At 35.2% G+C, this 65,538-nt stretch overlaps 2 protein-coding genes across 4 annotated transcripts; one reads left to right on the top strand and one right to left on the bottom strand.

Moving 5' to 3' along the window:
* The first annotated feature begins 3,842 nt into the window (after positions 1 to 3,842).
* Positions 3,843 to 15,955, top strand: LOC123534060 (sulfotransferase 1E1-like). Of its 3 annotated transcripts, none has more exons than XM_053520132.1 (7): positions 3,843 to 3,947; positions 10,593 to 10,793; positions 11,127 to 11,283; positions 12,184 to 12,347; positions 13,581 to 13,684; positions 15,128 to 15,305; positions 15,745 to 15,955. In XM_053520132.1, the coding sequence occupies exons 2-7, from the start codon at positions 10,613 to 10,615 to the stop codon at positions 15,879 to 15,881; spliced, it is 921 nt and encodes a 306-aa protein (XP_053376107.1). In that variant the 5' UTR covers positions 3,843 to 3,947; positions 10,593 to 10,612; the 3' UTR covers positions 15,882 to 15,955. The 3 variants fall into 3 exon arrangements, with proteins under 3 accessions (XP_053376107.1, XP_045172035.2, XP_045172036.2); XM_045316100.2 differs by having other exon boundaries at positions 3,926 to 4,009; XM_045316101.2 differs by having other exon boundaries at positions 3,928 to 3,952.
* Positions 15,956 to 46,817: 30,862 nt separating this feature from the next.
* Positions 46,818 to 62,538, bottom strand: LOC123535445 (carotenoid isomerooxygenase-like). Its single transcript, XM_045318106.2, has 13 exons — positions 62,396 to 62,538; positions 61,735 to 61,913; positions 60,686 to 60,833; positions 59,702 to 59,795; positions 58,081 to 58,204; positions 57,248 to 57,440; positions 56,648 to 56,853; positions 55,991 to 56,133; positions 55,023 to 55,127; positions 53,563 to 53,763; positions 52,335 to 52,482; positions 47,672 to 47,759; positions 46,818 to 46,992 (listed from the first exon to the last, which is right to left on the bottom strand). The coding sequence occupies exons 1-13, from the start codon at positions 62,413 to 62,415 to the stop codon at positions 46,926 to 46,928; spliced, it is 1,716 nt and encodes a 571-aa protein (XP_045174041.2). The 5' UTR covers positions 62,416 to 62,538; the 3' UTR covers positions 46,818 to 46,925.
* Positions 62,539 to 65,538: the final 3,000 nt, after the last annotated feature.

Genomic DNA, 65,538 nt, shown 5'->3' with positions numbered 1-65,538 from the left:
AACAAATATTAAGGTAACCTACCTCCTTAAACAAACCTGTTGTGTAGTTTGTTAAGTTGTAAACCAGACAAAGCTTAGCCGCTACATTAGTTTGCTAATGCCTATGTAGAGAACTAAGTGGTAACCGGTAGATATTTTGTTCTTGATGCATTACGTACAGGGTCATTATTTCAGGATCAACATTTGTCAAGAAACATTATGGGGTTATCGGTTACACCTTACTTACCACTTGCAAGGCATTTTTACTAGAAAGTGTTTCTTCCAAGCGTTCAATTGTTGAAAATATTTGGTTCATGGTAGCATGCAAAACCAAACACCAAATAGTGTATTTGAAAATATTTGGTTCATGGTAGCATGCAAAACCAAACACCAAATAGTGTATTTGGTCTTATCAGTTGGCTGGTTAAAGTTGATACTTATTCTGTACAAGTGTAGGTCAAATTTATTTGTGGTAAATCACTTTGCAAAGGAAACTTATTTCAATCAACATCAGTTTATGGTTGACAAAAAAAAAACTGGTTTAAAACTGCGAATTATAGAAAATGTACTTGCTTTCAAATCTTACCTGAAATGCCAATGGAATTGTGGCTGAAGAAAATGGTTCTGAACTTCAAAGAAATTCTGTGTCGTGTTTATTATTAAACACATTTGAATGTACATGTGCTATTTAATTTGCCAAACGCTTCCAGTCATGACCTACCTGGTACGAATGAGAATGAGACAGTGATTATTCCGAGCACTTAAGTGGATGGAAACCAAGCATTCTAGCCCCCGTACAAGAACGGATAACGGGTGCTAAAAGCCGTCCAGAAGCAGGAGTTACCTACAGAGTCCTGGATGAAACACCCAATGAGGGTTCTGTTTACTGGTAAGTATGAATACACTGTCTTTCATTCATTTTACCGACTGCCTTTGATTATTTTCTAGTTTTCCTTGAGCAGTGCTTGCTTTCAGTGTGTCTAAAAAGGTCAGAATCAACTCCTCCTACAGGTCAACTAACTAATAAATTATAAGTCCTTACCATGATACAGGTGAATGAGCCATGAAGGAGTGATGCAACTATACAGATTAAAATGACTGACCGTAATTGATGTACACTACATAGTGGTACCGAATTATCATTGTCATAATGACATAATAACATGAGCAAAAAAAGATACATATTGGTTTTATTTTCTTACAATTTCTACATCAGTACAGAGTATTATTCGTATAGATGATCAACAAATTAAACGTTCAGCCATGTTCTGGATTCCTAAATTGCATAAACAACCATATAAAACTCATTTCATCGCTACTTTAAGCTCTTGTACCACTATAAATATTTCCAAGCTAGTATTATCATGTATTTCTGCTGTAAAATCCTAAGTGAAAACATACTGCGATAAAGTATTCGAAAACTGGTCAACACTTATTTTGGTCGATAAAAATTTTGGCGAAATACTGGATAAGTTTAAAATTAATAAGCACAAGGTATCTTCAGTCAGTACATACGATTTTTCTACTTTGTATAACACAATCACATAATTTAATAAATGACAGTCAAACTAACTGCCTTAATTCAAAAGACTTTTACCAGGGAGAATGCCACATTTCTCGCTTGCAATTTCGATAAAGTTGTCTTCACTAACTGCATTATTAAACATTATACAATGTGGACATGTGACGAAGGTTGTAAAGCCCTTTGCTTTTCATTGAACAAAATTTACGTCCGATTTGGGAAAGCAGTTTTCGGACAAGTAATTTGTATTCCCATAGGCACAAACTGTGCACCCCTTGTCGCACATTTGTTTTTATATTGTTATGAAACACTTTATGTTGAGCCTTTCCCCAGATACGCAGGCAGACGTTATTTTGACAAGAGGGGTGATTTTAATTTAAGTATTGTAAATTTCCCTCATTCGGATGGGGATCGATGTACCTCGAGCTACATCTTACGAAGTATATATGTCTCAATTAATACGGTTTGCCAGAGCGTGTAGTCATGATAAGGATTGCAATGAACGTAATCAATATATTACAAAAAAAGCTTCTTCACCAAGGCTACCGTTATTACATATGTCGTAAATATCGTAATTCTGATTTGGTTTTAAAATTCAGTAGTAATTTATAGACACTTCTGCAAGAAGGTATTTTAAACCCGATTTTTATGGGGATGTGGTTTACAAACTTCGTAAGATTTTGTCAAAGAAGTTACGACCCAACTGTTTTGAGACAAGCCGCATGTTTAGTGTAAAACCCGTTTACAGTCTCTCTTTGATTTCGTTTGACGGAAGAGGGAGAGGACTCTGTGATAAGCAGTTCTTAAACCCCAGCCGGGCTGATCTGTTTTGATTTCTGTCTTTTGGCCTGTTTCGTCGGGCCCTTAAGGGTGTTTCTCTTGATGCTCTGCCTTCTGCAAAGGCATTGAGTACATAGTTTTTGCTTCTTAAGGTTTGCTTTTTTATATAATTATACAGCAGCATTGTTGTGTTTTACATGCCATGCCTTTTGTTTCCATGACGTGTGTTAGTGGTTCACCTGGCGGGAATTACTTTTATTTACACTGTCCCGTGACTCTTGAACAAGGTGGGGGTAAGAGTGAGGTTGGGTGCGCACCATAAACCGGTTTAAGCTTCCAAGTGGTGTTTTTGCCACTGACCGTTCCAAGACGGTGCCCACTGTGTTCCTTTATTTGTTTGTTTTGTCCTCGTGTGTTTGCTTTGTATGAGTGTGTGTGAGTGTGTGCGTGCGTGCACATCTGCGTGCTGTGGGTTTCGTTTTGGGCAGGCTGCGTTTTTGGAACGTGACATGCCCTGTTTGATGTTTATCCTTGTTTTTTTGTTACGTTATTGATATAGATAATTATAAATTGCTACAAATTCCAAATTTTACATAAAAACTGTTTTCTTTATTTTATTATGTACATTTTTTTATATTTTTTTTTCAAGTTTCACCGATATACTAAAATGTAACAATAACTTCACACATTTTATCATATGTTTTTCTACAGGTACTTTGTTTTTGTTTTTAAAACAATGTAGCATATGTCATGTAAATGAGACAGAAACCATAAAATCACTGGTATTAATGCTTTTCTGCGATATTAAGTTATATCTCGAAATTTTGATATTTCTTTAGCCAGGGGCCTTTACACTATTTTCCGCCTGCATTATTTCATTCCTTGGGTGTTCGGTTTAGAAAATTCATCTTCACACATTTTTCTTATGGAACCCTTAAATATGAGTAAGAAGTTAACTATAACTGTATTCATTCGTGACTGAGTTAATGCTGCATTTTCTTTACTTTCCGTAGTCTTACGAGTTTACAGGCACCTCTTGTTCATTGCTTTGCTTTTCCCTTAGAGAAAACCGACCAGCTTGCTTGTTTACCGCCTAAAACATGTTAACAACCAGACTTAAATTTTGCTTCCATTTACGCGAAGTGAGTGACAGAGTCTGAAAACAATTTAACTTTCTATTTAACGAACAATGGAAGATTTCAGTAACAGAACTGTCGCTGAGCAATAGGTTACGCAGTACTAACTGCCGAAAATGTCCTTATGTCGTTACCAGGTGTTTGAGGGATGCTGAATGTGTCATTACCTTCCATTAGCAGACTCAGTCAGACGAGTCTGTTTGGTTGTGTTGTGCGACTTGAAACGACCTAATTATATAATTCATCTTATCAACATAAGAGACTTCCGAGTAGCAAATCAATATGTGTAACATCACAGCCACTTACACCCTGTGGCTACGCCCTTATCATGGCATGTGCAGTGTCATTAGAAATTCTTTCAGACCGAGTCTAGACGGGACAAACTTCAAATATTCCGAAAGCAGTAAGTCACCGATTTGAATACACGATAACGTACTTGAACGGAAATTGGTCGCACAGAGCCTGGTTCAAACAAAATTGCGAATTGCAGATACAAGGCAGTGGATGACGCGGATAATTTTGTTAACCTTGTTAAGTACATTTTCTTTTTCTTATCATCTCTAGGACTAAGGCTCATATCTGTGTTCATTCTGTTAGTAACAATGTTCTTCAGTAATTACAGTTATCTCATACAGTAGCTTTAACCGTCATCCTGTTCATTTATAGATATTTAGACGCTTTTGTTTAGTAATACTTTAACACTGTTTGAAGGGTTAACGCTTAATTCAGGTAGAGAACGAGCGTTCATACACTCTAACATAAAATGAAAGAAAGTGTAGTTAGTGTAATTATGTAAATTTACATAGCTAAATAACCACTGTACTGAACTTGATCGTGACTTTTTGCTTTTTCATTAACGACTTACTTTCTTAAGGACACGTCACAGCTGAGATATTTTAGCATTTTTGTAATACACAATAATTATTGGTATTAAAATTTTGTTTCCAATACATGTTCTTATTAGACAAGCTTTTAATTAGGTAATGAGCCATCTGAAACCTGTCAAATTCTGTCATTAGTTTTCACGATCTGTCTGTTTTTTTAAATCTCCATTCTGCATATGCATTGTTTTTTGTAAGTGTCCTGGTAGGATATTGTAGTGTGTAACATAATATATATGCAATGTCAATATTTGTGCTTGAAATTGTTTTGTTTAGCTAACTGAAGTCACGTAAGGATTTCTATTGTTTTAGTTTATTGTCAGTAAGAAGAGTACCAAAACTCTGTATTACGATATAAAAATTGTTCCTTTCTGACGGAAAAAGAGAAACATTAGGTTTAATCATAAAGTTATAATATTAAGAAAGAACTGAATATTCTTTGGGGGTTTTTTTTTGGTCATTCACTGAAAGTATAAACGTGATATCACCTTGGCTCTTGTCAGGTAATCTAAGTTATATATAGATATCACAGGGTCGTGATTTCAACACCCGGGCGAGACGTATTATTAAAGACATTGTATCAGTCATTTTGTACTATTTGAGAACAGCTTGGTTGTGGCTCATAATTCTGGAGCACTGGTTAAGTAAACTGCCAGTCGTTATAATAGCTGAAATATTGTGGAAAAATGGTGCAACTCCAAAATAACAGAAAGGAAACAAACAGAAAATAAATGTTTTAGAAGGAAAAATAAAAATATAAACACTGTATACTTTTAGTATGACTGTGTTAATATGTATAATTACGCAATGTGTGCATTAACATTGATACGGCTCTCGCTATTGGTATTTTCTTGTTTTGTCTTGTCGAACCATTCTCATCCATTAGAGGTTCGTTAAAATCCCAAGACGAATCGATTTATTTCTTTCGTTTTTTTCTCGGTGAGCGTGCGCACTCGTAATTACTACTTGGAGTGGTTTCAGCCAATCAATGTTCTCCATTATTCGGAATGTCGAAATGAAAATATCAAGCAACATCTAAGCAAAAACAAAAGATGGAAAACACAAACAAAAAAAAAAAAAAAACAAGAAAAAAAAAAAAACAAAGACGATATTGCATGACCGCGATTTATAAAGATGTATCTCTCTAATCGGTTGTTTAGAAATTTTACCTCAAGGAATTATAATAATTCCCGTAATTCGGCATCGATATTGAAAAGGATGTAGTCACGCTTTTCATTGCCGATTTTGATAGTTTCGCGAAGATTTGTCGCGAAACATACGTTGCTGACTGGCTATGTAACCAAACTCAAAATATCGGCGAATTGTGCTAGAGATTCAACAGACCTCTCGTATGCGAGAATGCTTTCGTACAAGAATAAGCGTATTGTTTTGCTCATTGTCGATCGGTCTTTTTGGCAGTCGGTAGATCATTCAGTTTCCTACCAATAATTACAGAATGAATGGCGATTGCCTGTGGTTAGTAAATAACCCTATTGTTCCGGGGGTCAATACATCACAGGTTAAGGTCACAGTGATCTCGAAACTAAAAAGAGTTTCCGCTCAGTAAGTAAAGAACGTGTTTGCATACAGTCTAGGACGATTATTTGTCTGTGATCAGTAATTGAACACTGTAGTTCTAGGGTAAGTAGATAAGGTCACATTGGCCTCGAGACTAAAAACCAATACGCTCAATAAATAAAAATTGTTTTAACACGGGGTTGTCAAAATTCATTAAGATGATTGCTTGTGAACAGTAGATGATTCATATTGTTTGAGAAGTCTGTCAGTTAAAGGTAAATGTCACCTTGATCTCTAGAATGAAAACTGTTAAGACTAAATAAGGAAATAATAGCTTGGTATAAAACTGGTATTTTATATGGTCAGTTTGTTATTGTTGTAGAGTCAGCAGATCCAATTAGTCAATGTCAAAATATCCTTGGGATTGAAAGCAGTTTCGCTCAACAACTAAGGAACATATTTGCCTTCAGTCCAACTACGATGACTACCTGTCGACATCATATGACTCACTCTCTCCACCGTTGTGTTTGGGGTCAGTATGTACAAGGTCAAGGCCAGTGACCTCGAGACAGAAACGAATCCGCTAAATAAGTAAAGGACGGTCAACAAATGACAAACATGATAGGATAACTGCCTGTGGTCATATGATGATCCCTATTGTTTCTGGTCAGTATGTCAAAGATAAAGGTCATAGTCATCCCGGGACTGTAAATGTGACTGGTCATCATTTATTATTATTATTATTATACCAGATTTATATAGCGCCCTTTTCATGATAAACACGATAAAGCAAACGCAGCCACACATGGCGCGAAATTCATCCTCTACCAGTACAGACACAGAGCGATCTGACCAGAGGGACAGAGTGAGATAAAGCCCCCAGAACAGATAGAGAGAAAGCCTTTTTAGATACAGGCCTGTCCGGCTAACTTAGCCTAGCTCTTTGTGAATAGACAGTCTGGTTCTTTAACGTGCCCGGTGTGTAGCACCGATACACGCGAAGCCGTCTTTCATGGGAAGAACCAGTACAGACCTTTTAGTTAGGTTGAAGACACTCAAGAGCATCTCAGAAATTCCCAGTGCCTGGACCGGGATTCGAACTCCGGACGTCTAGATTGACAGTCAAGCGTGTTACCATTAGACCACCGGCCCACCATTTAGCATTTGTGTTTTTACAAACAGCATTTCTCGTGATATTTTAAACAATAACAATAGCTATTATATACAAGTATGACTATTTACTTCCAATATATAACCAGGACTATCAATTTGGTAAATTATTATGCACTGAAAATATGGAAAAATTCACTTACTTAATTCTGTTGAGGGGAGTATTGATGTCGTTTCTTCGAATGCCGCTTAGAGAATAAAGTGAGAGTAGATCATCATTGTCATCAATAAAAACATCAAAACATAATTCTACATAATTAAAACCGACATTACCACTGTAAGAACCTCACAGCATTATGGTCTTTTTATTTTAGAATTATGTACATAAACAATCAGTAGCATTCTGTAAAACAATATATATGCGAAGTTTAATCAACTGTTGGCTAGTTGGCGCAAGGGGTTAGCGGGAGGATGTGTAATCATTGTGTAGTGATACTTTTGACGGTTCTAAACTTGCATCCGTCCAAATTCTTCATTTCCTAAATTTTGCGTGACATACTTTGCGTATTTTTTTTCTGCTATTCAAGTCATTGTTTTTATCTTATTTTCGTATATTACAGGTAGTATTATCAAATTATTACAGCCAGGCAATGCTATTTAAGATGAAGTATAAAATTATCATAAAGCAAACCCCATGTGCTTACAAAACTTCACTGGAGAGTTTCAAAAAAGATTACGTCATATTTAAAGCGAAGTGTATTTAAACACAAATACGTGCGCTTGATTTCTGTTATTTAACAATGACATAATTATTATTTTAGTAAGTGAAAGATTTGGAACTAAATTAACTAATTTGAGTTCCTGCTTGAAAAATAAGAATTAAATACAGTTTAGAAATAAACAAGAAATATCTTTAAAAGTGATGGTCGGCGAATTGTAATAAGGAAAGAAGTTTATGATTTTTTCATCTAACATTCATCTTTCATCTAATATTTTTCAAATTGCAAAACTAAACACCGCACTTTAACAATCTAAATGGTTCTCTTTTAATTTTTCGCAAAGGTTTCGTAGGGTTGCAATTTTGTTTCGTTTATTCATAGACGAATAATTACAGCAGTAGTTTGATGAAGATTCATGAAGCGGTTCATGAGAAGAGGTCATTAAACGTGTTTATATTTTTAGCTAAATTGGTCCCTATCCCCATTTGTAACAAAATAGCAGGAGACCTTACGATATTGTTACACATCGAGTTTGATAAAAATCCGTTACATTTTAGTGGTTAATGCGAAGGAAGGCATATCTACTTTTAGCTATAGTGGTCCCTAATAGGGCCCAAGTTCCTATATAGATAAATTTGGAAGAGGATCTTATAATGATGCTCCAGACCAAGTATGACAAAGATCCACCAAGCTGTTCATGAGACGCTGTATAAAGGCATTTCTAGTTTTAGCTCTAGCAGCCCCTAAAAGGGGTCAAATGTCCCAGCTGAACAAAGTTGGCTGCGGGCCTAATAAAGATGCTACAAATAAAGTTTGATTAGAATACATGAGAAAAAAACTCAATTAAAGGATTTTTATTTATTATTTTTATTTATTTCTAAAACAGGCCAACTGATCCCGCTTTAACAAATAGCATATTCGCTATTCATGAATCTTTGGACAATGACGTCACACCTATAAAATAGTGAAGGTCAAGCAAAACATACAATTGTAATTATTTCACTATTTCTGTTTCATAAGCAAAGTTTGACCGTAGTCATATCACATAGATAAACTGTATGCAGCGTACCTTCATTTCAGTGTAATGAGATTCAGTCATTATATAGCATATATATAATAAAACAGATTTCAACTGAGTTCAATATTTGCACACCATACTAAAGAAAAATATTCATATATAATAAATCAGTTAAATAATATATAACAAATATATCAAAGCAAACAAGTACTCATTTTAATAAGCAATCTGAATAAGTCAAAAAGCAAGAAACTTTTTCATATACAGACGACAATTGTAACAAGGAAAATCTTTTAAAAATCACTTCTCTACATACAAGACTCTTATCACACCCTTATTCATGTGATACGCAGATCGTATTCAGCACTTTCTTTAATTTGATATATGTTGGTATTTGAACAGGTTTTTATCATATTTATTAAATTTACTTATCATTTTGAGATATATAAATATTCTTGCTAAATATACTGAGACAAAGTTAGCTTTAAAACTGTAAACAGCGTCGTTTAGGATAAACGCTTTGTCTACATTTCACTCAGCGTAGCACAATCAACAGAGTGAAAGAAATTGACACTCTAGTCCAATCAGGCAGATTGTTGCATAAATCTTCCATTTTGATGAATTATCTATAATGCGTTATCAAGTAGTTTGATTTGCAAACTGAAGTCACGTGGCATAGGTAACGAAAACGAATTTAGACGGCGTCGCCGAAAAATATACCGTCAGCGAGCTTATGATGAAATCTCGGAAACGGAGAGCGACACCGCTCGGCCAACGAGGAATTAGTGTTTTCATCACAAACGATGTGTATGGACTTAATCTTATGATATTATGCTCGCCGAAAGGGGAAGTATATAGTCGCGCTTCGTCCGTGTGTCAGTCGTTCCCGTAATTCGACGGGGGAAATGCCTAGTCTCATTCAATGAATTCCACTTTTGTGCTTTTAATACGAAATAATTATATTTCGAGGAACATCAAATGGTTTTACTAATATGTTCTTGTTCGTTTACATTTCAAAACGCCATAATATTGTGTTATGAATACGAACATGTCTTTAATATACATGTTGGAATTTTCTAACATTTTTGTACATTTTACGATTAGTTTTCATAGGAAACATATTTTATTTATATCATTTACAATTGAGTAGTTATTATAAAGAATACTTGTGAATATATCAATATCTGTTTCGAGCCATTTGTTTATTAGAAACGTGTTCAAATATCTGATTTTGAATGGAGTAACTGCAAAAAGCTCGTGTGAAATTCTTTTAAAACTTAAAACTATTTTAGATGTTAAACATGCAAATGGACATAAGCGTTTCATTTCAAATCCATTTCGAAGTGATACATGTACAAGTAAGTAAGAAATGGCATGTATTGGTCAATTACGTCATATTTTATTGTCTTTAAAGACTATTGTTTTATTTAATGTAGGTTTTAACCAAACTGTATTTAGTAACATGATTAACATCATTTGCATGGTAAAGGTAAAATTAAGATAGTTTTATATATGTGTATGAATTGTTACTAGTCTTTTATAATTCAATAACTGAATGGCAATGTACTGTATTTTATGTTTTTTTACCTTTGTTATAATAATATTATGCTGTATGTGTACATTAATGAGACTATAATCAAATAAATATATCATATATATATAGAGAGAGAGAGAGCGTTACGTGCAGTAGGTGGAATTAAAGCTAACAATCCATATTTGGCGATACATATATTATTGACAAAAAAAGTTTCCTGCTATATTTTGATATTAAGTGATTTATGACGTCATATTCGTCAGTAAGATATAAAATGACAAGTTTCAATTTAAATTTTATGTATATATTTTATTTTGTTATCATCAAAACTCTCGTTAAGTTAGTTTCCAGGGAGCTGACAGAAATAGGTTTTTGATAGCTGATATTAATTTCAGATTAAGATAAAAGAACTACCATGACAGAAGTGATTCTCACGGACGCTGACGGGAACACTTTAAGGTCTGGTATAGATGTTGGTGGTATTGTCACACCTGATGCGTCAATGGATCCAATGAGAAATAAACGCATTTTTGACGAATTACAAACTTTTAAGTTTCGAGATGACGATATTATGCTATGTACATTTCCGAAATGTGGTAAGTAACGATTTTCATTCAGTACTTACGGACATTTTTCGTTTAAAAGTGACATTTCTCCTTATGCTCCGAAGTTTATGTCACATTAGCAAATATTCAAAACATTACAGTTACATCTATGAAAGTTTGTTTGAAATCATAAATAGTTTTACGTAAGTATATTAGTTCAACTTGAATATCACACAGAGTTTACGATATATGTACAGTTGTACGTAATGTCTACCATCTTCTACCTTTTCCGAACAGAATCTTTAATTAGAACTTCAAACAACTGGAAATTTTAGAAGTCAGCTCACTAGCTGTCTTTTCAGAGTGATGATATCGAATTTGCAGGCACAAACTGGATGTATGAAATACTGACCATGATAAATAACAAGTCATCGGAGAGAGTTGCAAGTTACAAGTTGATGTCTATGCTTGAGTGCAAGGCCCAAGTGTATATTAATGCGTTAGAATCGCCACGTGTTATCAATTCACACTTGAGACCAAGGTAATTTCATTTGCCTTTCAACATTACTTTTTTCAGATTTTTTGTGCAACGTTTCAAATATACCAGGAATGCAGGGCAAATCACTGTTAAATTCCTCTGTTTACTCATAAACTTTTATACACTGGCTTTTAGTAATTAAGTTTATTGATGAAGCATTTGACAAAAAAAAAATATATAGAGAGGCTATTACATGAGTGTATTTTCATATTGAATTTATTAAACGAGTTGAATAAAATAATAAAATGTGAGGCTCTGGAAAATCACAAATGTAATATTCTTTTTATCAGATGTTAGCCTGTCGGAACATGAAAAATTCTGCTTTCTTTAACTATTACAAACAAGTCAATTTGACCAACGTCTCCTATATTGTAAACGACGTTGACGTCAACACTTTATTACACTAGTGTATTATCATTTTTATGTAATGGCTTTATTACACACATGTGATAAAAAGGGCCTCCGTGGCCGAGTGGTTAAGGTCGCTGACTTCAAATCACTTGCCCCTCATCGATGTGGGTTCGAGCCTCAGTCGGGGCATCGAATTCTTCATGTGAGGAAGCCATCCAGCTGGCTTACGGAAGGTCGGTGGTTCTACCCAGGTGCCCGCTCGTGATGAAATAATGCACGGAGAGGCACCTGGGGTCTTCCTCCACCATCAAAGCTGGAAAGTCGCCATATGACCTAAAATGTGTCGGCGCGACGTTAAACCCAAAAACAAAAACAACAACAAAAAAAAAAAACGTGATAAAATATGTTATAGTTAGTTGCTTATACATTCAAATAGAAATAACTATAATTCCAACGATAGAAGCGAAATGGTGCATTTTTTTTAGATATATTTCAAATAGACATTGCTTTTGTTTTGAAATATAAACACATTGTTCTTTAACATCATTTCAGCTTACTTCCCAAGGATCTCAGCCAAAGAAAAATTAAAACCATTCTTTGTCTTCGTAACCCGAAGGATGTTGCAGCTTCTTTCTATCATCATATAGTTGGACTGTCTCATTATGGATATACAGGGACATTTGAGGCCTGGTTACCTCTGTACTTGGAAGGATACTGTAAGATAAAATTATATGTTAATATTTATTTATTGTAAAAATAGTGTTTTGTTTCACATACTAAACCAGTATGAATACTAAAACAGTAATCGTTTAGATGCTAAAAGTATTGAAAATAACGGATTGACTTACTATTTACAGAGAATTCACCAGAGTATAGGAGTGTTGTTATATGCATTGCTTGTTTATACTTACTACAAACATTCCGGTCAATGCCAGTAGTTTTATACAGACGAAACTATATAAAAGACTTAAAGATTTAAGGGGTGTTGCACGTTTCATTTTATCTCATGTACAGACTGTGTCAAAGCAAATGTGATTTAACCCTTACAATGCTGGACACAACTGCCTTTGCCTTTGCGATCAGTGTAGATCATGATCAGCCTGCACATCCGTGCAGTCTGATCATGATCTGCACTGTTCGCTATTATCTTTTTGGCAAGCACCCCTTTTAACAGTTAATGTTACTGTCCAAACTGAAAGATGGACAAGTACATTATAGAAATTTAGCAGGGTTAGGGTTAATGTTGTTTGGTTGCGTTGTATGCTTCCAAAGGATTTTTTCACCTATTTTATAAACTATCACAACAGCAGTCTTTAAGTGCCGTGTGGCGGCTGTAAAAGGTCCTCCTTTACTTGGACTCAGTGTTGTTATATTTTCTGGTCCTTTGTGATCATAAAGTACATTGATTTCTACTGTATTAATACAGAATCCCGCTTAAGCAGGAGCTAGAGGGCGTGAAGGGGGGTCTTGCTCCTTTTATTACCTCTCACAAACAGACTCAATAAAAGCAAACCTGCTATTATTTTGCTTGGTAGCGCTGTATGCTCCATAGGATCTTTTCATATATTTTTAAAATCTATTCTTACGGATAATATTATATCCTAAGCAAATTTATTAAATATGCTTCAGTTTGTCAGTGTGTCGTATTACAGAAGTACGTGAGCTTGCATAGCGTCTAAGCTAAAGGTCTGTCACGATGTCTAATGCTGAATGTAAACAATGATTTACTTTCGAATGATCTTATGCTTATCTAAAATTTGTAATAGAGATATTTGTTGTAATATACGCGTATATGACATGTAGTATGTATTTAATTAAAATATTTTAAGATATAGCAAAAAGGTCTTAAGGTCTTATGCTAACTTAAATTTTATAAAAGATATATTTGTTTTAATACATGTTTATATCACACTGATATCAAAGTGTTTCATTGAAATATTTTACTGTAGTGGAAGATGGCAAGTATACTGACTATTTGCTGGAATGGGAGAGAGCAATTACTGATGGTTTGGACTTTCCATTGCATCTGATGTTTTATGAAGATCTAAAACTGGTGAGTACCAGATAAGAAAGATATCTTATCTGATTATATATGAAATTATAAGGCTTTTGTTTATCAGTCATATACATGGGCACTTCCGTGAAACTATGCATTAATATTAGTTTAGAAGGAAGGGGCTATTGCCTGTTGTTTGTCTTTGTATTTTATCGATTTTCAATCTAGAAAAGTTTCGCACAAGTGATAGTTCTTTTCAAAATTCTCAAACTTAAATGACCTGCATCGTTGTCTGTATGGATGTCAATACAAGGGATATGTGCAAACATACATAGACCAGTTACATCAAGTAGACAAACATGTAGGGTTTCGCCTTAGAACTGTCAGGAGCAAAAACTGCATTAGGAAGAATGAACCGCTTAACTATGCAAAACAAGGCTCGCTCTTTATCTCTGCTGTGATTTAAAGTTACATGACAACTTAACTGAGAATACAAAATTAATGTAGCTCGCTAAACAAAAAATAACATTGGTAATCCACAGAAATGCTCATTTTAAATATTTATCAAAAGGGGCTTTACACACAATAGTTTCATTGAGGCGTGTTAGAATACGCTATTTATCAATTTGAAAGCAGTTCAGTCCCAATTTACTTTGAGAACTGTCTAAAATGAGTATTACAATTGTCCCAATTGTAACAATCATTGGACAGTTTTTTATCCAATTGAAAAATTGGCTTAACATGAAACATGCTGTTTGTCTCAAAACAGTCGATCATAAACCGATAACATTACCGAATAAAAGTAGAAAATTGCCATGCCCAGAACTTGGTAATTATTATCATCACGAAAGTCAGTTTTTGATGCAAATTGTCGCGGAAGTGTCTTGCGAATACTATTAAATTTTAAAACCTAATCTGAATGATGATAATATGAGTAAGGACAAAAACATACGAAGCTTCTGATAACGACAGCAATTTTATCGGAAATATATATCTACTTCTCAACATGGTATTTTAGGAACTCAAATTAACTGACAGAAAATATTGCGCTTGATACATCACCATCTAAATGAGTGAATTTATAGAACGTATTAAATTTATCAAAACATCTCCTTTTTATCAGTTATTTGACTTTACCTTTTACGAGTACAGCTTAAAAGTTTCTTCTTGCTTGTTACTCGCTGACATATATATTAAGCAGTTCCTTTATAAATCAAATTTTTAAAATTACATAATGAAAATCATAACACAATGAAGGAAGTTTGTCGTTCAAATTGTTTAAAAAAATCTCATTTTTTTTTTCAATAAATTACTTAAGAAAAAGAATCTAAAATTAATACAATTTGCTTCTCTTTGTTGCCATAAAAAGTTCACTGTTTGCAACTTAAGCCGTAAAGCCTTAAAACAGTTTACCAAGTTCTGCTTCAGTCTCGCTTCAAAATATCAATAGACTCCATTTAGCATATACTTAATAATGTTATTTAAATTCTTTTGCTAAAGGATACGAAAACAGAATTGAACAAGTTGCTGCAATTTCTAGATGCAGACTTAGACATAACACTGAAAAATGGCATTATAGAAGCTTGCAGTTTTCAGAATATGGCCAAAGAAAAAGAAATAATGTCGAAAGAGCTTATTCAGCGGCTATTCAAAGAGGGATTCCGTTTCTTCCGAAAAGGTTTGTGATCCTTAAATTATTCAGCTTAAGGGTGATAGTCTCTATCAAATAGGGCTTTCTTTAAACAAGATTTACATTTAAGCGCTTATCAAAGTTCAAATTTCATACCCTTTTCATACATTGCCACTTTAATTTATTTTACTGAAAATTAGATTATAGTTACAAAATTTCGTATTGATGTTCTACGTGTTTCAGCTGTGTCTCCATAGTAAGTGAACCTTTGTTCACTTAATACAAATTGGTGTCTTTGTAATGCATACGGAGAAAAATTTATATACGTCTTATATTCTAAACAAAAGATATGTTCTGTTAAAAAATATAGAAAAGATTTTGCAACACATACCTACTTATTTTAAAGTGATTAAACCTTTGTTTAGGTAATAATAAAGCAAGATTGTAAGTTTTAATAAAATAAGTTACGAGTGTCGTTTAATTTCAGGGGAAATAGGTGATTGGAAGAATTTGTTCACAGTTGCACAAAACAAACTTTTTGATGACAGATGGAACAATGAAATGAAGAATTCGAAAATGTTCAAATTTCTGTACACAGCACCTACTTTAACTGATAGGAAATAGTAACGCTTAAAGCCAGTTTTTATCTAATTAAAGTATTTAAAAGGCTTACATATATCAAAATTTTGCAAAATGAACTATTTGTTTCCGTTATACCTATGTGTATTTCTACTGGACATGAAGTCTGCAATTTTCGTAAGCGGGATGCTTTTTCTTAGAACCAATGGGATATTTTAATGTTACAGGTATTCGTGTTCACAAGTATGTCCTCTTCCTTTTACTTTCTTTTTATGGCTATTTGTTCATTTTTAAGTTATTGTTTGTCTGTTTTGGGTTTAACGCCGTTTTTCAACAGTATGGCAGTTAACCTAACAAGAGTTTCTGGATTCTGTACCTGTTCAAACCTGTTCTCCGTAAGTAACTGCCTACTTCCCCACATGAATCAGAGGTGGAGAACGAATGGTTTCAGACACAATGTCTTTTATCAAATATACGCCTCGCCCAGGACTCGAACTCCCGACCCCACGATCTGTAGATCTGTGCTCTCCTCAGGGGGCGTGGGGAGGACGTATGGTGGTGTGCTGTAAGGATTAAGTGAGCGAAATGTATTGCTGTAACAAAAATGGCGGAAATATAAACAGAAAATACACGTGGCAGAGATATTTTTGATTGGTAAGTGGCTTTTTGCTTTACATTTCACAAAATAGTTACGCCAGTGCTGTGGCGCACGGCCTATCCTTTAGCTATATTGTCTTTACAGTAGGATAGGAATAAAGACAAACACGATTTATACAAGGTTTTGCGCTCGGGTGCAATGTTTACAAATAAACTCTTGATTTTTGACGTAGTTTTGCCCTTTTCCCCTGTAAATATGACACTTTGTCTGCGTGTTATACGTATCCGTTCATGTAGTTGTGCCTATTTACCAAACTTGATGGTTCTAATTCAACTACCCACATTTTCTGGCCATTTTCTTTTACTGAAAACCCTGTTCTGGTACAGTGAAAACACATTAAGCACGTTTAGTCTGACTGTAAACATGTTTGTCAAAGCGGCTTTGTTTTTCGGATGTTCCTGTCACTTCCAACGATTATTATTGACCATTTTCCATATAATTTATATATTTTTTATTGATTATTGGCATATTCTGTTTTATTGTAAATGGCCAGAAAATGTGGGAAGTTGATTTAGAACCATCAGTTTTGGCAAATTGACACAAAAACATGAACGGACACGTACAACATGCAGAAAAGTGTCATATTTACAGGGGAAAAGGGCAAAATTACGTCAAAAATCAAGACATTTATTTGTAAACATTGCACCCGAGCGCAAATTCTTGCATAAACCTTTCTTTGTCTTTATATTAATCCGACTGTAAAGACAGTATAGCTAAAGAATAGGCTTTGTGCGACAGCCACGTTTATGTTCTGTTTAAAATTTCGCCATTTTTGTTACAGCGATACATTTCGCTCAATTAATCCTTACAGCATGCCACCATACGTCCTCCCCCTGTCTTCCTATTGAGCCAAGCGGGTGGGCTTTTAAGTTATTGTCTTTGTAGATGACAATATAGTTATCATAACTGGGCTTTTCTACATATTTTTACAGCTTACGCTGTAATTCAAATAATATTTTCATGATTTTGAATTATATATAGACATTTCGAATGTTCTTGAAACATGGTATCTTCTAATACAAAACTAGTCTAAAAACCATGTGTACATTGTAACAGCAATGTAAATGGTTATTGTAACGGGCAGCTCATTCCAATCTAAAATAATGTCGATAAAACAAAGCTTGATTAGGTACAAACTATTGGCTAATTAATACATGTATGTTGTCAACAAATGTATGCGTATATAACACAGATTATAGTCGCTTTAAAATCGCCGTAAATCGTTTCCAAAAAATTGTAATTTGATTATTAAAATGAATGCGAAATGGACGAGACAACATGTCGTCGTTTGTTGATTAACATAACTTCAAAACATTAAAATCCTTCATATAGTCGGTTGATACTATTTTGAGCTCAATTGTAACGAAAGCTTGAAGCTTAAATTTGCGTCCTAGAATAACAATATTTTTTATGTTTCCGTGATGTAGGCATTGTACCTACTTTAAAGACTGTTAGAAAAAATGAAATTAAAAAGACTATATCCTTTCGGCTACCATAGCAGACTAATACGTACCATAAAAACGGGGGTCGCTATTACCGCTATCATACACCGGCTGACTACCGCAGACGCCTAAAACGTACCATCAAAACGAGGGTCCAGATTACCGACATCGTAAAGCGTAGGACTACCGGAATGTTTTAATTTTTCTTTGTATCTGTGGGGAATTTGAATACTTTTTATTTATTGCAGAATTTGATCTGAAGTGTAAAATTTCATTTATGTTATTAAAAAAACGGTATAGAATCAGTTAAACTAATAAGTTAAATCATTCATATGACATACTAAATAATATTACGCAACAAATTACAGGTCTCCATAAAATTTAAAAACAAAACCAAACGTCTCGTGCGCAATAATGTTCTAAATTCATTTTTATCGCAATTTGTTGATAAGAAAATCCTTTTCAGACAATTAAGGGATCATTACTCTCCAAAAATACCCACTAGTTTTGATGGTTGCTCGTCGCGGTAATTACCGAACTCAGTTTTTAAAACTTAATTAATTACTCATTTCTACGCTACGGTATTTAAAGCTATTTTACTACGTCTGCATTATGCGGCTCCGGCATTCTAGAAGTCTGAAAACCACGGGTCTGCCACTGATGCGTTTTGTAGACTTTTCACCAGTTACTTTCACTATGGCACTACGGTAGTTCTGAACTTTTTTCCATGAAATACAAAATTTCACTGTGGTAATCAGAAATAGTGTACATTTATACACTACGGCAGTAATATTTGAAATTGTTATTCCACTTGAAACATACATGTATACACTGTGGTAATTCTCTACAGAACGCTTCATCGTTGAATGCTTTATAAATGGTACAGTATTCAGTATTTCACATGTGCCTTTGTATACTCATTATATTAATTTATAGTCCGGGTCCGTAATGTAGGAGATACATTCGTGCACTTGTAATCTCTGAATCCTCTCACTGACGGAGGATCGCAGGTTCGAGCTGTGCTACCGACTAGGATTTTTTATGTGAGAAAGTAGGTAGTTGCTTACGGACTTTGGCGTCTAGTACTGGTCTTTCCTAGGAACGATGGCTAGTTGAACTGGCTGCCTGGTTTCCAAAACCGTACATGAATGTGCTTTCGGTGAAATGAGATCTTACAATTCTTCATTATATGATTAAACAACTGATACCTTAATTGGCACTTTAAAGAAAAGTATCAAAGGAATACAGCTCGCAACTGGGATACGCTCTAATTTAGATATAATGCTATAAATAAATTCAGTTATTTTAAAATCTGTTTGAAAGTCAGTAAGGCATAACAAACTAAGAAAAAGACACTTTTAGCTACTATTATAAGTTTTACCACGAAGTGTCATTCGACATTTTTGAGTTTTGTTTTGGCACTTGCATCGTATACACCACAAAAACAGATTATGAATATAAAACAATTTAAATGAACCTTAATTACGTATAGTTGACGCGTTTTCATGGTCCGCTGACATAACTGGTACTAAAAGTAAAATGCAAAACAAAACAACATTTTTATAACAGAAAATAATAAGATAAAACAATAAAAATAACAACTGAATGAAAACACTACAGTACAGGCAATCTCCTATGAACGGGTATGGGTAAGAAGAATCATATATCAGATGCTACACAACCTGAACAACGTATTTTGGACTAAATGTCATGATAGACAGTCTACTTATAGTCTGATCCGGAGAAACGGGTAGGAGACTAAAAGTAAAACATTAAAAGCAAACAAAAACATTTGACAGAAAATAAAAAAAAAAATATATTTAAACGAAAGCAAGTTGTAAAAGCTATAACAGATGAGGATCATTTTTGCAACCGTTATGTAGCTAAATTGAAGGAAGGGATTTCTTATTAAAATGTAGTAATAATGAACAATAATAAAACGTATCAAATTATAACATTTAGTGATTTGCAATGATTATATATACTAAAATCGATTTTCTGGAGTTTTCAGTTTTGCTCTTGTTGCCATAAGTTTTACGGACGTTTTCGGATTGGAGGTCTGTATGGACTTGTTCTTTAGTTAGCCAATCCCAGTTCTGGATGCATGATACGAAAGAAAGCATTCCCTGAAAGTATTATTTAAAAGATCACGGGGATTAACCCTGAAAATAGATAACAAATATTTTTATGTAAGCAAGACATTTTGATTTTCAACTACAATTATTGCACAGCTTCTCTGGAACTGGCTTTTGTACTTAAGGGCTAGATTTCTCGAAACATTTTATCCTGTACTAAGAAGATTAACCTGTTAAGAGCAGTCGAATATATAATGCAATTACAGACTTTTCCTCTTCTGACATACTTAAATATTTCGAGAAATTTGACCCAGACCGATAATTTGAGTACATTTTTGGATATTAGCGACTTGTTGACTCAGACCCAATTTATATACATGGAGTAAAAAAAAGTACGTTCACGTAACATAGCAATGACTCAATAATACCATGAAATCTTTAAAACTACTCATTTAATCAATATAACTTTTTAATAAAAGTATTGTTATACCTGTGTAAATTGTCTTGACACTGCTTAGAACCAAATGATGACGTTGGTGTTCGGAGACACCGGCGGTCTTTAGTTTCTTCATACTGCAAAACTGACAAGCATTTGTTCGGCGCCCTGACATTGAGATAATTTCATTTGAGTCTGCAAACTCTCGGTCAATGGTATTAACTACCTGCGTTTGTTTGGGTTTCCTAATTCCTGAACGGTAACCTTCCATACTCTAGCTACTATGTTTCCATCTTTGATTTGACGTGTCATATGCTCATTTGTTCATTGTACTAACCGAAACCAGGAATTATAATGTATTACATGTATTACATTATTCCTGCCGAAACATCCTTCCATCGGACTAATTTCTGTGGTTTAAAATCATATGGCAAGAATTTTCGCCCTTATTAAAAGACCGACAAAGATGGGTTGAGCTGGCAAGGAACGCCTGTGCCAAAGGGATGTGTCTAGAAGCACTATACGGTTCAAACAGATGTTCAACAACCTTCCTCGTTAGTTCTACTTCTTTTTTTCCCTCTAATATAAACTTTAAACTTCCAAAGATATGCAGAAACTGCATCTGCTAAAACGAATATTTTAAAGCCTCTCTTTAATACATACTTTTAACTAAACGTTTATCTATTTATCATTTTATACTGCATCACTCCTCTTTACGAGTATTACGTGCAGCTGCGCGCCCGTACAAGAATTTTAAAAGTAGAATGGACAGGAGAATAAAAGTAATACACGATGTGTATTGCAAGCATGAATACAGTTGATAGTGTTAAAAACAAGAATGACTTACAGATAAAAGCAGTTTAAAGAAACAGGTCTATCATGTTAAGCACTGTGTGCAAGTTTGGTTACTCCCTGCCTAAACTGGTTCAGGGTTGGGGCTTGCACAAGTTGTACTGGAAGGGAATTCCAAAGCACTACGGTGCCTGAAAAAAAGAGTACTTATAGTAATTACAGGGAGTGAGGATCTTAGTATAGGTGTGGGGATGCATATGTCTTGTTAGACGGGATTGGGGAGGGGGAGGGGCTGACATAGGGAGAAGTGGTACAGCAACCAAACCACTCTGCAAATAATTACCACAGTAGACGTTTGCAGGAAGAATGAATTTCAATGTAGCACCGCAGTGTAGTTTTACTCGTCCTGTTAGTAAGAACTATAGTAGACTTTTGTGAGAAACTTGAATTTTAAGGCAGTGCTATAGTGTAGTTATACATATTAAATGGAATTAAGTGCACTTCCACAGTGCTGAGAAAGTTGCCCTGCGAAAGGATTATACTAGTAATCAAAACTTATCCTGTAGGCATTATTTATTCCCCCGATTACCACAGTAGTTTAATGCAGGGCATGCGAAACCAAAGAGAGTGCCGCAGCGTATTAATACACATTCACACAAAATAGCATGTATTGCCGCAGTGATGCAGTGGCCGTTTAAATATGTGACTTTTAATAAATAACATTAACTGTTTGTTTTATCTGCATATAAATACCATAGTAGACTATTGCAGGAAACAAGAAACTATAAGTTGTGCCACAGTGTAGTTATACCAATAACCACACAATGGACATGACTACCATAGTGTAGCAACCGTTTTACATAAAAATTACCGCAGCATAAAAATGTAGTATATTTGTGTTAATTCCTTCTATTTTCAATTGCGAAAATATACAATTTTTACCCAAATACTGCATTATACGCTATGGAAATGAGCACCCCCATTTTTCTGGTACGTATTAGTCGTCTGTGGTAGCCCGTCTGCAAAACAGTAGCGGTAATGGAGAACCCTAAAAATATAGTCTGCATTTGGCGTCTCAGGTAGTGCGTCGGTGTACGATAGCGGTAGTCGAAAGGATATAATTTTATATGATCTAGTTGCATGATTTTTGTTTTCAATGTTGTGTCATCTACTTGTCCTACTTGTGTAAAGGGAAGATAACTTTGTAACTAAATACAGGTTATTTAAGACAGTACTAGTTATCTTCCTTATCAATTTGCATATACCGTGTCAGAATTGACCCCAACTTGACCTATGGTCTGTTTCATGCATTTATGTTCAATTCACTTTTTATATTATATATATTGAATAATGCAATGTTTTATGAATATAGTACAAAGATGTTTATGTAAGTTATAAATATATGGTATTGCACTTTGTTAACAGTGTTAACAATATAAAATTTATACAAATAGAAATAAGGTGTCATACCTATAGGTAAAAATATAATCTTTATGATAATAATTATGATGTGATAACTTAATGGTATGATATCTGTAAGACATGCGCCTTACCATAATATTTTATAGCAACTGACTTAGAAGCGAATATTTTCAACTTATGTAAAACTATTAAACATATATAAACAAGTGACCGAGTATTGCAGCGGTAATAAAGAAGTCCCCTGCCGGTGTAAAAAACTTTGTTAGTGTTCGTCCATTGTGGTTCTTGGTAACAATGTTAAGACTAAAAATGCTTCAAAGCATTTAGAAGCAGAGAATTAAAAACTATTTTTACTTCAGGTATTGGACCCGTAATAGAGAACCTCCTTTTTGAAGAGTATTCAATTCCTACCATAAACCTACTTTCACTGCAACTTTCAGGGGGGCGTAGGCTCAAGCCCCACTGGGACTAAAGATTTTTCCATATTTTCCTTTTTTTCTAGTAAGTTTTTACTTCTTTCAAGACTTATTATGATTGTATTGTACAAAAGTGGAAAATTTTCATTTTATTAACGATTTCCTGCTGTCCAAAATGAATTTACTTCTGAATCAGGAGGGGTAGAGTTAGACATCTTTAAAAATACTGAGTTACCTTCGGTAAAAGTTCTCTATTTTGCCTTCATTCTTTAGATTACATATTGTGGAAGAAATGCAGGTAGGTTTTATTTCTGCCCCAAGGTTATTTTTGAATGAAGTGAGCAAAATTCAAAACAGACCCACAGGATTCGACCTTAATTTTTCAATGTTGGAGTTAGAAGTCTGTCTCATTAAATCTGTTTACTTGAGGCACCCTAGAAAAAAATGATATTTACAGTTTTATTTTGTGTTTTATAATTGTTTAACAATAGTTTGATGTTTCTTTTATCAAAATTAATGCTGTAATGAAGTTTCTGCAAACGTTTTAGATAGTGGCCATCACATTGAAATTTGTCTCTACTTGAGCTTGAGGAAATACCATAAGTTATACAAAATTTACAAAAAAAAAACGGCACGGTAAAAGTTGTTTAAAATGTGCAACACAGTGCGAAACATGGTCACGACACATTGTCTCATCATGGGGAACATTTGTTTGCAGTATTAAGATAATCAGTCGATGGACATAAAAGTTATGGAGCGGAATTGGAGCGGAATCAAATTTTAACTTGACCTTTCAATAATCACCTTGATCTTTGACCGACAACCATGGGTCATGTGCGCGACGAATAGTCTAATCATGGGAAATATTTCTGTATAGTAATAAAAGTCCTTCAATGCAATTAAATGTTATAGGGCAGAAACAAACTTTCACTTGACCTTAAACAGACAGTGACAGTGACCTTTAACCGACAAGCACAGATCAAGTGTTGACACATTGTCTCATCACGGGGAAGGTTTGTGTGTAAGATAATCCATCAATGCATAAAAAAGTTATGGAGCGGAAACAAGTTTTACTTGACTTTCAATAGTGATCTTGACCTTTGACATACAAGCATAAGTCATGTACGTGCATTATCGACATATTACCTTCTATAAACATACGGAGTTTTATAAAACTAGCTTTTATATTTTCCGAGTAATTGTAGGATGCAAATTTGCGGACGGACTGAGGGCATTCCTATAGTCCCCTCCAGTGTTCCACCTATAGAAGGGGATATCCGCCACTTAACACATTATAGTAGTTGATATTTCAATATGCAAATTAATTTCCCATCTTGCTTTTTATAAGTGCATTTTCCCTATGTGTATGTAAATTGCGATTTTTTAATATTAAGACTACTTTTAATGTTGTAACGAATGAAAATTAAAATGATATTTATAATTCAGTCATAAGAATTCATATGCAGATGTTTTGATAATAATTAAGTATTTAATTTGCTAACTATGCCAGTAATATCGTACTTCAGATCGTTCAGCACGACATTTATGTTGTGTTAATGTACTGTTTAATTTTTCAGCTTGTACATTTCGGCCTGGGTGGTTCCAGTACTTCCGCTTTAATAGCTTTGGGTATTGTTTAACACCACTTGGATATGGTGCCTGCTTTTCAATTTTGACTTTTGGCAGTTTCTGTGATATGCAGGCTCTATAACCTCAGATCCTCTCTCTACATTCTGCATGTTTAGTTCTGCTCATTGTTTTCTCGTTTAGGGCAAAGACATTATTTTATGAATACATCTGCGAATGTCTCTAGATGATATTCTGGTACCGTATAACACGAATAAAAGTTGAGTTTTGCTCAACCCGGGGCTACAGGGCGTGACCGATAGCTTGCATTTCCACTGCCGTCGTTGAACAGACCCAATCAAACCGAGTCTGCAACATTTTCACTTGTCGTGTTAGGCGACCTGTGGTTTTCCAACTTTTCTATTTTACCATGTAGATCGACTATATCCTTATACCTGGAATAAAATACCGAGCTTGGTGGTAAAAGAAACCAGATCCAAGCAACAAAATGCAATTGTCTTTACTTACGAAGCACATATATGTACATTTATATCATTGCAGAAGTATCTTAAATAGATATTAAAATAGATATATAAATAATGTATATAGGTAACCTGTGTAAAAACACGAAATGCATGCAAATGTACGTAATAAATATGAGTAAAACAGTCGAATAAATAAACAATGAACGTTTTAACAAGTACTGCACTTTTTGTTAGACTTCCATGTGCACCGCCGTATGAATACATCTGCGGATGTCTAAATTACATTCTGGTACTAATAACATGTGTAAATGTTGAGTTCTGCTCAACCCGGGGCAGATCATGGGCAAAATAGGATATTATAATTCCAATCATGCGCGTGAGGCCAGAAACGCGATTAGATATGAGCTTTAGTGATATCGAGGTTAGAATTGACAAGTGGAAAATGGATTGGAAGGCTGGAGCAGAAATAGGGAGAAGTAAGGCTTGTAAGGAAAAGAGTACGTCAAAAGAGAAATCTTCGGGCGCAGATAGCAGGAGAGTTGTTGATATACATAACAATGATAGGGATAGAAGCAGACTTGGATAATGCGGAAAAGAGTTTGTAGAAATGATAGTCGAAAGGGGAGAGATGAAGATATTTGGCATGAAAGTGAGGGTAGAGGGGCAAATACCCATAGAGACGGAGACACAAATAGAGACAGAGAGACAAATACCCACAGAGATAGAGATAAAGAGACGGATACCACTAGAGACAGAGAAGCAAATACCCACAGAGATAGAATTAGAGGCAAATAACCACAGAGATAGACATAGAGTGACAAATACGCATAGAGAAAGAGATAGAGAGATAGATACCAGTAAAGACAGAGAGGCAAATATCCACAGAGATAGAGTGACAAATACAGATAGAGATAGAAACAGACAAATACCCGTAGATAGAGAAAGAGAGACGAGCACCCAGAGAGACAAATATCCATACAGATAAAGACAAAAAAAAACAACAGGGAAATAAAATCTGTATAAAGATCCTGCAACCAAGAAGAATAATAGTAGACTCGGTTTGATTGAGTCTGTTCATAAGAGGTAATGAAACGTGCAACACCTCTCACGCCCCTTAGCACCGGCTTAAGTGGAACTCTATTACACATATATTGAATGGACTCCATGATCCCAAATGACCAGAAAATATAACAACACTGAATCCGAGTACGGGGAGACTTTTTACAGCCGCCACATGGCACTTAAAGATTGCTGTTGTGATAGTAAATAAAATTTGTAAAAAGATCCTTTGGAAGCAAAGAATGCAACCAAGAAGAATAATAGCAGACTCGGTTTGACTGAGTCTGTTATAAGAAATAATGAAATGTGAAACACCTCTCACGCCCCCTAGCATCGACTTAATCGGAACTCTATTACACATATGTTGAATGGACTCCATCATCCCAAAAGACCAGAAAATATAGCAACACTGAAAGCCACGTTCCAAAAACGCAGCCTCCCCAAACGTTAAGCCAGCACGCGGACGCGCGCACAACCAACACGTACACACTCACAAAAAGGAAACACACCACCCCGGCGAAATGGAATTCATGAAATCATGAATTTTTCATCACCATTATGAATTATTCATGAACTGTTCTGGATTACTTCTTATTCTAACTTCATGAAGTTTTATGCATGAAGTGTCGTTTGATCTATCAAGATTTTTTCATGAATATCAATATACCTATAGAATTCAAGAAAAATTCTTGAAAATAATGATGAACATTTTATGAGCAGTTTAAGAATATTAAATTCTTAAAACATTCTTTATGTGTTCTTAAGAAGAAGTCATGAACTAAAACAATCTCTAGCCACTAACTGAACAACACTTTGACCTACAGGATTTTCTTGTATCAAGCTATAACGATATTGTTCAAAGAATCCCATTACATGCAGATCTCTCAGGTTTCACTCCTACCACTGGTTACCTTGACTAGTTCATGAAACTTTTTTTTTTTACAAAAATAGTTCATGAATAAATATTCATGAAAATCAAAATTTATGTTTAATGAATTTCAATACATTATCTCAGCTCTTAATAACAAGTGCATGGATACTACTTAATTAGTACAGGTATTATTTAGTAACTGAAAATATGATGGATTACTGTATCGTCTATGGCAAAGAAGTCCTTTTATAATGTTTTGTATTGTTCATGAAATATTCAAGAATTTAAGCATAAATGTCTTCATGAAGTTATAAAAATATTTATTCTTGAAGTGTTCATGGAAAAAACATGAAGTGCAAATGAGACATTGAAATAAAGAATAAAATAATGCATGAATTCTTCATGAAGTATTTTTTTCAGGAGTACTTTCATGAATTCGTCATGCAGATTAATAAATACAAACTTCATGAATTCTTCATGAACACAGGCTATGCTTAATTTCATGCATTTGTAATGCATTTACAACTTCATGAATAATTCATGAATCTGTTTTCATGAGCTGCTGATGCATTTGTCCCATTTGCACTTTTTGTTTTTGTCATGAAGACGTCTCCTCATGAAGTATGAATTAACATTTGACAGGGGCAACACACATTCTCACACAAAGCAAACACACTAGGACAAAACGAACAAATAAAGGAACACAGTGGGGCACCGCCTTGGAACGGTCAGTGGCAAAACCACCACTGGGGGAGCTTAAACCGGTTTATGGTGCATCTAACCTCACTCTTACTCCCATCATGTTCCAAAGTCACTGGACAGTGTAAATTCCCGCCAGGGGAAACCCTAACATACGCAATGGCAACAGAAGGCATGTTATGTAAAACACAAAAATACTCTTGTATATTTATTCAAAAAGTAATCCTTATGAACCTAAAACGCATGTCCTCAATGCCTTTGCAACAAGGGAAACACCTTTAATGGTCCGACGAAACAGGCCAGAAGACAGAAATCAAAATAGCTCAGACCCTGTCGGATTTAAGAACTGTCTGTCAGAGTCCTCCATCTGTTCCGTCAAACACAATCAAAGAGCAAAGCGTAGCGTCCAACTGTAAATGGGCTGAACACCAAACATGCAGTGTGTCTAAAAACAGTTGGGTCATTACCTCTTTTTAATAAAACGTTTAATAATTTTACTAAATACAACTGGAAAATTGCCATGACCCGAAATCTTACGAAGTTTGTAAAAAACAAGGATGAATATCCAACAGGGAAAGCCACGTTCTAAACACGCAGCATCCCCAAACGCACACGACCAACACACACACACACACACAACACACAAAGTAAACACACAAGGACAAAACAAACAAATAAAGGAACACAGTGGGGCACCGCCTTGGAACGATCAGTGGCAAAACCACCACTGGGGAGCTTCAACCACATCCTCATAAAAATCGGGTTTTGATATACCTTCTCGCAGAAGTGTTTTTAAATTACTATTATATCTTAAAACCAAATCTGAATTACGATAGTAAAATTTAGCAAAGTATTTACATAATTTATAATAACGGTAGCCTTGTTTAAGAAGCTTATTTGTAATATAGTGATTACGTATACGTTCATTGAATATACGCTCTTGCAAACCGATTTATTTGAGAAATATATCCCATAAGATGTAGCCTGAGGTACATCCCCATTCAAATGGGGGAAATTTACAATACTACAATTAAAATCATCCCTCTTGTCATAAGCTTAAATTAATATGTACTTGTTGGATGTTTGAAGCAACCCGTCTGAAATATTTTTTCATTACAGCTTCTTTTTGTTGTGGGCCTACTATGTAAATGTGTGGCTCTGGGGCTGTGTTTTTTTTTTTTTTGATACTCTGTGCTTCCGAGATATCTACCCTTACCTATTATCTTTGGTATGTTACAAAATTTAACAGATGTAAAAGTTACAAATACCTATAGAGACAGAGAGACAAATATACATACAGAGAGAGACCGAAAGACAAACACCCATAGAGATAGAGACAGAGGGACAAATACCCATAGAGACGGAGACAGGGTGATCAGGAGGGGTAGACCAGTAGGAAGAGAGATAGGAATTATGCTGATGAACAAAGAGAAGCGAAGCAGAGAAAGACTGACCATAAGCCAGATGGCGGGGTTGAAAATCACTGCGATAATACTGAATCCGAGTCATCAAGCTCCAAACTCAACATCTACGTTTGCTCCCCTGCTAGGAGGGATTGGACCAGTTTAGGAATTCAGCTTGGAGTCTATATGGGTCACAGTGAATTAGCCTCCAGAAAATTGGACCAAAATGACCCCTGATCAGAAAGGTCGCATAAGTTTATAGCAATATTCTTAGAAAGGACATTGAGAAATGATTTCCGCTGCTCTCCAAGAGAGCACTGCTAGACAGGTATAACTTTATGGCATTAGAAGGAGAGGGAAGACCCAAAGAGGAAGCAGATTCTGGTGATAAGACTGATGCTAAAATCAGATATTATAACTACAGTTATATTAAATGTGTCGCCAGGGGTGAGGTCCAGGACACAAGAATGTCCAGCAGTTTAGTTAATAGCATTGAGAGGGCCAGTAGGTGGGCCGACACAGAGCATATTACAGAAAAGTTGGACGCATCAGGGGCTATGCCTTGGTCGGTCAATTGCTCTTAAATTAAAGGCTTTAAAAATTGTTTTCTCAAAATGTTTATCTGTTTTACAGTAAAGTACATATTTGTCTTGCCTTATTTGCCATGAAAAATCTTATTACATGTTCATATACATATAAAAGCTTTATTTTCTATTTTATGCCTAGGTGGTTAATCCAGGAGAACTAAATAATAAAGAAGGAAGTGTAACATGAGGCAGTTGTGAAAACTGATGTGTCAAGGTTGAAGCTGATCATTCTAAATGTATATTATTCAACACTATATCATTGAAAACGTATAGCTGTTCACTGTTTCGTGAGGAAACATCACTAATGTCGCTTCTTTCAGGTCGCGAAGATGTATGACGTTTGACCAAAACGAAAGCTATTTTAGGTATAACTGAACTTTTTAAACTGTATGTCAATGATGAACAGATGAATACATCGATTGCTTACCTAAATAAGATCCAGCATGTTCAGTTATTCAGAAATCTCGCAAGTATATACTTTGACAAACTTACACTTTTGCTTAACTGTCCGCGCAACATGTACTTGTAAATATTGTCGTTATATTTCTTGTTCTTGGTGAAAGATCTACCCTACTGTATCACCGATAATTTATAGTTTGCATTGGGACTTGTAGATGGTAGGAGCACACACACACACACACACACACACACATACATGTAAACGCAACCAATCGGGGATGTAAGCTATAAACCTACCAACTGGGAACTTCTTTATTACTGTAGCTACAGTTATCATATTTCTATTAACTCTTATTCTTATGATCTTAAAATTATCCGAGGCTTAGATTAAAGCTATCTTCAATTGTTAAGCAATGAGATTTTTTCACATTCAGAGCGGGAATTTTGTGTTTAAACCAACTGAGGTGAGTGTGTAACAACCGGTGTTTGTGTATAGACGAAATGTGGAATTGTGTGTTTCAACAAAACGGGGAGTTAGTGTAAAGACTAATGAGGTACAAGTGATAACTAACCGGGTACGTGTGTAAAGTTGAAACGAGGAACTAGCTATTAAAATGGTAATGCGGAAGCTCCTGTTACATATCATATATATGAGAAAAGACAACGCGGGACTTAATTGATTGATGGGTTTTTACGCCATTTAAACACTATTTTAGTTATGTCAGGTGGGCAATTTACCCAACAATCGTTCCTGGAAAGATCAAGAACTAGTACTCAAGCTGTCATCTTTCTTACATAAAGAGACATGGTCGGTAGCAAGGTTTGAACTCATGCCCCTTAATCAGTGAGTACTTACGAGTGATTTTAAGTCAGCGATTCTAACCACCCGAAAACAGAGGCGGTCAGACAATAGAAAAAGTTCTATATTCTGTATGTAGGTAAATGTAGCACGTCAATCATTCGACATTCAACCAAAAATTGTCTATGTCAAATGTTAACATTAAAATAACTGTTTATGACAAGACATAGAACAATCGAAGAACAAACCAGACTCATTATGCAAAGACATAATAAAGCACAAAACAGTATCTGGTTTTATCAGTTGTGTGCTTAAAAATCATTTTCCATTGCCTACACAAACTTTTGAACTTCGATATTATAAGATTCTTTCACTGGTTGTAGGTGCAGATAGGACTATCCGGCCTCAAGTAGGCAGTAACGAGGTTCTCTGCCGAGTTACCGCCTAAACAGTTACCCGAGAGCCGGATATTTCCATCTGCACCTATAACCAGTAGTAGAATCTTTTTCTTGCAAGCCGATTTCAAGAAATAATAATAAAAATAAAATCAATTGAACAGCTTTCTTTTTTAGAACTATTTCTTATGGCAGTGTATTTAAACAAAGCGCGGGAAACCAACGTCCGTAAACAGGAAAGACGTCAAAACAAACAACAATGTTTAGTTCCGGTTTTGTTTTACCAGTTGTAGTGTAACGTTATAAATTTTTGATAAAATAACGTGATTTGAATCGAGAAATATACTATCAGGAACCAATAGGAACTGTCAAGGTATTGAGTTTTCATTTCGTTTTTTAAATAAAATATAAATTACTACACAAATCTTTAACATATATGTAGTTCTTATACGTCATTTACAGCAGCACGAGAGTCATCTTACACCACCCCAGGGTGTAAGATGGACTTTTCAGCACTGGTAAAGATACCAGAAATCCCCGTCTGGTTTGCAAGAATAAGTAATATTGTATGTTAATGTTCCTTCTTTATGTTTTAACTAAAAAAATTAATTAGGCATTGTCCGTGAGCATGTCCCCATCTCCCCCTCCCCACCCCACCCCACCCCCACCGGAACATTTTGAAAACAATAGATCCATCTGATGCATTCTTGGCGTTCTGAGGTGCTTTTTTAGGTATTGAAAAAGGACAGGTTTTATGATAAAATCAACCCAAATAACATGCTACGTATAGTCCATGTTTTAATGATTCGTCAGACTTATTCTTGCTAAAGTATCTCGGAATGGAATTTCTAAGCCCGATTTCTGAGGATTTTTATGGGGAGGGGTTACTAAAGTTTATTAACGTAAAATAAAAAGCTTTATAGGAGCTCATGCAAACTTGTCGGACTTTTATTGTGCGAGCGTAGCGAGCAAGAAAAACAAAATGCATTGTTTTACCCAAACAAAAGACAAATGGCCTATGCGAGCATAGCGAGCGAGAAAAAATGCATATTTATATTTTCACCCAGAACAAATGATGAATTACCTATGCAAGCGTAGCGAGCGAGAAAAATTGCCCCAATCCCTGGATCCGCCCTTGAATCTGTGCTAAGCAGACAATTTATTTTTCCTTCAATTCTACTCGTTCAAAAGACAGAATTAACAGTCAAACATATAAGTGTGGTTCCTTTAAAAACCATTCGGATTAACGAAATCATGCATACAGCAAAAAAACAGACAATTTATTTGGATAATCTCCTAATCGGCGTAATATTCAATATATTTTTCAGTTGTTGTGTTCCTACATTTAAACTGTGTATTATTGTTATATATATTGTATACATTATCATGATTTAAACTATAGTACCGTTTGCTATTTAATAATGATAAGTTTCAAAAAGATAAGGTATTACAAAAATGACGTTCCCAGAGTAGGATATCAACTCATGACTCAGGCCTGAGACGAAAACAATAGTAGTAGGTAATTAATTTGAATAAGATAGAACTGGGGCAAACACAGTCACGACTCTAAATCAGGAAGAATGACAGAAACAAAGAATTTATTTTTATTTGCTCTTTTCTCTCCGATAACAGGTTCAACGAAAACTTGATTTTCTTAAAAAAAAAGAATTTTGCATTATTTAAATGCAAAGTAAAATTTAGGTTCGATATGCGAAACAGGAAATAAAAATCGGGGAATCTTAATTCAAACTCCGCAATGACTCGCAGTCCCTGACTTTTGCATGAAAATCGTATTTCTTGCCCGGGAATATAGCAATCATATTAAAAAAAAAGACTTAAAACAAAGTTTACAGCATTTCCAGTCATAGTTATTTTGTTTCCAAACTATTTTCCCATATAAAGGTTTTGTTTTTACCTTTTTCTTTAGAAAACCAGGCTTCAGTAAAACGTTGACTTTACATAGTTAATCTTTCAAAATTTGTGAAGGTCGTGTGTTCGAATCCCACACTCGGAAAGTCTTTTCCCAATTTTGTGAGGATTTTTCCTTTAGAAACTGAACTTGATTTAATTGCAAACAAAACTTTCTGGAGTTTCGATCACGAAAATGTATATAAAGTAAAACATTACAAAGGTAGGAGAATGAAAACTGAAGCAACAGCTGAATTTACCACAAAGTTTATCAGTACTCTTTCAAAACAAAGTACATGCAGAAACGGAATGCTCGCGTAAAAATCGTTCTGATCAAGGAAGATTAAAATGAAATCAGTCATAGGTATTTTACATTCATGATATTGTTGTTTTAATCAAAACATTTATATCGTAAGTATTTTTATGATTATTATATATTTGTGTTTCCCTTAATGCTATTAATACCAGTAAATCACACGTATGCTACTGTCAAAACTAAAGATAAATATACTTGCACCCATAATAAATACTGCGTTAATGTGTCACCGAAAAGGGAAATGTCTTATTTTGTGTCGGTCAGTTACATGGGTAAAGTATGAAATAACCATATATGTAACAACGAATAATATCGTTATATATTTAAAGGCTTTATATTCAATAAAATCCTTCAATCGCAATAAAATTTCTCTGTTTTCAAGTTTCAATCAAACGATTAGTACATGTATAATAAGTTGTGAATTCATGCGATGTGTTACATATTGTATTTTCTAATACCTCGGAAACTCATCTGTAGAATACTGTGATTGTTTCTATTTCATCGCACTGTCAGTTCAATCATCAATAATTTTTGTTCTTTATTTCCCCAAAATACCACATAAAATGCTACCGCAATAAACTACCGCAATAAACGCACGGTGTGATATATCACTGAATGAAAAAAACCGATAAGCAGGGGAGTGAGGTCGTTCCCACCACGTCCAACAAACAAAATTTCTTAAAACGTTTTGATCAAATTGAACTTCTACGGATCTGAAGTTGAAGAAGATATCATGTGCAGATGTAATTGTATGTCATACTCATACTTATTGTAGAATGATAGGAATGTCAGTGACAGAAGAAAAAAACTCCTTTTGGTTAATGAGCATATGCATTGTAAAAACTACCCTTGGTATGTCAGTAACGCACTGAGACTTTGAGCTTTCAAACTTTACACATCAATGGTTTTTTATTTGTGTGTAAACTTAATAACTTTTATAATGCTAAAAGCGACAGTTTATAAAGATAAGACGCTTATTAAAATATAGCAAATTCATGTTATAAGTTTTAAAATAGTGTGCTTCAGGTTTTTATTTTATTTTTTATTTTTTTGCATGAGAATTGTTTTCCTGTGATTCCCATGTGTTTAATTGATGTCTCACGGTTTCTATATTTTTTGCCAAATGATCCTAAACCCGTGCAGCCGCAGCATTATCATTTTATTTGAACCGTCGTAAACTACAATTATTTCGGACATGTACAACACACTTTATAGCCAATTTTTGTTGAAACATTTTTCTATCATGAATTTCTAGACTTGGCGATCGCTAAACAAAAATCGCGCAAAAATAGCATGAAATTCCCTTGTTAAGGTAAATGCACGAGTTAGCTATGATCTAGGCTTTAGAATTTCCAAGTGTTTAAACAGTTTTAAGAATGTATTGGAGTCAGATACATATGTCATTTTCTTTGATGTGTAGTAGATAAAATAAATCAGATAATGTACTAATGTTATGATTAATTTGCTCTCTAAATTTGACAAATACTTAATAAAATAAAACTGTATTAAACTATTTCGGCTATGTAGTATTTACTACTCTTCAACACACGTAGATAATTGCGTAACAAGTTGACAGCTGCTTATACATGTATAAACATCGTAGGAGGTAATGACATAACAAATGCTGTTTCAAATGCAGCACAGGTTTTTGAGAGGTATTAGTATCTTTTTTACTTTTGGGACATTTTTACATCATAGATTTCAACACATTGCGATTGCTGAACAAAATCAGCGGGAAAATAGCATGAAAATCCTGTGTTAAGATAATTGCATAAGTTAGCTACTGTATGATATAAGTTTTATTATTTTCACGTGTTCTTAATAAGTATTTTAAACGTACTGGAGTCAGATCCTCATATGCATTTCTTTGATATGTAGTAAATAATATCAATAAGTTATGTACAAATGTTGTTCTTCTTTTTTTTACAAATAACGAAACTGTATTAAAATTCTCTGGCTTTGCTGTATTAATTACTGTTGAATTTACATAGGTAATTGCATTATGAGCTGAATATATGAACATCTTTGGAGGTAATACTACATTTATTTTTTCAAATGCAGCACGGTGATTCAAAAGGAATTAGTACATTTGTATATTTCAGCACCGCGCCTAAAGTTGAAAGTTTGTTAAATGCGATGAATATATATAGAATGTATATTTTGAGTAGTGTTCCTGTGTATTATAATATTCTCAGTTTAACATTTGTATTGTCAAATCAAGTCATTAACTTAGCAATAAAAGCGCATAACACAATAAGCCGGAAAAGATATGCGGTAACATAAAATTTTAATATATAATACTGTCTTGTGAACGTAAAAAATATTTAATTGGTAATTGATGAATTAATCAACATAATCTTTTCACTCATAAGCTTATAATGACGAAAGCAGTATGTTAAATTAGTGAAAATAATTTAAACCTTTGTGTGTATGTACTACGAGTTGTATACAGGTAAACTGGGGAACTGCAGTAAATGGCGAAAGATACACACCGTTGTAAAATTCTGATTGTGTGTGAGATATGTGTATGACCAGAACCGGCGTACCGGGGAATAAATTTCTATCGCTCAGAATCAGCTCAAATTTCGAGATATGACTAAATTGAAGGTCAGGAATAACGTGGTATTGTTAAAATGAACTGGGGAATTCCCCGGTTCGAGGCGTATCCCCAGTACGTTGGTGTGTATTCATACGAAATTACCCAGTTGGCAGCGTTTACAAACACACACACACACACACACACACACACACACACACACACACACACACAGAGAACATTATAATAAACCCAACGGAGGACTATTTATCTCTTACTTTTCTGTTGAGGCGTATGGTAAAATTTTATAAAACAAATGAACACCTACTTTCACCTAAACCCAAGTTTACTTTAAGACAGCTGAAAAAAAGAAATCCAAGAATTTTATTCTAAGTATGTCTTAGTACCAGCAGACAAGGCGGCAAAAACTATTATCATTTGACGCCTATATTAATGTTTTATAAAACGAACTCAGTAGCACTTAAGCTTATACATTGAGTCCTTTTTGTTAAACAAAATATGGTCAGTGATCATATCACTGAAGTTTCTAATTTGGAAGTTCGTATATTAGATGATCAACAAATTAAACTTCAAACCACTGGATTCCTAAATTGCTTAAATTCAAGCTTTTGTACCACTACAAATAGTTACTAACATCATGTCTAACTGCTGTAAAATAAAAAGTGGAAAACCACAGGTCGCCCAACACGACATAACCGAAAATGTTGCAGGCTCGGTTTGATTGAGGTTGTTCATGGACGGTAGTGGGAATGCAAGCCCACGTGGAAAGATATTGCGATGAAGTATACGAAAACTCTGATAAACACTTACTTTGGTCGATTAAAAATTCAAGCGAAATCTATGATAGTTTAGAATTAATAATGACAAGGTATCTTCAGTCTGTACATACTATTTTTCTACCTTGTTTACCAATTTACCACACAATTTAATAAAAAGACAAATTAACTGCCCTAATTCAAAAGACTTGCCAGGGAGAATGTCACATTCCTCGCTTGCGATTTCTATAAAGATTTTTTTCTAGCTGCATTATTAAACATTTTACAATGTGGACCTGTGACGAAGTTTGTCCTTTTTTATTTATTGAACATTTACGTCAGGTTTGAGACAAGTAATTGGTAGTGCCATGGGAAAAAATTGTGCATCAAGCCCGCCCACTTAGTTCAATAGGGAGAGCGCAGATCTACGGATCGCAGGATTGTGAGTTCGATCCACAGGCGGGGCATATATTTGATAAAAGACATTGTGTCTGAAATCATTCGTCCTCCACCTTTGATTCATGTGGGGAAGTTGACAGTTACTTGCGGAGAACAGGTTTGTACTGGTACAGAATCCAGGAACACTGGTTAGGGTAACTGCCCGTCGTTACATAACTAAAATACTGTTGAAAAACGGAGTTAAACCCAAAACAAACAAATTGTGCATCCATTGTCGCAGATTTGTTTTTATATTGTCATGAAAGAGCCTTTATGTTGAACCTTTCTCCAGATACGCAGGCAGACATTTAATAGTACATCACACTATCTGTATGATATTCTTGATATTGATAATCCGTTTTATTTGGTCAATTGGTGGATACTATTTATCCACGGGAGCTCCAGTTAAATAAAACTAACATTTACATTTTTCTATTTATGACAATAGTGTACATACCAAAATTTATGACAAGAGGGATGCTTTTGATTTTAGTATAATTGTAAATTTCCCCCATTTGGATGGGGATGTACTCAGGCTACATCTTATGGGATATACATTTCTCAATTAATTCGGTTTGCCAGAGCATGTAGTTATATAGGGGATTTCAATGAACGTAATCACTATATTACAAGTAAGCCCTTCAGCAAGGCTACCGTTTTCACAAATTTTGTAACTAGGTTGTTAAATTTCACTATCATAACTCTGATTTGGTTTTAAGATTTTGTAGTAATTTAAAGACACTTCTGCGAGAAGTTATTTCAAAAACCGATTTTTTTTTTTGGAACGTGGTTTACAAAAAAACAAAGACAAATATCAAACAGGGAATGCCACGTACCATAAACGCAGCCTCCCCAAAACGAAACCCACAGCACGCAGACGCGTACACCACAAACACACACACACATACACATACACGCGCACACACACAAAGCCAACACAATAGGACAAAACGAACAAACAAAGAAACACAGTGGGGCACCTCCTTGGAACGGTCAGTGGCAAAAACACCACTGGGGAGCTTAAACCTTACAAACTTCATAAGAGTTTGGGTCATGATGATTTTCCAATTGTATTTGGTAAAGTTATAAAAGGTTTTATTAAAAGGTTACGACCCAACTGTTTTGAGACACACCGCATGTTTAGTGTTCAACCCGTTTACAGTTGGGACGCTACGCTTCCCTCTTTGATTGTGTCTGACGGAAGAGGGTTGGGGGGGACTCTATGATAAGCAATTTTTAAATCCCACCAGGACTGAACTGTTTTGATTTCTGCCTTCTGGCCTGTTTCGTTGGGCGTTTCTCTTGATGCTCTGTCTTCTGCAAAGGCACTGAGCACATGCGTTTTGGGTTCATAAAATAGAAAACGTGGAACTCCACAGGTCGCTCAACACGACAAAAACGAAACTGTTGCAGCCTCGGTTTGCTTGAGAAGGTCTGCTTTTAAGTAATTATACAGGAACATTTTTGTGTTTTACATGCCATGCCTTCTGTTTCCATTTCGTGTGTTAGAGATTCAACTGGCGGAGATTACTTTTATTTACTGCCCCGTGACTTTGGAACATGGTGGGTGTAAGAGTGAGGTTGGGAGCGCACCATAAACCGGTTTTAGCTCCCCAGTGGCGTTTTTGCCACTGACCGATCCAAGGCGGTGCCCCACTGAGTTCCTTTATTTGTTCGTTTTGTCCTCGTATGTTTGCTTTGTATGGGAGTGTGTGTTGGTAATGTGCACATCTGCTTACTGTGAGTTTCGTTTTGGGGAGGCTGCGTTTTTGGAACGTGAAATTCCCAGTTTTTATTCTACACAGAAAGAGAAATTCTGATTGGTTGAAAATAGTCATGGAGGATCAGGACCATACGGACCTGACCGCCAGCAATGTAAATATAACTTTAGATAAAATCAAGATATCACAGACTTTAGGAGAACATTTAAATCGGATTAATATTAATCTTGCTAATTTTAGCTATAATATGTAAATACAATTATCCGTTAAATGCGTAGCTTATTTACTTCTCCCTTTATTAAATTCCACTTGGCCCTCAGTAAATATACGGAAATTGTAGTCTACCATCGTAGGCGAATGGATCGATTAGTGTTATCCCCGTTACAATATTATAGGTCATATGGCTATATGATAATTTACGACAGTGAGAAGTTTCATTAGAATCTCAGTAGTAGAAATAATCTATTCGCGAAAATGTTACTAAAACTGTGATTTTCTGTAGATTTCCACTTGTGAGGTCAAACTTTTTCAAATCTACTGATAAAAAATTTAGCACAAGACTCTATCTTTTTTATTAACCGAATTTTCTAAGTATATCACGAGACCAAGTGGGACCTTGTTTTGGGGAGATAGAAAATGTTTTTACTATTTTCAGTTGCCCTGAAGTAGAATCCGTTTGATGACACCCTGTCATCACTGGGAAAATGTTTTTATGGAGGATTAAAAATGGCGACCAAAATGGCGTCTTAAGCAAATGATAAGTTTATTCCACATTCAGATAACATATATTTAATCAAACAATATTGCCATCAGATAGTTCCATTTATACGAAGATATTCTCCAGAATGATGTGGACAACAGATGCAACACATATTTTCATAAAATTAAGTCTACGTTACAATACGTTACCATTAAAGTTAATAAAGTCTAACAGTAAATCTTCATTTAGATATTATGTGCATTTTCAATGCTTGCGACAATGATATTATACTGAACAACAACTTGGAAAGAAAATATATATCATAAGAGTTCGCCATTTACAACAGGAAGTTGCGTTACCATCATGTATTGTTAGATACAAAAGCAAAGACCTAGTATTCATAAAATTGTTTGCCAAAATTGGTTATTTGAAGATACTATTTACAAGTTAACAAATACAGCGTATTTATAGTTACAGATTAATTACTTCTGTTTTATAATAACTCAGTTTTAGTTTACATTACATTACGTTACCATTAAAAGCGTGAATAGCATTTGCATTAAAACATATACAGCAAAAAGTTTGACTAGAGAGTAGTCATAATTATATTTGAACTAGAACTTGTATATTGGAATCAGCATAGTTTCAATTGCACATATACACAATTAACATAAATTCAGTAAAACTGTAACATTTATAAGGTTTTAAGTACCATATGATTATTACATATTATACGGAAGAGGTATAATAAAATATATAAAATGTTTGTCTTGACTAGGTTAATGACTGCAATGGTATGACTAAATGCTTTGGCATAAACGCGGGTCACATTGTCTATAACACAAAATTCAATTATAGCAAAATGCTTTCATTCGAAATATCAACAAAGTACTGACTAGATAGTGATCACAATACTGTACTGTGACTAGATTGGGAATGCCGAAAGCTTTGCTTTGCTATACTCCAGCTACCTACATTTGTTTTGTTTGCATGCACAAAATATCGTACATGACAGACGCGCACTGTTACATCCACATCTTGCAGATGAGCAAACCTGCTGACTTTCGCAACCACATTTGATCATTTGAAGTATTTCGGGTGGCGCGAGCGCCAATCCTAACGGAATCAATCATAACGGGACTAAGCGATTTTGTCGCTTCAGCTTTTTCCCATCCAAATATTGTTGGGTCGAGATTAGGAGGGTTTGGTTTAAGAGCGCTTTTCCATATGCATGTTTGCAGATGAGCCCGTTTTACATTGTGTTCAAACGATTCGGTTGTGGGAGACAATGAAGAGATTTTCGGTGCCGCAGAAGGTGATTTTCATACTTTTGAAGCCCACACACGTTGACGTACATCTGACATGCTTTCAGGGTCCGTATGATAACCATAGCACTTTGCAATAAACTTCGTACAGACTTTCATAACAGTTTCGAAATCCGACGTCAGATTGCCGACACAAGCAAAAGGTGCAGAACCTGACCGCAATATCTTCACAACAGTTCCATTTCCAATGCCGAAATGACTGGCAGTGCTAGCACAACCGGACAAAACATGCGCTGCCAGAAGATCAAGTATAATAAATGATTGCTCGGGCGCTGTTACCTTAATGTCAACTGACACACGATCTCTTACAGGTGACTCCATTATGACGTTCTGTGGGAGCCCTTGTTGTACATAGTGGTACAGGAGTAGTGCAAATACATCAGTATCATCGGATATTACGGACACATCTTGTACGCTCTCTTTGACTACAGAAACTATTTGTTGTACCAAAATATTATCAGCCTCTTCGTGCGTTGTATTTAAATCTTCACGTCGTATTTTAACGTTCAAATTAATCTCTGTTGGTGTTTTGTCTTGTCCAGTGATAACTAGCTTTCGCCTAATAGTTGCACAAGCAAGTATGTACGATTACAAGTCATCTACTATCAGCTGTATTAGTTGTTTCTTGTTGCTATGAACTGACATGTGGTGGTAACTGCATTGTAAGCGACATTTGGTGTATGTGGCACTGCAGTAGTCCTCCCCTATCCGCACGTGTGGCTCCTTTTGTGCTGTAATCCTCGTATCGATCAAATACTAGATAAACGTCTTGCGTTTCTAGTTTTCGTTCAATGTACTTTCGGAAACTTTTCACATAGTCACCTATTGTCCCAATAGCAGGCCAACGTATTATATACAATATGGCGGAACCATCAATGTTGACTTGAAACCTGTTTGGCAAGGATTCGACTTGAAACTTCTTTCTTCGAAATAGTTTTTAAGGTTGACTTTCCATTGGCGATTCTCATTTGACCGTCTTCTTTAAAAAAAAAGATGTTGGAATAGGAGCCAGTTCATACGTCAGTAGGCTTTTCTTTAATACCATGCTTGAAATGAAACTATGGTTATATCTTGTAAATCATTTGCATCCCTTTTGCATGCTACATTTACAAACTACCCAGTAGTTAACTCCCTTATTTATAGCACGCCATTTGTAGCTAAATGTAAACTGAAAAGGGGAAGTAACTGACTGCTATCAGTGACATTATACCGTTTATATATGATATAATGCATCAATTTTACAGATTCGATTTTAAATCTGAAAGAAAAGAGCTCATGCATAATCGAGTTAATCAATTCCAGTCAACATTTGTTACTGCCTTTAAATATTTTTTTTCATAATTTCGGCGACCTGAATGAACCGTCTTAGATCACCACATGGGACGATTTGGCAATACGTACATATTTAAAACAATCATGTTAAAAGGGTTTAGATGACTTTATGTGTATGGTTTTATCAAGCATCTGTAAATACGCAGCCATTTGTAGCTGAAAATAACGTCTGCACACATGAACGCGTTAAATCATATTTTCCATGACGGAGGGCAATTCTTTGATGTTATGGTTTGGTATCAATCTCATGTGTAAATTAAACATGCAACACTGCACAGTGATTTGTGTAATAAAAACCCCGATGATTTCATACATTTAGACTTCATAAAAACTTATACAACTATATTTTCACAAATAATTCTATGGATATTTAGTCTTTGCTTTTGTATCTAACAATACAATATGGTAACGTAGATTTCTGTTATAAAGCTTACTAGTATCATTTGCTTAAGACGCCATTTTGGTCGCAATATTTAATCCTCCATAAACAAAATTTCCCAGTGATGCGTGTCATCAAACGGATTCAACTTTTACAACACCACGACAACTGAAAACCGTTAAACATTTTCTATCTACCCCAAAACAAGGTCCAGCAAGAAACCAGTTTTCCTCATCAGGACTATATTCTGAAGTTTTGGAAAAAAACAACAGGATTTACATCAAATTCTACATTGTAGAAAAAATGTTGAGCCGAACGTGAAGAACTATCTTATGTTTTACATTTCTAGACGGAACTCTTGTTAGATTATAATTTGAAAGTGCATACTGAGATAGTGAAGCCGTGACGACAATCGTCATTTTCCGTTCGATTACGTATATAATGTTAGTTGTTAAGTGTTTCGCATTATCATGGTCACCTCTGACGGCCAAATTATGTCTCCCACATAGCAATGCATTTTTGACATTTGAGTTCATCACTTTCCCGTTCGACTCTATGTATGCCTTTTTGTGAAAGCCATTCTTTACGAACTCTACACTTCGTGCAAAAGCAATGTATACCCTCATACCCTTTCCCACCGTTCTTATTAGTTTGCATGGCCGGCACAACATCACCAAAATGAGCATTGAACTTTTCCTTCACATCTTTCCAGTTCCGGAATTTCTTCCTAATGCGTTAATATTATCCTTGGCAAACGCCAAACAATACACCATCAGTTTTATCGCTAAACACTAGTCCAGGGTAGGACGGTGTCTAGTTAGCTTGGAAGCTTCTTTTTCGCGAACCAAACATTGTAGGTGGACATTATGTAGGAGTTGGCCACTCTTTGGTGTGCAGGTTGTGGTGTTGTACATCTCTGAAGGATGAGAACTCTGTATAATCACTAATATAAGTTGGTTCGGACGACTGTGGGAGACATGACGCAGGTCACGAGATCGAAGCTCGTGGGGACGACGGTAGGTCACATGACGCAGGTCGCGAGACCGGAGATGGTGTGATAACGGTGGGTTACATGACGTATGGTGTATATGTTTGTTTGTTTTGGGTTTAACGCCGTTTTTCAACAGTATTTCAGTCATGTAATGGCGGGCAGTTAACCTAACCAGTGTTCTTGGATTCTGTACCAGTACAAACCTGTTCTCCGCAAGTAGCTGCCAACTTCCCTACATGAATTATCAGAGGTGGAGGACGAATGATTTCAGACACAATGTCTTTTTATTAACGGAGAACATACGCTCCGCCCGGGGATCGGACTCGCGACCCCGCAATCCGTAGACCAACGCCCTCCCTACTATGACGTATGGTGTTCGGGCTTGAAACAGAAAGCTGTCGAGTCAGTAAGTCAGACAATACACATATGGTTACCACATTGGTTTATAACAATAATTCGCACCTTTTTCTTATGTTTCCATGTTCAGTTGCTTCATATGGATACGGTTTTAAGAGTTAGTGCAGTACTAATGTACATATATATTTGGTTGCAGTGCATTATATCTTCAAGTTTTCACAACTCTGTATATCAGGGATAATAACAGGGTCAAAGCGGCTTTGGTGGGCCCGGATGTCCCTAGATGTTTCAAAGGACAGAACCACTGTAGGGACCTAAGGAACAAAGCCCCTAAGCAGAGACGCATTTTAAGTTATTCAATACATTCTACATTCGATTTAAAGATGTCCTAGGCTATTTTTGCCTGAAATTCTACACATAAAAATATATCTAAATATTCGTTACTTCTATTTTAATTCGGTTATAATTGTAATTATTGTTAATTGCTGAATAAAAAATAATGACTGGAACCACGAATGAGAATGAGTTTTGGTAAAAAAACAGGAATATCCGCGGGAAGGGGCTAGAAAAATTGTATATATAAAGACGGTGCATTTCGTTTGTTAAACAACCAAAACTGCTTACAAAAATATTTTCAGAAAAAAAAAACCAACAAGCTGATGCTCACATTTTGTCTCATTTATTTCTTTAATATCAAATAATTCGACCAAGAAATGCAGTTTCTGCGCATTAGGTCAAAATCTTTAAGCAGACTGTTATTGTTTCATAAAGTCGCCGATTTCCACGTTCCCCCGTATATAGTGTGCAATAAAAAAATCATAAACATATATTTAAGAAATTATATATTATAGCAGACACATATTTTAGCATAGCCTCATTTAAACAGTACTAAAATACGGGAAGTAACACGTCCAGCGGAATAACTTGGGACTGCGTAGACGTCTAGTTTGTTTTTCTACGTGCCCAATAGCCGATTGTGTGAAGTAAATATAACACAGTATTATATTATTTCAATTCAGGGTATTTTATGTAAAATAGCAATCTGAGTAAAGTACATCTCCAATCTGAAGACGTGCTGTTGATAGACTCGTTCCGACGACCCTTTCGCTAGCCAATCAGAGCCTTGCTTTCAACATTTTGAAAGTGAAAGTAGAAGTTTAAAAAATCTATATTTAGCCTGGGTTTTTTATGTTTATTATGACGACCACATCATGATTGCGCCGGGATCATAAGTCACGGTACGGACTTGGTCACGTAACGGAAGAATTTGTGTCAGGCAGCTGGTTAGCTCAGTCGGTAGAGCACTCGCCCTGTAAGCGAGGGATCCTGGGTTCGAGCCCCGTACTGACTGCACATTTTACTCACCCTGTGACATTCCACGCTATTTTGATGGTTCAGCCAAATGCTTGTTGAAACGAGTCGTCTGATTGGTTGAAATAAATATAGATTTGCGAAAATAAAAATAGCAATATCGGAAATACAAATATACAGAAAGATGAATGTGAATAGGTCATCCTCGGATCTTTGTTTAGAAGATCAAGTACTTTAGTCAGATTGTGTAAAATAGCAGATTAAACATGGTAGCACTCTTTCTCGGCGCCTGTATGGGGTCAAATAATATGTCGCTGTGACTTCCATATTCCCGTGTTTTAATGAAAACGCATGTTTTTTATGTTAGAATTTCTGAATCTTTATACGTGTACATGTAGCTAAAATAATGCGACTATCTCTTACTGTATGAAACACACGTTCATTTATATATACATCCATACTGAAGCCTTAATTTTCAACAATACATGAATGTACATATACAGTATGTTAAAACAGCATTGTAGACTGCAGAGTGTAACTTTTGGGATATGACATAACAGTCTACAAAGTAGTTTGTTTTTAAAACTTCAGTTTGCACAATGCGGCCAAATGACATGACTCAGCGATATTGTTTACTGTCGCTGGTAAATGTACTTTTGTGCCTTGAGGTTCGTATTTTATGCAAAACTATTTGTACTATCATCGACTTTGATGTTTACTACTCACTTTCGTCAAAGTTGGTATGGATAATTTGATGTATAAACATTTATGAAACCGTACCAAACGCAGCGGGACTGAAGAAGTCTGAAGTCATGGAACATTTTCTTTGCAAATGCATTCGAACAAATGTGTAAAGAAATATAAAATAAAGCCTGAACGGACAAATAAAGCAAGTCACTATAGCTTTGGGCGTGCGCTGTATATTTCAACATAGAATACAGCAAATTATACTGTTCATTTATTCGAATCATACCATTTTTCATATGAACATTGTTTTACAAGTAGGGTGAAAACTTAGTCGGGGTTTTATGCTGGTTACAATATACTACAGTATGTAGTTAAAATAGGTAATAATGTTGTTGTAATGAGTAATAATTCCTTATTAGTATGCTCATAAAGAGCTTTTATTAATATTATACGCTCACTTTATGCAAAATTCTATAATTTGAAATGCTGGAGTGTCTGGGTGTATTTATAGTCGCCAGACATGTAGTATTGCTACTAATCATGCTATAGTGTCTTGGAGGATAGAACCAGTTAATAGTACGAAGATTTTAAAATTCAGAAGCCCCTTTGTTCTTTTGCCAGGTATAATGCACTTACAGACGGGATTAGAATTTAAATGGATATGAATAAGAAATGATTGGTAGGAATGAATCTCAATAAATTCTATTAATTAATTTTTAATTCTAGAAACGTATAATGACGTTTCGGTAAAGTATAAAGCTTCCACTGCCTAATTTATTTGGTACATGCAGCCATGTTCATACACCTTTTAGCCAATCACTGTGTTGGGTCCTCCTGGTGCAGTCTGCATAGTTCCAACATGAAGTGGGAAAAACCTAAATTCACAAAACAGAAGCTTAATAGTATGTTAGAGTCGCGCAATATTTTCGCTGCAAAAGTTTTTCGATACAAATCTAATAACCTATAATTTCTATACCAAGCAATGCTCGAACCACCAGCATCAAAAGACAGATTCTAGTGATTTGAAATGCTAACAGGATCTTATTTCTTACTATGTTGATCCAGAGAAGTATGAAATGAAACAGATCTGATATTCTCTTAAGAACATAGAATGAAAATTCCCTAAATATCGTGCCAAACAGATGAATCATGTTTATCAATTAAGACGTTTCCCCTGCATCTACACGTTTCATATATTGATCGATCACAGTGGTACGATGTCACGAGAAAATGCCAGGTTCGATTCTGTGGTATATCATTTTTAGGGAGAACTTGTTAATGTAGTTCTGCACGTTTGAAACAAATAGTGTTCTGCAAGGTATAATTTTATTCAACCATATTTCTTTTTTCAAAACACCATTATATAAAATGGAAACTCAACCAATAGAAAGATTGGATCGTGCGATTGACTTTTTGTTAGACCGATTTTTTAATATTGGTCCTCCGGTCACCTTTCACGATGGACTTCTATCTTTATGCAGATAGAAATGTAGATTTACCTATTTTCAATCATATGGTTAAATAAAATGTTGAACTTCCTTATTACAGACCTACCTGTTATGTATACCAAGCAGCGCAATGTCTGGTGCAGTCACGTGCCCGATTAGAGACATTGTTTTCGCATCAACGACAACCATAAATGCTGAAAACAGATATTATTACTACTAGTATAGTCTATATTACTGTTCTTAAAAATTACTTTTTTTTAAAAAAAAAACTCATTATAGAAAAACTAATCTTTTGTATTTCCATGATGATAATGATACATGTTTTTCATGAAACAAAATAAGTGGCGTATGTTAGGCCAAGACAATGTGTTTAATGTCTACATGTCTAAAATTTCTATTGAACTATAACTTGTAGTTGTATGCACAGTACCTGATATATTAATCTAAGGTTAGACCACACTTTGTGTTTACATTGTAAGCTGGTTTTTCATCTATGTTTTTAAAACTCTACTGAAAAGGGATTTACTGAATAAGTCACCATAGATCTATAAAGTTGCGAAGGAAGGGTCTGATTAAATTGTCGGCCTACAATCTTGTAGTATAGCAGTATTATACCTGTATTATCAGAATGATTTTCATTTCATTAAGTGTTTTTTGGGAAAAGTAGGTCATTACGTTGCGATGGGTTTTTAAAAAGTAATACAACATGATTGATCCAATGTATACTCGGCTGAACATATGTCTGTCTTATGGGAGTGCCTGTCTTATAAATGCTTATGAATGTACTGAATACACATCAGGGATAAATTTTGCTTCATTGGAACATTTACTTTCTATTGCATTTTCTTATTTGACGATGTTAACAAACTATCTGATGTAGGTTTCACAGGCCAATAAGCTGGCCTACTTTAATATATGTAAAACTATGAAAATTCTTTAGTACACTCTAGGCCTTACATAAATGTCTTTCACCTATCTTTTCTTGACGAATCATGCAAATTATGCAACAACTGCATTTTCAGTCAAAAATCACATTGTAAAATCAGCAACGTGTACTTATCCGTAATATAAATGTTATGGAAATGTGAAGTAAAGACCCCGCAATGAAAATCGGTAATTTCCGTTACCTACGTATTCTTGCATGACTTTTCGTCATTCTTCAAACGAAAATGTAGCCTATACGAGCACCTGATTTTTCGTTCGGAGAAGGCCGAAATCGCATACGAGGAATACGTTATCGAACGGAAATATCCAACTTTCATTACGATCCACTACCTTAAGTTAGATATTGCAAATAAAGTTGAGCAAGAAAGCTGCTCTACAGAGGGTCATACTATTTGAATTCACCATAATGTAACTATTGTTTAATTATCTCCCGCCTGTAGAAATTCCGTATTTACTATTTATTGAAATCACGGGAGGGGATCCAACATATGTATTCCCAAATGGGCACCGCTTAAAATCATATGTTGTGCTTCCGGTAGTACATATGTGGTAAACATTTCGCAGAAAAATACGTGAGATTTTTATTTGTGATTGAATATTGTGAAAATGACATTGTTTTGCCCAAAAAATCGCGATGTAGTGCAACCGAGTATACATTACCTGGCATGTAAGTGCATTTACCTTACCTGTATTTGTAGAAATGACGGAGAAAAACGTATCCTCCGTGAAGCGGTATAACTGAAAAATAGTAACATTTTTATCAACTGGTGAAAATATGTTGTTCAGTTGCCCAGCACCTGCTTAATTTTGCCCTCGCAACCTTCCGTGTACTAAACCCCATCCAGAAGAAAAAATATTTGGCGATCACTTTGCTAGAAAAATATTTTTGGGCGAAAAACCGAATGGGATACATATGTTGTGCATGGGCTACATATGTGTTGCATTAGAATTTTAAGAACTCCACAGATCTTGAGCTTAAATGGTACCTGAAAAAAGAAACGAACAGGAAATACGTGCCAAGTATATGTCAAATCAGTCCAAAAATTATATACATTTGTATGAAAGGGATAACTTATAAACGAGCACAGCTTTAAGCTTATATATGAGATGTTGTAGAACATTTACACTTGGGAGTCAACGCATCTTTCCTAAATTCGAAGGCGTTAATGTGTTGCTTATGTGTGTTGACCTGTGAATGTCGGAAATATGCATGTATAGTTTGGTGTATAGCATATTAGCTGCCGAGACTGTCTGCGTAATTATATGTTCTTGAACCTAGCGTTCTTTTCATGTTTGCTTTACCCGTTCATGTGCGCCTCTATATATACATATATTCGGCGGTATTTTGCATCGTTAACCGTGGAAATTGTCTGTCCGTGAACTGAGTTACAGAGCAAAATATCTGTCTCGGGCAACGGACTCAAAAATAAAATGTAATAAATACTTTACGGTCAGGGTGTTTCAGGAGGTATTTTGGTTTGGCCGATAAAGAACTACTGGCCCAGCCTCTCCACTACCTGTACATATGATATTGTGGACCTGGCACTTACTTGTGTAAAACTACCTTGTTACATGTATACCGCAACTCCACATCCTAGGCCTATCATAGTGTTTGGAAATATAGGAGGGAGGGTATACTGCAAGGTACTCGGTCATATAATCAGAACATAGCTGGGTCTGGTAGGTAACTTCATCAAATTAAGAACCCAGGACATATTTCATAATTTAATGACCATGCTCAGTTATATTCACACAATTTTTGACCCAGTACCATGCAGTATATCCTCCCTCCTATATTGCCACAAACTATATAGGCCTAGCTTGCGAAGTTACTGCGTAGTTCAACACAAGTAAGAGCCAGGTCCACAATATCTTATGTATTGGAGCGGCCGGGCCAATAGCTCTGTATCGGGCAAACCAAAATTACCTCCTGAATTGAAATCCCAGACCCTAAAGTATTTATTACATTTTATTTTCGAGTCCGTTGCCCGAGACACAGATATTTGACTCTATAACTCAGTTTACGTACATGATTCAAAAACAGACAATTTCCACAGTTAACGATGCAAAATACCGCCGAAGATATATATAGAGGCGCACATGAACGAGTAAAACAAACACGAAAAGAACACTAGGTTCAATAACATATAATTACGCAGACCGTATCGGCAGCTAATATGCTATACACCAAACTATACATGCATATTTCCGACATTCACAGGTTAACACACATAAGCAACACATAAATCCCCTTCGGATTTAGGAGAGATGCGTTGACTCCTTAGTGGAAATGTTCTACAGCATCATATGTAAGCTTAAAGCTGTGCTCGTTTCTAATATGTTATCCCTTTAACGATATATGTACTAGTATATAATTTTTGGAATAATGTGACATATACTTGGCACGTATTTCCAGTTCGTTTTTTTTTATCCAGGTACCATTTAAGCTCAAGATCTGTGGAGTTCTAAAAAGTCTAATGCACCACATATGTAGCCCATGCACAACATATGTATCCCATTCGGTTTTTCGCCCAAAAACATTTTTCTAGCAAAGTGATCACCATAATTTTCTTTTTCTGGATGGGGTTTTGCATATGGAAGGTTTCGAGGGCAAAATTTAAGCAAGCCCAGGGCAATTACAACATATTTCCATCTGTTGATAAAAATGTTGCTAATTTCCAGACATACCGCTTCACGGAGGATAAGTTTTTCTCTGTCATTTCTACAAATACAGGTAAGGTACATGCACTTACGTGCTGGTTAATGTATACTCTGTTGCACTGCATCGCAATTTTTTGGCAAAACAATGTCAATTCCGCAAAATTCAATCACAAATAAAAACCTCACCTGTTTTTCTGCGAAATTTTTACCACATACGTACAACCGGAAGCACAACATGAATTTAAGCGGTGCCCATTTGGGAATACATATGTTGGATCCCCTCCCGTGGAAATAGCGAGTTCATTGCAACAATTTGCCAACATGTTTGATATAATTTGCATTGGAAATATTTAGTAACTTTGTTGATATTGACCTCCCCCGCTTCTGCGTTTACATGTTACTATGAAGACCGGAAAAGGGTAGTCAGGATACAATACTAACATTTCCATGCAGGCAGGGGATAGAAAATGTATATTATGTACACTTTTCAATGGGCTTTATTGCTACATGAAATTATTACAAGAATAATCTCATCAATTCTTGATCACCCCTCGTATAACAGGTTTTGTCTCTTTAACTTTTTGGGTGGTAAAATGGTGCAGTCATAACATAGTGAAACGATAGAGCGAACCAGTAATGGCACTTGGCAATGTCCGCATGATTATGTACTCTCGTTATGCTATTCGGCATTCTTCGGACGTAAAGGTAGCATATGTGCTTCCTTAGAAACCGGAAAAAGCCGAAATTGCATATGGACAATACATAATTTACGAGACCAATATCTTAAAGGAAAAAAAACCCAAGTAAGAAGGACAGAACGCAGAGCAAAGAATTATATAGCGTAGCTGGATGAAAGAGCGAAACGACATAAATAAAGGCACAGAAAAGGATCCGAAACGATTTAAGAACTGATTAACAACGTTCCACAACACAGGGACTGATGTTTCGAAATTCCCGTTTCATGTTTATCACTATTAACTTTGAAATATTGTACCTATTCCTCTCAGACAGTTTCACATGAAGGGGAACAAGTTAAGAACTACAAAGTGCGGACAATGAAAAACATGTTAAAAATACGATCGAAGTGCAGAACCGAATGCGAAAAAAAATTATTAAAAATCGATTTAGTCATGAATTGAATATAATTTTAAGTGCTGCATTACCTTTATTCTTTCTGCCATCCACACCCTGGGCCAAGAGGACGCCGTCGTCTTCCGCTTTGGCGTTAGGCTTAGGTATGAACTGAGGTTCTTGTACGAACATGCCCTCCGGAAGTAAAAACTCTACCTCGACACCGGTGTCTACGTTCAACTGTTAAATAAGATAACTTTATAGTTTATAAACTATATTACGCAAAGTATTTGTAGACATCAGGCAAATGAATCATTACTCTGGTAAAAATGCACAATTGACACCGTTCATATGAAGCTCATAGACTCGTAGTAAATCAGTGTACAAAACAATAAAATAAAATGTTACAAGTACGCGTACCCGTACAAGTACGAAATCGCGACCTATATCATCATTATAAAACATGTTATAGTTAGGTAGATGTTTATTAACGTTATATCCAAGATTAACCAAAAGTATGCAAAAGGTTTGTTTTTCGTTAAAGCTAGCCAGCTGTCCATTTATAATTATGCGATTGTTCAACATAATCAAGACTGAAAGAGTCTTAATTTTGAACAGCATCAGCATTCACTGAAAAATGAATGACATATGTAGACAGCCATGGTGTAAATAAACTCCTTGGCCAAATTAACAGCAATAACAATTATACCCTTTGTTTCGATTAAGATAATTTTCTTCAGCACACGTCTTCCTATATTTTTCAAAGATCTAAATTTAGCTTTCAATGACCTGTCACTTTGTGTAATCCATGTTAAAATGCATAATATACTACATATACGGCATACTATTTAGAGCAAACAACTTTCTTTTAGAAAGTGTCTCTTTGGACTTATCTAATAAGTTAGCTGTTTCTCGTTAAAAAAAGAAGACAACTCAAGTTTGCAACGCGTTTCGTATTGAAATACGTCTTCAGGCAAACATATATATAATATAATGTATTTCAGCTTGCCGATAGCATATTGCCCAGAAACAATGTAAATGAACTCTATGATAACGGATAGCTTCGGTCCTTTTCGTTGTTTTCTGAGACGGGTCTGAACAATGTATATACCACTTCAAGTCCTTCATCCTCTCAAGCTACATTTGTAATAAGTAACACCAGACTAGTAAGAGGTCGATGACCTGATGGAAAATTAAGGTAGTCATCTATGTTAGGATCAAAGGTTTTTCTACAATGACGATTCTAATTTAAGTCTGATATTTCGAGCAAATATCTGTCTGTGGAACGTATAATTTGCAAACTTTTATATCAGAATTTACCTTCGTCAGTGCATTTTGTTCTCTTCGGTCAAAGTTCCTGACCATATAAGCGTATGTATACTTCTTTCCATAGTATGCATAATTTATATTGGACATTTCGAAAGCTGCTGGCACCGTCTTGTCTCCACGTAGATTACGCATGCGCGCAGAGAAGTCAGCCATATTGATTGTGAATCGAGTGACATTCGTTGTGTAATGATTCTGAAAATTACAATATAGATATAGGATCTACAAATTAAAAATAGGGAAAAAATCAAATCATATTTGAAAGTCTATACATAACCGCCTTCCATCCTTTTCCATCATAACACACCCTATATCACTTCATCCTGTTCAACTTGAAAACTGGACACTTACCATGTGCTTATAATACTCCTTACGGTTTCTTAGTACTGGTATTCCCCCATCACTAGGAAGCTTTCTGTTTGCTACTGAGTCAGAAAACGCTTGGTATTGAAGAAAACTAGAGTCTATCTTTCGATATTAAATGACAATTTAAAAATGTACAGACCAGTTGGTCAAACTCTTTTAAGCCAGTGCGAACGTTACCATTGAAACGTGTATTCTTTGGTCTAAAGACAACCGATTTTGATTTCTGCTCAAACATATGCGGTGTATTTTAACCACTGAATTAAGACCACCTGCAACTATTACCACTTTTGGACCTCCAAATTATGGTCTTTATGTACAAGTTTAACTGTAATTCGATAAAGTATTTAAACAATTGCGATTGGGTGAGAGCTCTTCCCACAGAGAAATACGAATGGTGTTGGACATGATTCAACAAACGCCAAGACTGTTTTTGCGGAGCTTTCGGCACCGAATGTCTCTGTAAGATACGATGGGTGTAATTCGCCAGAAATACATCCATGCTCCACTTTAATGTTGTTCATATTAGTATATAGTGCCATTTTCCTGCCTGGTAAAGGCCATTTTCATGCTAGATATCAGATTTATTAATGCTGGATTATAAAAAGAAAAGTCTGCAGATGGTTGCAAGCCATGGTATATGCTTCCAAGTTTGTGTCTAAGCTGCTGGGTCAAATGAAAGTGAAAATAGGTATTTTCTGATGTCTGCCCTACGCTATGTTAGCATTTTCACCACGTGTCTCATCCATGTAACCATGGTTTCATTGCATTATGGTCAACCCCACAATTTTGGTATTGTTTGATTACTCAAAAACAGACATTCAAGAAAAGGGTATAGTCTCGCAAGAACCAAAAGGCTAGAAATGCTGATAAAAATGTTGTATATTGTTATTTTTAAATATATATAGTGCTGTAACCAATTCTTATTTTAAAATAGATAATTTTAACTAATGTCGACGCTTGCAGGGTACACGCTTTTTAATAAGACAACAAAAAGCTGTAAGCCTCCTTCATGTGAAATAAATTTCAGTAAATTAAATTAAATTGTTACTGGAAATGTGGATCAATAGTAGGTGATTGTAAACAATTACCTCTCCAAGTAGATTGTCAACATACGTATGCCTGTCGTATATACTCGAATCATTATACGTTAACATGTCCATATGTATATAATTTCCGTCTTCGTAGGCCCCAAGCTGAAAATACACATTCATAAGGCAATTCTTTTACACTGATGAGCCATATCAAAATAAGTGGACCATAAAGAGTATATTTGATATAACGTAATGACGGGGTTAAAATGGCAAACGGCCATATTAAGTGGACAGTTTTGTATTTTGGCAGGGTTGATTTGAAGTATTTAGACGGATATACATTCCGTTGGTTGTTTATGACAATTTATGAAGATTTTACATGTATGAAAGACATTTGCCATACTCTTCCTAAAATCACAAAACCAAGATTTGTTTTATGATTTTTCTTGCCCTAATGTATCAACGTGTTTTTGTAAAGTATTTTCAAATAAAGAATTCACAAAAAAATGTCCTTTAATTTGACCCAGTGTGTGAATGAAGTCTCATTATAATTAAGTCACTACTAAATCGCCTTTGACGATTTTATAACAGGTCAAAACGTGTAAACTTATAACTTAACCAAATAACCTGTGTGACATTTTATTATTCATCATATGCCTATGTTTTATATTTTGTTTTTATTACTTAATTATAAATATAAACTGTATATTACGGACAATGAGGCGGATTCTCTATATAAAGGTCGGAGGGTGTAAAATGTAACAAACTAGTATGTTTTATAAGGGTATGTTTGCATAGGAAATGTTGTGGATCGGGTAGGAATGAACAAGTATGTCAATATGGAGAAGTTCTGTCTTGACAAATGACACATCAGTGTACATCTCTTCAAAAAAAAAAAGAGTAGTGGGGTGAGGTTTTTTTTTGGTTGTTTTTAAAAGAGTAGTGGGGTGAGTAAGTGGAGAAAGGCGTGCAATTGGGGCCGGCTGTGGAGTAAGTCAGTCAAATCAAGCAGAAACTATAAGAACCTGATGCGTGACGAAAACTGGAGGCATTGTAATGTTTGCTATAAATATGCCGTCCGATTTTCTCATGACCAGTACTCTAGTGAATCCAGTACTTTCGAACTTAAAGCCCTGCGGGAAGAAAGGTTCGTACTTGTCGTAATGCGCTGAAAAGAAACAACAGTGATACATTATGTTAACAGTGAAGTTCGGCGACATCCGCGGCCGAGTGGATAAGGTCACTGGTTTCAAATTCTCGTTCAGCTGTGTAGGTTCAAAACACAACAAGCCGTATAAAATTCTAAAAGTCAACCTGCTTGCTAATGGAAGATGGTTCGACCCTGATGGCCGCTCAATGCTGATATAATGAACGGAGAGACACCTGAGGTCCACCATTCTGCTTTTACCATTGAGCTATGAACGCGATTGAAAAGTATTTAAAAGGAAATTTTTATGAAGTGTGTGAATCCTTAATATATTTGTACCATTTTGCAGTTTAACCTGTTTTCGAGTTTTTTCCCGTTAGTCCAGAAGACTTCATGCATCCAGACATACATTCCGCCTTTTAAAGAAATTGTGTTTAAATGACAAACCTGAAAGTTATGTGAATAAAACTTGAACTGAAAATAAACTGATTTTTATATAAAATTTTCCCTTAATGCCATACTCAATTGAACTTACTATAAAAACATGGATCGAACATGTATGCCACTTCCGGTAAAATTATATAGTTTTCTGTCATTGCAAAAGAATGAAGGTATCCAAATCGTGCTCCGAATTCCGGATACGGTTTTCCCGGCATGCATTTCGTCAGGTCAGCGTCGTCATGGTGATACGTGCCAACCACGTGACGTACCCTGTCCGCTCCGACTTTATACACAACACGTCTGATTTGTAATTAATTAAAATGTAAATAATGTAAATGTGTAAAAAGCTTATAGTGATCACTTTATGTAGCAGTAAGTTAAGCAATGAAGCTTTTTATAAATTAACTTAAGCGTTGTCTCCCTATACCTATATAGTACTTTTTTGATAAATGGTTTGCATTTAAAACAGTAGACATGATTTGTGTCTAACGTTCATCGGTGAAAACATTTATACAAATAAGCAATTAGACCAACGTGGATGTTACTGGATATTGTCTGTTAACGTTCTGTTCCTGTCTTCAACAATCACTCGGGCTTCTGCAGTCGTTAATACACAAAGCCTGTATTTTCCTTGTATAAATCCTAATAACAATGGCTTAAACGTAAACAAATAAATAAATGTATCATAACTAACTTGACTTTCATGTTTGTGTGAGAAGTGAATTCCAAAACACTGGCTGCACTCCACAACGTCCCATCCGGTTCTGTTTGCTCATGCGCAGGATTGTTGGTTACAGAATACCGTTGGTCACCGGAAGTTCCAAAACTGTCATCATTATAGTGTATATAGCCTTTCTGTGCCACCTCATTAGGGTCAACAACAACTCCTAGTTTCCAAAATTGAAAAGCTGAATTCGGAGACCAATCTCAAATTGCAGACTACAGAATATTCTGGTTTCCGGAATAGATTCTATATTTAATAGTGTCATTGTACAGCAGTTAAGGGCAGGTAATTCAGATTACCTACTGAGCGAACCGAATAATCTGTTTCAGACTGGTGTCCAAACTCATCACATAGTATAGATAATATCAGTTACAAAAAGTCTCAGCAGCTGCTTTAATTTTTGTAAATAGTGCAATACATATTTAGCTGTTTTACTCAAAAATAAGTAAGAGTCTATTTGTTCCAAACTTAATCGTTCATTATCCAATTTCAAACAGAAAACAAAAACAATATATGATGACGAAATGTACAGTTACGACCAGGAACTCCTAATGTTGAGGACATATTACTTATACACTTATTGACCGATGGTGATAGTTTTGAGATTTTCTCCCAGTTTCCTTTTTATCTTGCGTCCGTTTTGATAATTATTCTATTCTAATTGCTCTTTTTAGACTAATTTTAAAATGTTCATGTAATGAACATTCAATGAAAGTAGAAATCGGACAATTTTTACAGTCGAACTTGGGTTTCATGCCACCAGGACTGTTACTCGTTAGTCGGGTCTATAATCCATGATTTACCAATGGGAGTCTCCGACATAGCTATAGCCTCGTTTCCAATTTGCCACCAGCTCACATGCGGCACATCTTGCACTTTTGAGCTATCTGATATGTTTGCGCTCCACAGGTCCAACATCTTGTGGTTCTAAAATAAATAAAAGAGAATACTCCCAATCAAACATCAAATTTATCTTTCAGTTAGTCACAATATATTGTCGGGTGTCTTTAAACTTACTTAAAAGTTACTTATCCTTGCGTATTAAGTGCTGAAATTCGCAAGATATACCAAACCAGGCATAACGGATAGCTCAGTGGTTTGCACACTGGCCTTCCAATCCTGAGGTCGGGGGTTCGATCCCGGCAGCTACTCGGGAATTTTCAGAAACGCTTTTCAGTGTTTCCCACCCAGCTAGAGGTGTACTGGTCAGGAACCCAGGCAATCCTTGCGTGTATCAGTGCTATACACTGGGTACGTTAAAGAACCAGGTTGTCTATTTCGCAACGAGCTAGGCTAAGTTAGCCGGACAAGTCTGTATCTAATTTCTGATCTCTCTGTCGTGGGGGCTTTGTCTCACTCTGTCCCTCTGGTCAGATCGCTCTGTGTCTGTACTAGTAGAGGATGAATTATGCGCCCTGTTGGCTGCATTTTAACCATGTAAAGCGCCTTTGAACGTGAAATTGATCATGAAAAGGGCGCTATATAAATCTGGTACGATGATAATGATAATAATAATAAGCATGGTAACATATTATACATTATATACATAGAACGTAGCGTCACTACTTTAGTCTACACATTTCTTTATAAAACACTACCGTGTCGTCAACATTCACAGAAGTATTAAACAAATTTTAAATAAACATGACTCTACGATTGAAGTCTATGATGAAAGTATATGATTTTATTTACTATCACAACTGCAGTCTTTAATTGGTGTGTGGAGGCCCGTACTTGGACTCAGGGTTTTATATCTTCCTGTCCTTTGGGATCATGGAATGTATTCAATGTATTTGTAAAACAGAGGTCTGCTTAAGACGTTGATAGTGGGGCGTGAGCAGTGTTGCACATTTCAAAACATCTGATGAATAATATCAGTAAAACCGAGTCTGGTTTGTTGCATTCTATGCTTCTAAAGGAACTTATAGATGTTATTACATGTACAAATGTTCAAACGTATTGTTTAAGCGGCATGCATGCAGATTAAGTTCATCGTTTCAAAATTGACTTTTATATGTTAGTAATAGAAACAGGCGAAATAGTATAAACAGTTAGTATAAAGGATTTGTGCAATATGTGTTTATGAAAAATTAAAACTGTCAAAAGCGCTTCTCACACAGTAAAACTGTGTCGTAAGTATTACAGATTCAGCTACATTTTACTGTAATGAAACTATAGTCTTTTTTTATATTTTAAAACGTTTACTCACGGTTTTCAAACATCTATTACCGCGGTGTATATCGGTAGTGAATTGGTAATGACATTCGGCAATATTCGTTCTTTTTATTCATATTACGAAACCGCGTACGGAGGTTTCGTAATCGCAAGAAAATTTCAGATTCACTGCCTTAAGAAATGTCCTATTAAATCCTGTTTGTCTGACCTGAACTTTTCCCTTAAGTTTGCTAAATTTTGTAAACTTACCACTTTAGAAAAAGTACCAGACATGAAGTAAGAGGAATCGTTCATCTCGCGTCCGTAAAAGTTGTATATATCATTGACCGTGGTGTCATACCATCTTAAAGAGAGAAAAACCGCACTACTTTAAAATATAACCATTATCTCAATACCTCCCTTTACCAACTCTTTCACTGCAAGATTAGAGATGAAACTTGATAAATGCTAAAGTTGGATATTTCTGGTATATTTGTGACATTATTACATACTCATTTAATAACTCCGTTAAGTTTAAATGGAACCTGAAACGTCAATATTTTTCCCATTTTGACGTTCAAATTTCATGTTGGGTGTGTGACGTCATTTGTGACGTCAATTTCATGTATGTCGTCGCGCTTAAAAGGTCTCTAACGAAGATATTTTCAACTTCATCCAGGCTTAGTAATAAATTTGTATCATTTATATAATAATCTTAAGTGTAAATGCGTATGTAATAAAAAGATTACTAGATTTGTTTCAAAAATATGCACTCGTTCTTTCGCGGAGTAATATTCGCTCCTAAAGTCGCGCAATATTTCCGCTGCAGAATTCATGCATATTTCTCGATACAAATTTAATAACCTATGATTATTACATACTGATTTTCGTGGTCGAGTGGTTACGTTTACTGATTTCTATTTACTCTCTCTCCCCTCGTCTTTGTGGGTTTGAGCTCTTTCAGAGGTCGATTTTATCATTTGAGCAAATTAATAACCTGTTTTGCGACATATCGAAGGTTCTACATGTATAATACAAAACAGCTAACTCGCCATTTGCTATATTGACAATACTGAAAGTGTTTTTAACTGAAACATACATGTACAAATAGATCCATATGTGTTAAGAACATATGAACATTTCAAAAATTATCAAGCCATTCTACTACGATGAATATTTACTTAAAGACTTAAAAATTATAAAGTAAGCAAAACAAAACAAACTCTTTAAACAAACTTGATTATTTTTACCCACCTATTTGTAAAAGTTACTTGGCCATTTTCGATTCGGAATTTATTTCCAATCTCGAAGCAGTCAAACAAATGGCCAACATAATTTGGAAGAACTTTGTTCATGTTATCAGTTTCACCAAACACACCACATGAATGTCGCATAAAATTACCTGAAAATAAAGTATGACTGCTCTTAAGATACACGTTTAATTAACCGGAAGTGTTTAAGGTCATTTATCTAGAATAACCTAGAATAATGACTGGCGCGCCTTACAGGTGTAGCATAAATACATGTACCCCGTGACGCTATTATATTTCGTGTTAAGTGTATTAAGTGTTAAACAGTCAGAGCTACTGTCTTACTTAAATGTAGTTTGACAGTAAATATATTTTGATGTAATATAATCCAAATATAACTAACAAATATGTCATTAGATGACTACTATTGATATTTGGCAATTTGAACAGAATATTTTATTAACATGTTTCTAAAGTTTAAAAATCTTATACATTATCAAGAGCTTGATCATTGAGCGAAACGGACACATGTTTTAAACTTGTCTACAAATTATAAAGCATATCTGTTTTATTGTTAATTAAGCCATCAATACATATGCATTGAAAAATGATTATAATTTAACGTGTGAAAATTTGTTCAGACGTGCAGAACTACTTTAAATTTCCAAACATCGTTTGAGGTCAAAGATGTGAATTAAAAAGATCCGTATTAACGAACCATTTTTGTTTGAGATATTATACATTTATTTGGCAAACTTATGTTTTTATTTAAGTCGCATTAAACTGCAAAACGAATGTCTACAATCAGAAATAACATTTATAACTCTGAATCAGTGTAATGAGCGAATGTTTGGCATTTTTATGTGTTTCCTGAAGAATATATGACTTCCAGACTGAAATGATAAAGCTTCTTTAAAAAAAAAAGAAGATCAAATTCAAGCAAAACGACCCATCCAATTATTTTCTTTATACATTTTTACTTTTAAACTAGCTCTCTTTATACTAGTACATGCATAAACTAGCAATGAAAATGTTATAAAACTAAAAACGAACCTGACAACCATTGTGGAATGCTTCCATTCTCTACGGTAACAGGCGCATTAATTGTTTCTCTAACTACGTTACGTAATCCAGCCTTCAGCATCTCTGTTAGTTCAGCATCAGTATACGCATGCGTAACAGGAAATACCAGAAGTAACAGTAAGAGTGTCGCTTTTCCCCGGTGTTCCATTCTGAACAGGTATTAAGAAAGAGATTTCCTTTATTTTCGAATTTGAAAAGGAAGATATTTGGACATTTATAGATAGAAGATTTAAATATTGCAAAACTAAACGTACGTTCATATGTACGCCTTTAGCGAAACTGTTTAAATCAAATTTCTCCAATATGTAACTACACAGTTTGAAACATGTCTAAAACAAATTTGTTAAAATTCTTATTAAAATCATTTTATCAATTCAAAACTAAAGAACTTTTATACATCGGGTCATATGAACTTTTAATTTCGTTAAATTTTAAACAATAATGCACATTCCAAAGTCTATATGTAAGCGTTGGAGATAATCAAGGTGCTTACCAGATTAAAACAGGGTCATATAAAGATCACAGAGTGATTGCTAAACGTGGAAAAACTAAAAATACATTTGTATACTAACATTAAATTTATGAACACACATCAATAATAAGGATACAATAACGGAAAACAATTACTTACTCGACACTCTGAAATAGCATAATAATATACCTTCTTTGTTGGATGTTCTATATTGAATGAACTATTTCGAAATCTACTGTATTTTAGCCAGATGGTGTGGGTTAAGTATATATAAGTGTATATATTGTTTGTTCACTTTTAATGTCACTGTGATAAAGGTCATTGACTAGTATTTTGGAGTTATGGCACGGCGACAATACAGAGATAAGAACAAAGTACATGGACGTATATAATACAATGTCGTGATGCCGATTCGTATTGTCACCCATCGTGTAATATGAAACGACGTCCGGCATGACGAACTACAATGCGACACTACGCTCGACACAGGATACAACAGTAAAATCCTAAATTGCATCGTGTAAGATTGATCCCCGTCGTGTTGCTTATCGATTGTGTAATCCCCTAAGTTGATGTACGACATGCGAAACCACGAGCGGCAATACATAACGTTGAGCGACAATACGAAACGACGCGCGACATGACGCGTGACAGTGCGACACGACTCTCTGCCCCCAATACGCTGGGCTACAAGATGATACAACAATGCGACCATAATGATTTGCATCGTGTCGTGTGGTATTGTCATGTCGTGAGTCGTGGCGCATTGTCGCGCGACGTATCATATGTCATGCGTCGACCTAGGCGAGTAGACGGCTGACACAAAACACGACACTGCGACACGTCTCTCGATACACGAATCTCGTTTTATCGCATTGTCGGGCCGTGCTGTCGTGCGTCGACGATTCATATTGCGTCGAATCGTGCATCGACCTACAATACGACGGACGCCACATGACATGAGGTAAACAGTATTCCGTAGTAAAGTAATGAAGAGGAGTGTTCATATGTGAGTTTAACGTCATTTTCGTCCACATTTAGGGCATGCAACCTGTAACCAGAATATAAGGTCTCTGTCAAGTAAATAGATCCCAAATTTATTTTATATTATTTCAATGTTAGTCAGGAAGCGCGCTTTCTTTCATATTCATATTTCAATTACTGCAAATTAGTTTATGTTAATGTGCGAACAAATGCTAATATGCGTCTCTTTTAGGTTAAGTGACCAGTATTCAGGAATGATCCGAAAGTTTTTTGGAGAAAAAAATTCATATCCTGCATGGAAGTCCATTGTTTAAGTCTCAAAGCTTTATGTTTCTAAATTTTGTTCACATGTTTGTAACAGGGGATATATTAGGTGGTTATACTCGTTTCTAAAGATATTAGGGGTAACGTAAAGTTTACATCTATCATTTTATTTTTCACTGTATAATAACAGTAGCTGTCTGCCTGTCAGTAATTGCATATATCTCAAACAATGTCAGAAAAAATGTGTTCCTAAAGAAGGAGTGAAGTTCAAACCTTATATTTAAGGTCAAAGGACAAATTTGCGTAAAAATCACAAAATTGGCATGTTCAAAAATAGTTTGTTATCATAACTCACTGATCTTTGTTCATGTACTGTTTATATACCAAACTATGTCAGCAACGCAGTTAATTTTCTTGCAAAAATTCGAAAAAACATGAAAGGTTTACTTTTTCTTTTTTGTTAAAAATGTCTTCCCATTCTTAAAACTGTGAATGGCATAGCTGATATCAAAGGTCAAATGCCAAATCTGGATGAAAATGAACAAAAACAAATATCAAACAGGAAATGCCACGTACCAAAAACGGAGCCTCCCCAAAACGAAACCCACAGCACGCAGACGTGCACAAACATACGCGCGCACACACACAAAGCCAACACATCAGGACAAAACGAACAAACAAAGGAACACAGTGGGGCACCGCCTTGAAACGGTCAGTGGCAAAAACACCACTGGGGAGCTTAAACCGGTTTATGGTGCGCACCCAACCTCACTCTTACCCCCACCATGTTCCACGGGGCAGTGTAAATAAAAGTAATCCCCTCCAGGTGAATCTCTAAAACACGTAATGGAAACAAAAAATTGTAAAACAAAAAAATGCTCGTGTATAAATATATAAAAACGCGAACCTTAAGAACCAAAAACGTATGTACTCAATGCCTTTTCAGAAGACTGAGCAACAAGAGAAACACCCTTAACATGTTTTGCCATAAAATGAAACATTTAATTCAATACCTGAAAGATGGTTACCATGGCAAACAGTTAATATTATCACCTGAAAATTGCAATTTTGCACAAATTCATTTGTTTTACAAAACAAATCTGGAAAGAGTTTAATACATATCATTATTTGAATATCTAAATGATTCGTGTGTGAAAGGTTGCAAAAATCTTTTTTGAAATGATTTTCTGTTGTTTAAAAGTGTTCATTTTATTATTTATATTTGTCAGGCAAAATCATTGAGGAAGAGGTCATTAAAAATAAGTCAAGGTTAAACGTCAAAAGTAGTCTTTTGTTTAAAAATCCAAAAGGTACCATATTTACTCATTTTTTGTTAGAAACATCTTGTCGTTATTAGTCACTGTTAACAATTCATTTGAATGTATACATTGATAAGGAATGTCAGCAAATCGGGCCTTATCTTAAAACAATCGAAGATAAATTTAATAGCAAAAACTAATTCGACGAGATGATTTTGAACAAAGAAATGACGGAATAAGCTATATTTTGAATCTTTTTCAAGAAAATGAAATTTGACATGAAACATCAGGTTTCGCCGTGACTAATTTTAATTATGTCTTCATCACTGAGTTTTTTTGTTATATCTCAGTTGTTACTGAATCGATTAGATTCAAACTTAAAATATTACTGAATCGATTAGATTCAAACTTAAAATAGTTGTTCCACATCATATAGCTTACAGTCGATGAGCCAGACCCAGTAATTTTGGATAGCGGTACCATCCGAGGGGATTAATGCTCAATGCTATTTTTGGATAGGTAAACATCTCACAATTCAGAAACTATGTGATAGCATTGCAGTGGTGGTAGCTTTTTGTGCATTATTAGCATTGCAGTTACCCCACCCCAAATAGACTTTCATCAAACTTCTGTTATACGTAAGAAGACTTTCTATTTCAAACTAATGTTCTCTCATTTTTTTTGACCGCATTTGCTTGGAAACTGATAAACAAACAGCTCAGTTTATGTATTTTATATATTTTATAGAACTATTGTTGAAATATTGCCTCTTTACCGTTTAGTGATTGTAATTAC

This window comes from Mercenaria mercenaria, chromosome 12 (assembly GCF_021730395.1).
Source record: "Mercenaria mercenaria strain notata chromosome 12, MADL_Memer_1, whole genome shotgun sequence".
NCBI classification, from domain to species: Eukaryota; Metazoa; Mollusca; class Bivalvia; order Venerida; family Veneridae; genus Mercenaria; species Mercenaria mercenaria.
This window is presented reverse-complemented; position numbering and strand designations above follow the sequence as displayed.

Bases quoted from the DNA above. Each gene is read 5' to 3' on its own strand.
- LOC123534060 (XM_053520132.1), top strand. From the start codon at position 10,613: ATGACAGAAGTGATTCTCACGGACGCTGACGGGAACACTTTAAGGTCT. The intron at 11,284-12,183 runs GTAATTTCATTT...ACATCATTTCAG, and splicing joins AATTCACACTTGAGACCAAG to CTTACTTCCCAAGGATCTCA. The intron at 12,348-13,580 runs GTAAGATAAAAT...ATTTTACTGTAG, and splicing joins TCTGTACTTGGAAGGATACT to TGGAAGATGGCAAGTATACT.
- LOC123535445 (XM_045318106.2), bottom strand. From the start codon at position 62,415: ATGCTATTTCAGAGTGTCGA. The intron at 59,796-60,685 runs GTGGGTAAAAAT...TCTCTCTTTAAG, and splicing joins CAAGTAACTTTTACAAATAG to ATGGTATGACACCACGGTCA. The intron at 57,441-58,080 runs GTAAATCATGGA...TTTGGAAACTAG, and splicing joins TATGTCGGAGACTCCCATTG to GAGTTGTTGTTGACCCTAAT.